The 66,288-nt window shown below is 63.5% G+C and overlaps 5 protein-coding genes across 12 annotated transcripts; 3 read left to right on the top strand and 2 right to left on the bottom strand.

The window, feature by feature from the left end:
* Positions 1–9,534: 9,534 nt before the first annotated feature.
* Positions 9,535–12,380, bottom strand: B3GALT6 (beta-1,3-galactosyltransferase 6). The gene has a single exon (XM_032637587.1). The coding sequence runs from the start codon at positions 12,336–12,338 to the stop codon at positions 11,364–11,366; it is 975 nt and encodes a 324-aa protein (XP_032493478.1). The 5' UTR covers positions 12,339–12,380; the 3' UTR covers positions 9,535–11,363.
* Positions 12,381–12,482: 102 nt separating this feature from the next.
* Positions 12,483–25,081, top strand: SDF4 (stromal cell derived factor 4). 7 transcript variants are annotated; one of them, XM_032637523.1, is made up of 8 exons: positions 12,483–12,598; positions 15,613–15,965; positions 17,819–17,896; positions 18,738–18,874; positions 19,354–19,467; positions 23,579–23,737; positions 23,941–24,116; positions 24,558–25,081. In XM_032637523.1, exons 2-8 carry the CDS (start codon positions 15,661–15,663, stop codon positions 24,732–24,734), a joined length of 1,146 nt encoding a protein of 381 aa, XP_032493414.1. In that variant the 5' UTR covers positions 12,483–12,598; positions 15,613–15,660; the 3' UTR covers positions 24,735–25,081. The 7 variants fall into 7 exon arrangements, with proteins under 7 accessions (XP_032493414.1, XP_032493423.1, XP_032493465.1 ...); XM_032637556.1 differs by lacking the exon at positions 17,819–17,896 and adding an exon at positions 13,413–13,694 and having other exon boundaries at positions 12,508–12,598; XM_032637546.1 differs by lacking the exon at positions 17,819–17,896 and adding an exon at positions 12,922–13,694 and having other exon boundaries at positions 12,570–12,598.
* Positions 25,082–27,750: 2,669 nt separating this feature from the next.
* On the top strand, positions 27,751–31,031 carry TNFRSF4 (TNF receptor superfamily member 4). 2 transcript variants are annotated; one of them, XM_032645478.1, is made up of 7 exons: positions 27,751–28,295; positions 28,545–28,667; positions 29,111–29,218; positions 29,475–29,541; positions 30,188–30,384; positions 30,547–30,675; positions 30,775–31,031. In XM_032645478.1, exons 1-7 carry the CDS (start codon positions 28,154–28,156, stop codon positions 30,843–30,845), a joined length of 837 nt encoding a protein of 278 aa, XP_032501369.1. In that variant the 5' UTR covers positions 27,751–28,153; the 3' UTR covers positions 30,846–31,031. The 2 variants fall into 2 exon arrangements, with proteins under 2 accessions (XP_032501369.1, XP_032501360.1); XM_032645469.1 differs by having other exon boundaries at positions 30,547–30,688; positions 30,785–31,031.
* Positions 31,032–35,330: 4,299 nt separating this feature from the next.
* Positions 35,331–38,259, top strand: TNFRSF18 (TNF receptor superfamily member 18). The gene is made up of 5 exons (XM_032650235.1): positions 35,331–35,508; positions 36,347–36,469; positions 37,306–37,393; positions 37,576–37,775; positions 37,842–38,259. The coding sequence occupies exons 1-5, from the start codon at positions 35,334–35,336 to the stop codon at positions 37,967–37,969; spliced, it is 714 nt and encodes a 237-aa protein (XP_032506126.1). The 5' UTR covers positions 35,331–35,333; the 3' UTR covers positions 37,970–38,259.
* Positions 38,260–41,790: 3,531 nt separating this feature from the next.
* TTLL10 (tubulin tyrosine ligase like 10) lies at positions 41,791–53,834 on the bottom strand. The gene is given in 12 exon segments (XM_032609599.1): positions 41,791–44,229; positions 44,522–44,615; positions 44,965–45,081; positions 49,468–49,608; positions 50,125–50,296; positions 51,240–51,411; positions 51,763–51,848; positions 52,346–52,417; positions 53,107–53,236; positions 53,318–53,436; positions 53,552–53,757; positions 53,760–53,834. Coding segments are annotated over 12 exon segments (1,791 nt in total). The 5' UTR covers positions 53,826–53,834; the 3' UTR covers positions 41,791–43,813.
* Positions 53,835–66,288: the final 12,454 nt, after the last annotated feature.

Below are 66,288 nucleotides of genomic sequence, written 5' to 3'. Positions count from 1 at the left end.
CTTACTTCTCACCACCTGCTCCTTGGCGGCTGACCCCGCCCCCGGCGACAGGGTCAGCGCGGCCTGGACAGGCGGCTGAGGCCCTGCCTGTGGGTCCTGTGGATTCGACCCCTGCCCGCACCACTCAAGCTCAGACGAAAGAATGTAAATTGGTTGTGGACGCCCGGGTCTCTGCAGAGCTGCCGAGACGCCATCGCTGGTTGGCACCTGGGCCCCGGGTGGGCGGCCGCACCTGGCCCCTCCGCCCGTGACTGGGGCTGGGGGTGGGGGATCAGCTCCGCCGCAGGGGGGCCCGGAGACCCGTCTCCAAGGCTGAGCAGGGAAGGGCAGGGGCTCGGGCGTCCGTCTGCCAGCTCGGGTTGGCGTGGGGAGTGGAGTCCGCCAGACCCTCCCTGCAGCCCGCTGGGTAATGAGGCAGGAAAGCTCTGGTGCCGGGAGGGCACCAGTGCGTGCAGCAGCGGGCGTGGCCACTGACCCGTCCCCACCTCTCTCCCCGCTCCCCCTGGGTGGCATCAGGGGCCCCGGGTCTGGGGGCGGTTCTCGGCTTCATGGCGCCGCCGGCCTGGTCTGAGAGGGATGTTCCCGCCGCCTGCAAGGGGGAGGCGTGAGTGGCGCACTGGGGTCTCTGTTGGGAGGTTGGGGGAGGCTGCGGGCCGCCCCCCATACCCCTGGCACCGAGGAGCCCAGGCCTCCTGACGCTGCTGTATGGAGCCCAGCTTGGCCGCAGGCACCAGTCTGTGTTCCCGCCCATGTACAGGGCTCACTGAGGCGGTGACTGGTGGGACCAGACCACCCCCCCCCGCGCCCCCGGGGCTCTCCTGACTGTCCTTCAACACCGGCCAGTCCCCCAACCCCGCCCGGCCCGGGAGGGGGCAGGTCTCACCTCACCCAGACCTGCCAGGGGCTGTGATGACAGAGGTCGGGGCCAGGCCCTGCTGGGGCGACAGACGGGAGACAGGAGATGAGGAGAAGAGAGATGGAGAGGACGGACAAGCCGGCCGCCCAGGGCTTCTGCAGGCAGGTGGCCAGGGCCGGAGGGCCCGCGCCCGGCGCCCGACTCCACGCTTCCCGTCTGTCTCTTCTTCCTCCCGGTTTCTGCCCCTAATGGGAGGTCATTAAGCACTTAGCTCTAATTCCCTTGGAATGTGCCGTGTCCAGCTGGGCCCTGGCGCTGGGAGAGCCAGAGCAAAGACATGGGGGGCTGGGGTGGGCGGCAGTGGCTGCTATAGGCGGGTCCAGGGGCACGAGCTGGGGTGACCCTCAAAGAAGCAGGCTGTGCTCCCAGTGCGGACAAGCGGCCAGTGCAGGGTGAGGCCCCCAAAGGCCCCGCCCTGGACCCAGCAGCATCATTTTCTCTCAGCCCTGTCATCTCCTGAAGCTGGACCCAAACTGGGGTGTTTGCTAAGCTCCCTGGGCCCTGGGCCCTTACAGTCACACCCAGTCTGAGCAGGGGCTCCTGGGGTGGGTTGTAGCAGCTCTTGCCCCTCGGGCTCACCGGGGGTTCCGGGTTGGGGGCCTGGGGACGGGGCTCTTTTCCCTGTCCTGGACTCTGGGTTTGGCGCTGGGCGGCCTCAGCTTGAGCCCTGACTCCGAGCCCTGCTCTGAAGCAGCGGCAGGTGCTAGGCTGACCCCGTTGGCCCTTCTAGGCTCAGTTCCCAGAACCTCTGGCTGACCCTTCTGCCTGCAGCCGGGCCTGGGGACTTGCTGTGCTGGGGGCTCCCACGAGGGAGGACGCTTCCTCCTGGGAGCACTCCAGCCCTGGCTTCCCAAGCCCTGGTCCCCGGCCGCAGCCGGGCTGCTGCTGACTGCGCCTCCCGGCCCCGAGGCTGAGGCAGCCCTGGGGTGCTGCGGGCAGGTGTGTCCAAGTTGGGACAGAGCCAGGTCAGCACCCTCGGCCTGCTGTCCAGTTTCAGTGCAGACAAGAATGTGGGTCTCTGGCTCAGGGCAGTTCGAAGTTCTCTCAGGTCCGGGCGCAGCTGTCAGCCCCCCTCCCTTCCCCCCACTCTGCCCTGCAGGAGCTGGCAGGGGCAGGGGTGGCCCCTGGTCCCCTCTGTGGGCTGCGGATGGGACAGGGTAGGGCTGAGGCCAGCAGGACGGGCTGCCCACCTGGCCTGGGCTGGGGCTCCGGGGAGGGGGAGGCCCTCAGGGTGTGGCCAGGACACGCCGGCCCCCTGCAGCCCTTTGCGGCCGCCTGTGGCCGGTGCCCAGCTCGGTGTGACTTCGTCCCCTCAGGCTAGGCCTGGGCTGGGCGCAGGGATCTGCTCCAAGGGCCCCTTGGGCTGCCTCTCCCCACCGGGGCCCCTGTCCTTAGCCAGCCCAGACCCTCTGACTCCTGTGACCTGGGCCAAGGACCCAAAACGGCCAGAGGGTGTGTGGGTGTGGGGAGTGCAGGGGGCCCGTTGGGACCTGGGTGGACGTGTCCTCTGTGCGGCTGTGCACCTCTCCCTGGGTCTGCACATACCTGGGCCCGCCGTGCTGACCCCGCGTGTCCCAGTGGTGGCTGCGGTGGTGACTCTGGGAGCTCCGCCCTGACCTGTGGTCCAAGTGGAGCCTCCCATGGTCCCTGGTGTCTGGATGACGCGTGTGGGGGTCTCTGAGTGTCCTCTCTCTCCGCCCTGCGGCCTGCCTGGGCTTTCTCGGCAGAGCTGAATCACCAGGACCCTCGGGAGTGAATACAGAGCAGGTGTCCAGGCCTCGGTGGCTGGAGACCCTGGCTGGCCAGTCCCTGAGCTCAGGAACTGCCACGGTCAGGGTCCTTGGCACTGGGGAGACCCGCTGGCATTGGTCCAGCTGGGGAGGCTTTCGTGCTGGACAGTCGGGCTGGTGGCCGCACAGCCATGGATGCCGGGTGGGGAAGGGCCACTGCCCAGGGCCTGGAGCTGGACTCACCGGGACGGCCGGGGACTCTGGGTGATGGGGGAGGGGAGAGGGGCTCCCGGCCCCTGTCCTGGCGCAGAAGCTCCTTGCGGGCAGCAGGGAGCCTTATCTCATCCGAGGCCTCCAGCCTGCACTCAGCGCTCTGACCTGGGACCTGGCTGCACCCGGGGGGGCCCTCGCTCGCTCACTGGGCTCAGCCAGCGTGCCCTCTGGGCTCCGTGTTCAGGCCACTCCAAGCCCTGCATGACCTCGGGGCCCTGACCCAGGTCATCGAGGTGCTGGGTCTCCGGCCCGGGGTGCCTGAGCTCACCCAGGAGCTGACGCCTCCAGCAGCCTGGGGCCTCCCCCGGCCCGGCTGGGGAGCCCGCCTGGGTATTGGCAACTCCCACACCTGTGCCTGGGTGTGCCGCCATCAGCGCGCCTGCCCCTCGGTGCGTCTGCTGGAGTGTCTTGTGGTGCACGCGGGCAGACCTGGCGGGGGCCGGGGCCGTGGGGACCAAGGGCCTTTGTTCGGGAGGATTTGGGTGCAGCCCTGCTGTGGGGCAGTGACTCACGGGCTCCTCTGGTGCGATGACATTGGTGTTGCAACAGCTGGCGTCACACGCACACCTGGGGCAGCGGGGCAGTGGCCAGGCCAGGAGAGATGGCCACCTGTGCCCGCAGCCCCTCCGGGCGGCTGGTGGGACCCGGGCGTGTGAGAACGGGACTGAGCAGGAAGGGGCATCACGGGCAGAGCTCCGCCTCTGAAGCGAAGTGTCTCCAGAAGCAACCCCTGCTGCTGCCCCGCCGCCCTGCCGCCCGCACCAGGCCCCACAGCGGGATCGGCCTGGCCTTCACTGTGGAGGCTGCCCGCTTTCGCCTCTGGGGCCGGAGGCGCAGGCTGGGGTCCGTCTGGGAACACAGTCAGAGGGCTGGACACGGTGACCCAGCACTGCTGGCCAGGCTCGAGCCTGGCTCTGGCCATCCGCCTGGCACTCTGCGCGGGACGGGGTGGGCGTCTGTAGCCGGGGGGTGCCGGGCCCCCTCGGGGGCTGGGCCGCTGAGACCCTCAGATGCCAAAGGAGGGAGGGGCCGGGGCTGGGGTTTTTCCTTCTCGGGTCACTGGGCCGGGTCAGGCCCTGGGTTAGTGGGAAGTGGGAGCTGGACGAGGGCCCTCCCTGGGCGCCTGTCCCGCCGGCAGGGGCGTGGAGGTTCGGTGTTTAGAGGACAGAGTCAACCTCTGTCCGGTCCCCATGGCCACTCTGGCTCCTGGCTCCTCCCCAGCCCTGGGCGTCACCCAGCACCGTGGCCAGCTGAGCCCTGCCCGGTGGACCCTGCTGGCCGGCCAGCAGGCATGACCCGGGGCCAGCGGCAATGGGGTACCAGCTCTGAGCCCAGGGCATCGTATGGTGGGAGGGTCCTTGATGTCCTGCCAAGTGGCCAGGTCAGAGACGGCCCCCTGCTAACACCCTTGTCCCCACTGCCCAGGCCTCCTAAGGTCCAAGGTCCAGCTGCCCACCTGGCCACCAGAGCCCTCTTCCCAGGGCGGGGGGTGTGCTCTCGGGTAGCTGCCATCTCTAGGCTCCAGTGGAAACCCCTCTGTAGAGACCCGTGACCCTACCACTTCCTAGGTTCCCCCCAGGCCCCCACTTCCATCTCCTGGGCAGACCTCATCAGTCGGGTGGCATTGTCTGGACCCGGGGTGCCTGCTGGTGCTTGGGCCGGGGGCCGTACCTCTGCCCGGTCTTCTGACCTGGCCGACTGAGGCTGACATCCAGAGTGGGGTCAGGCCCTGCCCCAGCGTCACAGGAACTGCTCACCTTTCCTGATGTCACTCATTCCTCGCGTCCTGTTCTGGGGCTCCAGGAGCCGGGAGGGGTATCAGTGGAGACTGGGCCGTTGGCCACTGGCCTCCCCTGTGACTCCCACCAGACCCGGGCCCTGGGTGCTGTGGGCCCGTGGTGCTGCAGCCACGGTCTGCGGGATGTCCACAAGGTCACACTGAGGGTCTTGCTGGTCACTGTGGCCCGAGCAGAGGACTGAGGCTGGCCGTCTTCCACTCCCCTCCTGCTCTCCTCTCATCACCCATCCAGGGCCCCACGGCAAGGGAAGCTCAGGGTCCTTGGGGAGGAAGGGTGGGTTGGGTTCCTGGGACCCCCAGCCGAGGAGGGACCCTGGGGACGCGTGGGGCGGCCGGTTGCTGTTTGCTCTGGGGGATCCCTGAAGTGGTCAGCGCCGTCGGAGGGGTCGCCTGGCCGCAGTGTGGCCGTGGTGGGCAGTGCTGCCTCTGTGTGAGGCCATGAGGTCTGAAGAGGGGGCGTGCTGGGGAGGGGTGGGGAGCCAGTAGCACCATCCACAGATGGGGTGGGGTTGGAGGGGGAGGGAACCGAGGGGTGGGGCCTGGGGGGCGCCCGCAGAGGCCAGGTGACGGGTGAGAGGTCTTCTTCCAGCTCCCAAGGCTGTGGGGACGGTGACCGCAGGGGAGACCCAGGCCTGGGGGCCTGGACAGGTGGGCGGGGCGGCCTTTCACCGCCTCCCTGGACTCATGGTGGGAGAGAGATGTTGGCTCAGCCCAGAGCGTGTTTATAAGAAGGAAGAAGAGCCCGCGCCCTTCGTCAGGCCCTGGAACCAGAGCGCAAGCACCAAGGAACGACTGGATGTGACCTTGACCTTGGGGTTCTCAAGTTGCTCTGGAGGGGGGCCCCGCTGGGGGCTGGGCAGCTGGCCTGCGTTAGGCCTGTCTGCGGCAGCTGCTGTGGGCTCCATGGGGCCCTGGATGGCAAGGGTCAGTGGTCTCACAATGTGGAGAGGGTGCCTGGGGCAGGGGGCCCGAGAAGAGGGCTGGCCGTCCCCGTGAGACCCTGCGGATACGGGGCTGAGACCCAGTCCACAGGGGCGCGGGGGGCTCGATGGATGGAGGGAACGTGGGGCCAGGCAGGTGAAGCACAGGCTGCGGGGATCCTGGCACGGCCACTGCAGGCCTGCCCCCAGGTGGCAGGGTCTGTGCTGAGCCCTGGGACGTGGCGGAGGCTGGGCTCAGCCAGTGGCTGAGGGCTCTGGAATGCCCCGGCAGGCGCCCGCCCAGCGCCCAGAGTTGGGAGGACCGGGCAGGTGGCATCGGAGCTGTGCTTGTCCACAGGGAAACGGGGTCTCCCACAGTCTGGGGCCTGCGGCTGAAATCCAGGGTTCAGCAGACTCTGCGACTCTGGGTGGAACCCCTGCCGGTCTCTGGGCCTCGGGCCGGCCACCGGGGCACTTCTGGCCTGGCAGCTGCATCGCTCTGGACTCTGCCCGTCGGCACAGGGCCTCCTCCTTCCTGGGTCTCTGCTTCCTCTTCCTACGACAACACAGTCATACTCTACAGTAGGGCTGCACCTGCTGTGCTCACCTTAGTTACACCTGCAAAGACCCTACTTCCCAATCAGGGCACACTTGCAGGTCCTGGGGGCTGGGACCTGACACGCCTTCTGGGGGACACAGCACAGCCCGTAGCCGGCCCCTGAGAACCTTGACCACAGCTAAATATGGGCCCCACCCAGGCAGGTGGGGGGACAGAGAAGGTCCGAGGGGATGGGGCCACGTCCTAGGAGGACCCACACGCAGCGGCACTTCGTATCCTGAGGCAGCCGCCCAGGCCCATCCAGAGGACGTGGGGCTGGCTGAGCCTGAGCCATGGCTTCCGGGCACCCAGCAGCGCCAGCTCTGCCTCCCGGGAGGCGTCTTTCGAGCAGTTGGGCCCAGCAGGCGGCAGGCAAGGGGCTCCTGTTTCTCGGGTCGGTCTCACTCCTGGGGCAGCACAGACCCCGGGACAGCCAGGTACACAGGTGAAGGCCGGGGGAAGCGCGAGGCCAGGGGGAGCTGTCGGTGGGTGATCTGGACGGGCCTCCCCGAGGACAAGGAAGGGATGTTGCCGTGAGCAAGGGCTGGTGGAGGCTCAGGGAAGGAGTGAGCCTGGCGTGGAGGGCAGAGGACACTGCAGCCAGGGGCCCCGGAGAGCAGCCTGAGTGAGGGGAGGTGACGGGGGCAGCGGCTGCAGGGCCACGCACAGCCCACGACGCGACGCTCTGGCTGCGGGGCAGCGGCTGCAGGTCCCCCGGTGCCCTGCTGGCTCCTCTCTCTCTCTCTCTCTCATCTATTTAGTTTACTTTTTGGCTGTGCCGCACGTTTTGTGGGGTCTTACTTCCCTGACCGGGGGTGGAACCCGTGCCCCTGCAGTGGCAGCACGGAGTCCTAAACGCTGGGCTGCCCGGGAAGCCCCGTTGCTGGCTCCTCCTGCCCCAACTGCCAGGCTGGGCGTCTCTGGGGTTCCCTGCGGGCCCCCAGCAGCCCCACTGCTCAGTGGCTGGTTTGGAGGTGGTGAAGTGGGGCCAGCATCTTGGGGGCTCCTGCATTGCCCCCTCCCCATGTCTCCCTCCCAGACCCAGCAAGGGGCTTTCGGCATAGACCCCCCCGGGGTTACGGCACTTCAAACACCAGGGGTCTTTGAATCTGAATGTTTCTATTTTTTTTTTTTTGGTACGCGGGCCATGTGGGATCCTCCTGGACCGGGGCACGAACCCGCGTCCCCTGCATCGGCAGGCGGACCCTCAACCACTGCGCCACCAGGGAAGCCCTGAATGTTTCTATTTTTATCATGTGCACATGAGGCTGGGGGACATTCCCAAGGCCAGAACTTACTGGCTAAACCTGGTATATACAGCAACACTGCGGGGTGGGCAGGGAAGGGAGGACGCCACCCGCCCCGGGATGAGTCAGGGGCTGGCTGAGCACGTAGGGACAAGGGGACAGCTGGGCCACTATCTCTTCCCAGCTCCAACTTGCACACCAGCCTGCACTGTAGGGTCCGGAGGCTGGGAAGCCCCAGCACCAAGGGCAGGTGCACCTCTGGGCTCACTTGAGGGGAGCCTCAGCCCCTTTCTGTCCTAGGGTCTCTTCTGGCAGCCATGTGTCCTGGGTGAACCCCTGGCCTCCACTGCGTCACTGGTCCTGCTAACTCAGCCCCACCAGGTGGACCCAGGATTTGGAGGTCTGGAGAGGGCCCACCTGTGGCCGTGTGGCGACCCCGGCAGTGCGGTGCCACAGACCACCCCCCATGCCTGGGCCTTCCTGGCAGGCACCGTGTCCTCTAGGTTCTTGGGCCCCCCGTTTCTCTATTTTATTAATTAGTGATATCGTATCGTATTTTTAAATTAAACTTTGAGTTTTGGGTCCCCATGGGCTGTTCACCACTTGAGGTGTCCTGTACCCTAAATTCCCCCAGAAAAGCCAGTTTGGTGGTCCGACTTCCCATCTCCTAAGGACCTGTTGCCTCCTGAACCCGGGACAGCCTGGGCTCGGCCCCTGGTCCACAGGGCACCCATGCCCAGATGGCGTGGACTTCATGGCAAGTGCCTCGGCAGGTGGGAGGTGCAGACCAGGAGGGCTGCCTGGGAGGGGGTGCCGTGGCCGGTCCACATGCAGGGGATGGTGCCAGCAGGCAGGGAGGGTGAAGGCTTGGCCCCCGCCGGGCCAGGAGAACCTGCCGAAGCGGACAGGGCAGGAGCAGAGAGGCAGAGGCTGGAGGAGGGCAGACTCCTCCAGGCCGGTGGCAGGCTGGGCTCCGTGACGCCCACGTGTGGCCCGTGCACGGGCTCCAGGACCACAGATGGGGTGGCTGTGGGTCCCTCTAGGAAGGGATCCTGGCCTTCAGCTCCAACATGCTGTCTGACATCTCCTCAACCACAGTGTGGACAGGCACCGTCAGCCCAGGGTATGTGTGATGTTTTGAAATTTAATGTTTTAGGTTGAACAGCATGAAATTTCCACTTTTGTGGGTCAAAACTAGTTGCATATTGGCACTTTCACATGGTTCAACTAAACGCTAAAGCTCACAAGTGCCCCACCCCCAAGACAGGTGCCTGGAATTTTAAGATTTTTTACCAGGGGGTCTTGGACGTCGGTGCCCGGGAGGGATCTGAGGGTCCAGCGGCTCTGCCCTGGCCATGTGAGCCTCCACAGGTCTTCCCATCACTCTAGGCACCTTATCCTGTTCTGAGAAATGGGCATGTGTGCCCACCAATTCCTCCGATAATCCCGGGGTTCAGACGAGACATCCCAGGACCATCATCCCAGACAGTCAGCAGGAACTGGGTCCTGCCGTGGTCAGCATCCCTCAGCACTCACCCAGCGGAGGGCAGGGCCCCATCCAGCTCACCCTGGTGTCCCCAAACCTTCAGCCACGCAGTCAGTCCTGGCGCAAGGCTCACCACACCTCATAATCAGAGCCAGGTCAGAGGTTGGGGCCTCTGCTGTCCAGCCTCTGCCTTCTCAAGGCAGGAGAACTGTGGTCAGGTCACCAACCATAAGACTGCCCCCTTCTTTCTGGACTGAGACCCAGACTTTTTATTTATTTATTTATGGCCGCCTTGGGTCTCCGTTGCTGCACGCGGGCTTTCTCTAGTTGCGGCGGGCGGGGGCTCCTCTTCCTTGTGGTGCGCGGGCTTCTCACTGCGGTGGCTTCTCTTGCTGCACAGCACGGGCTCTAGGTACGCGGGCTTCAGTAGCTGTGGCACGCCGTCTCAGTAGCTGTGGCTCGCAGGCCCTAGAGCGCAGGCTCAGTAGTTGTGGCGCACGGGCTGAGCTGCTCCGCGGCATGTGAGATCTTCCCGGACCAGGGCTCGAACCCATGTCCTCTGCATTGGCAGACGGATTCTAAACCACTGCGCCACCAGGGAAATCCCTGAGAGTTCTTGATATTCTGCCTTTAGACAAAAATAACCAAACCTGTCACTATGGACTGACTATGCCCCCCAAATCAGACGGAGGCCCCAATGCCCTGGTGCAGTGGCGTCTGGATCAGGGTCAGGGGGCCCATGAGGGGATTAATGCCCTGCTAAGAAGGGACAGCAGAGAGCTCGCCCTGGCTCCCCCACCACAGCACGGCAGGAAGGTGGCCCTCTGCACACCAGAACGAGGGCCTTGACAGAACCCGACCACGCCGGCACCCCGATCACAGGCCCCCAGCCTCCAGAAGCCACAAGAGAGAGCCGTCTGATGTGTAAGCCACCTGGGCCAAGATACCGCTCCTAAAATGCACAGCCCGAGAGGGCTCGGGAATGGCAGTAAACAGGTGAGTCAGAGACTTGTGCCCTCCTGTTCCTAGTGCCCCAGAGCCTGGGCTGCAGGCAGGTGGCAGCACAGCCCGGACCCAGACAGAAAATGCGAGTTCTCACACCCCCAGCCTGAGAAGGGCTCCCCGTTTCCCGGGAGCCACTTTATTTGACTTCTGCAATGACCACAGTGCTCACTTTTCACATTTAACGGGGAAAAGAGGAAGCCCCAACCTTCTGGGGACGTGCAAGGGTGCCACGAACTCCTGCTGTCCCCAAGGGGACATGCCACAGCAAGGCTGTCTCAAGACAGATTTTGGGAAACCTCGTCAATGCTTCCAGAAACACTTGCCCTGGGCGGCCGAGAGGAAGCCTTAGAGAAAATTGTTTTTAGAGAGAGACAGTGGGGTCGCCTTCCGTGTAAACAGAAGAGAGGCGGATGAGTTCTTCCATGTCTCAACTTTTAAGCAGCAATGCGTCTACAACTCAAGTTGGAAAAACTGATTAACCCACGAATTCCAAGTTCTCGCAGAAAAATCCTCTCTTAAATACCAAAATATATGAGACCCCCCCCAACTCTCAACTCAAACGCTTATCTTCGCAAATTCACAAAATTTATAAATAAATAGCAGGCAAGCTCTGAATTACACGTACCACGAATTCACTCCAGACAAACACACAGACCAAAATACCACAAAAGCTGACTCACATAAAACGAAGTTAAACTCTAGACGTACATGTGACAAGGGTTACCAGCAGGAGACGCAAGAGGTGACCTAACGGCATAGAGCAACAGTAACTTCTATAAAAGCTGTTGGGTTGCATCACATGGCGAGTCTCCAAGTGCCAGGGCCCAGTTAACAGCGGTCACAGCCCTCAGCAGGTGCAGATGGATGGTCAGTACAGTGGAGGCAGGACACGACATTGTCCCCAGCCCTGAGGGGCGGGGAATTTTTCTTTGGGGTCATGTCCTGCAAGGCCTGTCAGCTCCATCCTCTGGCTCCTTGGTGCCGGCCTGGGAGAGGACAGTGTGTGCTCAGGCCCCGCGGGGCTGCCTGCGGACTCGCCCACGTCCAGGCAAAACGCTGAAATCCAGGGACAAGCCATTTCTGTCTGACAGGATGCTGGCCGCAGACGCAGAACAAGATGATGCCCTCGGGTAGGCTGTATGGGCGCTTAGCGGAGCCGGGGCTTAGGAGGTGTCCACTGCTGCCTGGCATCTGGCCCATGGTCACCAGGTAAACTGGGTCCTCTCGAGGGCCGGCCTCATGCTAACGACCAGCCAGAAGCTGTCAGCTTCACCAGTGGAAAGCCGGCGGGCGGCCCCCAGTGACTCGGTCCAACCTCCACACACCACCACGAGCGGCAGAATGGCTGCGCAGGGTCGGGAGCCGGGCGTCCCAGCCCTGCACGGGGCGGTCAGGGGATGCCCTCCTTCCGCTGGCAGCACTGCGAGGGTGGCGCCGACCAGTCGTAGACGTAAGACAGGCGCAGCTGCACCTCCCGCTTGCACAGGCGGCCCTCGCGTGCCAGCGTCCGGTGCTTCTCTAGCATGTCCTCCAGGCTCTGCTTGTGCGTCACCAGGTACTGGTTATTGCAGCCGCGGGACTTGTACTCGGTGTCGAAGCGCGGGTCGTGCTCGCGCTGCACGTCCACCGGCGCCAGCCAAGCGCCCAACGACACGTCCTCGCTGTGCCACGCGCGCAGGTACTCGCGGCTGAGGCGCAGGTAGCGCACGAGGTCGGCCGAGAGCACGTACCCGCCGCCCAGGGCGTAGGGCAGGTAGTAGTCGCAGAGCTGCCAGGCGGCCTCGCGCCAGCGGCCCCCGGGCCGGACGCGGCCGCGGCCCGAGAAGAAGCCCCAGTAGAGGCGGCGGCGGCGCGCGGGGTCGCGGGCGCGCAGCTCGGCCAGCAGCGCGTCCAGACGCGCGAACGAGTCGTCGTCTGCCTTGAGCACGAACTCGAAGGCCACGTGCTCGTCCAGCCAGGCCAGCATGGCCAACACCTTGGCCGTGAGGTTCTCGTACGCGTCACGCAGCGCGGGCAGCAGCAGCAGGTCTCCGTGCCGTGCCTGTTCGCGTTCCAAGGCGCGCCGCTCGTCGGCGCCCAACCCGCCGGTGCCCACGGCGAAGCGCGCCCACACGTCCCCGGGGCCGCCGCGCCGCGCCGCCAGCCATGTGCTGCGGACCATGCTGCGCCGCTCGGCCGCCCGCGGCGCGCTAGCCACCAGTACGGCCAGAAAAGCGGCGGCGCGCGCGGGGCCGAAGGGCGCGGGCGCGGCGGGGTCGACGGGCGCCCTGCAGCGCGCCAGGTAGAGCAGCGCAGCGCCGCCCAGCGCCAGGGCGCTCAGGCCCAGCGCCGTTCGGTGCCGCCACGCGCGCCGCAGCAGCTTCATGGCGCGGGAAGCGCCGCGGACCGCGCCGTCGGGCTACGTGGACCCGCGTACGCTCCTCATTGGCCGCCCGGGAGGGCGGAGAGGCCGCTTCCGCCCGGGGGAAAGATGGCGGCGCCGGCATCGGCGCGGGGAGGTCGCACCGCCCTGCGACCCGCCTCTTCCCGGAAGAGTGATGGCCGGGGCCTAAGAGGTGGCCCGTTGGAGGCGTCGCAGGCGCTCGGGTCGCGCTCGGTGGATCGTGGGTGCGGCGAGGGAGGCCGGTGAGTGAGGGTCCCAGGACGTGACAGCCCCTTCCCGGCCCCGGGGCGGCGGGAAGGCGGCGCGCTGCAGGCCGACGGGGCCTCGGGCGGCCGGCATCTGCTGCCGACCGGGCCCCTCGGATACCGGAGTCGGGGGTCGGTGGAGCCGGGTCGGCGGCCGCGGCCCCGCCGTTCGGGGGTGGGGAGGGTCCGAAGTCCGGGTGAGGCCCGGGACGCCCGGCTCGGCCCGGGGCAGTCGCTGCCAACGCCGTGTGCGACTCCTGAAGCCGAGGACGGAGCGTTTAGAAAAAGTGTTTGCGTTTTAACGACAGTGTTCTTACTAGTTTCATCAGAGCGGGCACCAGGGCTGTCCAGGAGTCCGGGATGGGTCCCCCAGTCAGCGGGGCAGACCCTGCTCTGAAATCTCTTCCCCTGGGGCGGGAAGTGAGCGGCTGACTCCTGTGCTCACCACGGTACAGAAACGTTGCGAATGGAGGGGAGGAAGTGCCCGACCTTCTGATGCCTACACGGTTATTTTGGGGTTACTCTTTGTGCAAAATATCATGTAAATAACATTCCCTGTACTGTCTATCAAGATAAGCAGAATGTGGGATTGACTGTTCTTCCCAGAAAAGTCCAGTCCGTTCGGTGTTTATGGCCACCAGTCAGCAGAGTGGCGTGAAGGCCAGGAGGAAGTTGTCTTGGTTTGCTCGTGGGCTTGGGGAATATACGCATCGTGGCAGAGCAGAAAGGCCTGCTGTGTGGACAGTGTGATGGGTGCTGGGGCGGTGCCCTCAGAGAGGGACAAGTGGAAGTTCCAGTAAATGTGGTTCAGGGGACGGTGACCACGCAGAGAGCACAGCTGGTGGGTTCTCGTGGGTGTGGGGAGGGTGCAGGCCCTCACAGACACGGAAAGAGGGATGTAAGGCGGCCCTTCCGTGAGTTGCTCCTCCAAGGAATGAGCCAGCTGAGCTGGGAGAGCAGGATCTCGTCCAGGGGTCCAGATAGCACCTGGGCCCAGAAGACCTGAAACCGACGGAACGCGTCTCGGGTGATAGTAGAGCGAAGGGTCTTCTGTCTCGGCGCAGAAAAAATTCACTGAGCAGCAGAGTGACAGGTAAGGAAAGAGTTTATTGCTGTAGGACGCCTGTGAGAGATACAAGCGGGCAGGCGGGGAGCTCTGCCCTGAGAACTAAGCTACACTTTTATAGCGGAAGGAAAGTGGGCAGGGGAGAAGACCACCTTCTTCCTCATTCTTGAGTAGACGTCACCCTTCCATCACCAGTTCCTCCTCCTTGTCGGGCTGGGGAGTTTTCTTGTCCCTACACGGTCAGACTGGGACTGTCATGGCGCAGTGGAAATGAGCAGAAAGGCGGTAACACATACTAAAATCTGGGAGATCATCTCAGGCTTCAGTATAGCGCCACCTTGTCCTTATATTTTTGTTTTGAGCTTGCGCAGAGGGGCGTGTCTTAGGAACCATTAACTTACTGACCTTACTGGGCAGGGTGTGGGTCTCATTCCCCCATTTTATCGTCTGGGGCATGTCTTGTGCTTACGTTGCATGGTTTGTTGCTCAGCAAGCCTGCTTTCTAGAGCGATCATTGACTTACAGGGTCTCCCATACGTTCTCCTTCATGGCTGATCCCTTAGTGGGATTAACTGTTTAGGCACCGGCTTTGTCCCTTTACCCCGTCCTTGTCAGACCGACTGAGGTGTCCCCGTGCCAGGGGAGGCGTTGGTCAGGAGCGCGCAGGGTAGAGAAGAGGCATCAGAGGAGCAAGTGGTGACGTCTGCCAGCCGGGGAGGGCCTGTGGCCCTGGCCTTGGGCTGCGCTGCCAGCCAGCACGGGTGCCTGCTTGGCCTGACGGAGGGCACCGTGGTTCGAACCCCTGTGCCTCACCTTGGACACCACCCTGGCCTGGGGGGCTTCCCTCTGCTGCTCCCTGTCAGGCCTGCTGGAGGGGGGCCTCCGCGGCACCTGGGAGGGCCCGCAGGCGTTTGCTGGGTGGACAGGCTCCAAGAGGAACACGTTAAGGGCAAGAAGGTCCTGAGGAGCGCAGTGGGGAAGTGGGGGGGGGGGCTGGAGGAGGAGCCGTGGGGGCGGGAAGGCAGGCGGCCCCGGGTGGGCAGCAGATGTGGGAGAGGCCGGGTGGCCGAGTGCTGGGTGTGAGCGCCTGTGGCCCTGGGGTCCCTGACGTGGACAGAGGGTGGCCTCGTTCCTTCACCGCCAAGCCCGGGCACGCCCAGGGTCACAGACTTCCTGGGCACTCTGGCCTTCTCGGTGTTCGTGTGTGAACGTGAGCAAGGATGCCTGTGTGTGTGTGTGAGCACACGTGGGCGTACGTGTGGATGTGTGTGTACGTGTGGGTGCGTGCCCGTGGATGTGTGCACTTGTGGATGTGTGCCTGCGTGTACACGCTGTGTTTACGTGTGTACATGTGTGTGCACAAGGGTCGTGGAGGTGGGGAGGGGGAGGGGTGGTGCCTTGCCCAGTGGGTTTGGGCTTCGCTGGCACCAGGCCCTCACAAAGCCTTGGGGTGAGGAGGCCGAAGCTGAGGCGGGCAGGTGCCTTCGTCAAGGTCCCGGAGCTCGCGAGTGCTGGGCTGGCATCTGGAGAGTGAGTTACGGTGACTCTGGGGCCAGCCTCCAAGGACAGCCGTGCTGGGGGCAGCTGCGGTGGGCCTGGAGAAGGGGCAGGGTTAGCGGTGCGGGGCGTACCTTGAGGCAGGGCCACCTCATCGTGGTTGGAGGAGGGAGTGGAAGAAGGAGAAAACAGGATGCCCAGCGTAGGTCCTGGAAACCAAGGACTTCTATTTCGTGTTGCAAAATAAACGTCTCTTTAGAGGAGTGTTTGCTGGGGCTCCACCATCTCGTGGCTCTGCGCCCTCTTCGTGGGCCGTTAGGTGCTGGCTGGGACCGGGCAGCCTCAGGCTGGCCGCAGGCAGTGTGCCGGCTGTGGGGCCTCCCGCGTTGCCCTGGGTGGTAGGCAGGCTGTGATCACCACCTCCTCACCTGCCACCCCCCTTCCCCAGCTCCCGGCCACACTCGCAGGCCATCCTGCAGCGCAGACCCCGGCAGCCATGACCTCCAGGCAGGCTCCCCTCTGTGGCCTGGCCCCTCGCTGCCTCTGGCTCCTGGGGGCTGTCCTTCTGATGGACGCGTCCGCCCGGCCCGCCAACCACTCGTCCGCTCGGGAGAGAGTGGGTAGCAGGGAGGAAAACGAGATCCTGCCTCCGGACCACCTGAACGGGGTGAAGCTAGAGATGGATGGGCACCTCAACAGGGATTTCCACCAGGAGGTCTTCCTGGGCAAGGACACGGACGGCTTTGAACAGGACGCGGAGCCCCGGAGGAGCCGGAGGAAGCTGATGGCCATCTTCTCCAAGTAGGTGCTGCTGGGGCCTGCGGGGGGGTGTGGGGGGCTGGCCTCGGCCTCCTTGTTGGTCCATTCCTGGCTCTGCGTGGCGCCGAGGTGACGAGGCCCCCCTCGGTGACGTGCTGTGGAGGTGGTGCCGTGACACGTACTCCTGGGAAGTTGGCAGCGTGGGAACCGCGAGGCGGCAGCCCTGAGCTGCGCCCTGTGTCCGGCGGGGGCTCAGAGGGCGTGGGGAGGGCTGCGTGGGGCAGAGGTGCCAGCACCTTGCTGCCCGTGGGACTGGTCGCAGTGCCAGTTAGAGGCAGGGCCCGTGGGCGCGGAGCTGCTGCTGGGCATGGTCGGCCGTCGGCTCCGTGCCGCCATCAGCGCTCCAGTGAGCGTGTGCGGACGGGGCTGTACTGTTCTGCTGGCCTGGAGCCACGACAGGTTGAGGTGATGGGCGGACAGGGCCCATGGGGCAGGTGGTGGGGAGGGTGAGGGGTTTGGCCCGGGGACACCAGGCGGGCCCGATGGGTCTGCTCTCTGCACGCGTTATGGGTTAGGCGCCCGCAGGCCGTGGGCTGGTCCGGGGCTCTGCCTCAGCGCCGGCCTGGCAGGTCCCAGGCTCGGTACTGGCGATACGGTGGCCGCCAGGGTCATGTGCCAGGATGCACGATGGGTGGCTCTTGGTTCTAGAAAGGAGACTGACTCTCTCGTGGGGGGCTGTGCGTGCACACAGGGGTCACGCGGCCGGGGGACCAGCTCTGGCAGCGTCCCCGTCGGTGAAGTGGGGGACCACGGGCGGGGCGGCGGCCCCCCGAGGCGCCTAGCCGGCCGCCTGGCCCCCTGGATGCGCCCTCTTCAGTTTGAGGAACTGATCGTTGTCAGCGGCTGAAGTGACCGAAACCTCGTCCGGCGCCCAGACCTCACTGTCCCGTGAAGCCGGGAAGGAAGCTGTGAGCGGGGCCACAGGGCACGTGGCTTCTTCCAGGGATCAGCAGGGCAGCCGCGTGCACCAGGCCGAGGGGACCCCCGGAGTGGGGAGGAGTGGCGACAGAGCCTCCCTCACAGCTGCTCTGGGAGTGGGAGTGGGGTTCAGGTGTGGAGAGCAGATCACCGGGAAACGCAGAAAACCGGGCCCTGAGGGGCAGGGCGTCCCGGGCCGTTGCAGCTGCGCTCGGCTGCATCCGCCCATGTCACGTGTCTTCCTTATACGTCCCGTGTCTAGCAGGTTTGTCATCGGGGAGCCTCTAGCCCGTGTTCACCTTCTCAGTCAGACCCCCCCAGAGCCGTCCCACTTGGAGGTGCCACCGTGGCCCCTGTGGGGCCCCCTGCCAGCTGCTGTTGCCTCCCCTGCACCCCGCCCGGGGCAGATCAAACACGTGCCTCAAGACCTAGTTCTGAACAGATAGAAGTAATGTTGCACAGCACCTCTCGAGTGAGCTTTTTATTCTGGAGTGGTTTTAGGTTAACAGAAAGATGCAGACCGAGGCACACTGTGGAAACTGAGACGCGACGGTGCTCGGTTACTGTTCCCCGCGCCCCAGGCTGCAGGTCACGCGCTGCCGCAGGGTCCTCTTTCTGCCCGGGGTCCCATCTGGGAGCCTACTTTTTCGTGACCTTGACGGTTTGGGGGAGGACCACTCAGGTGTTCTGTAGCGTGTCCCTGATTTGGGCTTTGTCTGCTGTGTTTTCTCCTGGTTAGACAGGGGTTGTGGTTTATGGAAAGAAGACCCCAGAGGTGAGGTGGCGCTCTCGTCACATCACATCAGGGCACCTGACGTCCGCACGACATCACGGGGGCTGTCGGCCTGGTCACCTGGCTCAGGGGGGATCTGCCAAGGAGTGTCACTCCTTGTCCTGTCCTCCCGTCTCTCTGGCAGCCACTCAGAGGGGCAGCCCACCCTCCCGGGGGTGGGAGCGAAGCTCCGGGGAAGACCCGCCGTGTGGTCTGGACTCCCGTAAGGAGGATGGACGCGTGGGTGTCGTCTGCGCTTTGGTGGGGACGTAGCTCCGCGCTGTCGGTTTGGCTGCCCACCTCGTTCCAGCCTTGGCCGCCAGGACCTTGTCGTTGCCCACCCCTCCCACCCCCCACCCCTTGTGAGCGCTTCCTTCCTTTCTTGCACTGCCAGCCACGCCAGCTTCCCTTCATCTTGTTGTGTTCCCGCCTCAGCCCTAGAATCACCCAGTTCTCCGGGGAGCGCTGGTTCGTTTCATGGGAGAGTGCGATTTAGAAACCAGGACCCAGCAGCGGGTGTGGGCGTTGCTGCTGGGGTGTCCTCTGCTATGTGTGTGTGTGCCAGCCGTGCATAAACGTGTGTTCTGACCCGTGTCCACTGGTGTGCACGAGCCGTGCACACACCCACATATGCACGTGCGTGCAGAGTGTACAGCTGCCGGCACACCTGCACCTACAGCTGTTCCTTTGTCTCGCTGGCTGTGTTTGTGCGAGTAGACAGGACTGTGCTCCAGTGTCTGAGCTCCAGTCCTGTTACCAGGGACTCCTCTTGGGTCCCAGGTGTGTGGGTCTGTGGACCCCGTCCTGCGGCAGGGGGGAGATTTGTTCCCCTCGCAGTGGTCCCGAGACGGATGGGGTAGTGACACTGCCCAGTGTCCTCCCTGATTCCCCCACTGTGCCCCCCACATCCCCCCGACGTCTCCTGTGTCACCGTTGGGTGGGATGTGTTGCCGTTCGTGGTGGTTTTGTGGCTGCCTGCAGAACCCCTGTGGCCATCCTTCTGTCCGTACACCCATCTGTTGGGGTGCTGGAGGCCTCGCCTGACACGTCTCGTGGGCCTGCAGGGTGGATTTGAACACCGACAGAAGGATCAGTGCCAAGGAGATGCAGCGCTGGATCATGGAGAAGACGGCCGAGCACTTCCAGGAGGCCATCGCGGAGAGCAAGGCGCACTTCCGAGCCGTGGACCCCGATGGTGACGGTATGGCCAACCTCGCCCTGACCCTGGTGGCCTGAGGCTGCTGGCGGAGGGCGGTGCCTGGAGGTGTGTGCGGGGGCGGGGCTCCAGGCCGAGGGCCCAGGAACGAGGAGGTGAGAGGCAGGAGGGGCCTGCAGGTGCTGCCAGGGAGACAGACGCCAGCTTGCCGTGCAGGTGGGGACCACGGGGCTAGGCTCTGTCGTGAAGCTTGGAGCCGTGTTTTGCTGCCCCTGCCTCTACAGATGCCCTTAGCACCAGGATTTTGGATTGATGGCTTAAAGTAACTAGATACGTCTTTTTAAAAACGTTCAATGTTGGGACTCCCCTGGCGGTCCAGTGGTTAAGACTCCTCACTTCCAACGCAAGGGGCTCGAGTTTGATCCCTGATCGGGGAACTAAGATCCCACGTGCCCCACGGTGCGGGCAAAAAAAAAAAAAGCGTTCGTTGTTAAACCTCCTAAGAAGCTGTCTTGCTCTTTCAGGCCATGTGTCATGGGATGAGTACAAGGTGAAGTTTTTGGCGAGCAAAGGCCATGATGAGAGAGAAGTTGCTGATAAGATACAGAATAAGTGGGACCTGAACGTCGACGAAGAGAGTAAGGGCTCGGCCTCCCGTGGCCAGCGTGGCGCGCGTGACAGCACAGATGCCGGGAGGGAAGGGGGCGAGGCGGGTGTGGCCACAGCCGGGTGCTCCCGCGGGGCCGCTAGGCAGAGCCCCCAGGACCCTCCAGGTGCTGTGGGTGGTTAGGTGCAGCCGGCGGCCTCAGGTGGGCTTGAGCTCCGGGGAGGAGGTGGCGGAAGCACCGGAAGCAGGTCTCGGCTGGGACAGGTCCTCAGTGCCAGATGAGGTCCGACCCCGGGAGTCGGCAAGGCCGGTGGGGGCTCCTGCCTGCGGTGCCTGGAGGCCGCAGTCCCAGCCGGCTCTCCCCTTAGCTTTTCAGAGACGTTCCTTTAAAAACCCATCTCCGTGGTACAAAATTTGACACCTTTTAGCTGAGTTCTGAAGCACCACTGAAGAGTTCTCGTGACCTTCACTGGTTACTGTCTCCAGCTCTGTGCCATCCCGTCCCTCCCGGGGGTTCGTTCGCAGCCGGGTGTCGAGTTCAGCTCGTTGGGGGCTTTGTCAGAGCGCCGTGTGCTTCCTGTGTTCTCCTGTTCGGTCTCTACTGGGTGGGTCGTCCCTGCCATTGTCATCCAGTGTGTCGTTTTCTCTTGATGGACACGTGAGTGCCGAATTTTTACTGGGACGTCTCTGTACCTGCGATGCTACCCTGTTTGTCTCACGTGCACCTGGCCGTCAGGGTTGCGTCATGGCCTCCTGCTGGTGTCTGTGGCCCTTCCCGCCTCTGCTTTGTGACGGCTGCCGCTGTGTTCTTTTGGTCCAGGGATGTTCGTTACTGTTATGTCTGTAGATGTGCTGTGGGCGCCACGGTTCTCTGTCAGGGTTGGTGTTTTTAGCACTGGACTCTCTCGTCTGCCATCAAGGTTGCAATCTGCGCCTTCTTTCTCTGTGCACTTGCTCTTTAGTTTTTAATTCCGAATTTCGCTTGTTCCCTGCTGTGGTGCAGGGAAGCCATTGGCTTCTGTATGGCAGCCTTCCGTCCTGTAGCCTTGCTGTGCTTGCTGAGTGGCTCCAGGAGTTTCTTGTCGATTCTTTTGGGTTTTCTACGTAGGCGATCGTGACATCGTTGAACAAAAACGGTTTATTTCCTCCTTCCCAATCAGTGTCTCTTTTATTCCTTTTCTTGTCTTAGTGCATCAGCTAGGACTTCCCAGTGAGATGTTGAAGAGCAGTGGTGAGAAGGGCCATCCTTGCTTTAAATCTGAGTTTAGTGGAAAAGCTTTGGCTTTCTCGCCATTATGATCTTAGCTGTGGGTTTTTAGTGGATATTCTATATCAAGGTGACGAGTCCCCTCTGTTCCTAGCGTGCTGAGAGTTTTCGTCATGAATGGGTGTTAGATTTTGTCAGATGCTTTTTTGCATCTATTGATACGACCACGTGATTTCTTTTCATTAGCCTGTTGATGTGAATATCAGTTGAATTTCAGAGGTTGAACCAACCTTGCCTACGTGGGATAAATCCCACTTGGTTGTAACATGTAATTGTTTTTGTATGTCGTTGAATTTGATCTGCTAATATATATATATATAGTGTGTGTGTGTGTGTGTGTGTGTGTGTGTGTGTGTGTGGTACACGGGCCTCTCACTGCTGTGGCCTCTCCCGTTGTGGAGCACAGGCTCCAGACGCGCAGGCTCAGCGGCCAGGGCATGAACCCGTGTCCCCGGCATCGGCAGGCGGACTCTCAACCACTGCGCCGCCAGGGAAGCCCCTGCTAATATTTTGTTGAATGTTTTTGTGTCTATAATCATGCGAGATATCCGTCTGTAGTTTTCTTGTGTCCTTCCTGCTTTTAGCGTTAGGACCTCAGAGGATGAGTTAGGAAGTGTTCACTGTTTCTCTCCTCTGGAAGAGATTGTGGAGATTGGTATGGCCTCCTTCCCACATGTTTGGCAGAATTCACCTGTGAACCGCCCTTGAGACTTGGTTTTTCCAAAGCATTTTGGTTTTTTATGGACTACGTAGAGGTTAGCTTTATATTGTGAGCCAGTCTGAATTTCTTGGTAATAGATGAGTTAAGCTCATTTCTGTTTCTATTGATATTTCTTTTTTTTCCTTTCATCTTTCTCTCTGCTAGCGTGGGATTTAGAGACCCCACTTTCCTTTTCTCAGCAGTCACATGACCCTATCTGGTGGCCTGACAGGTGTGAATGGGGCACCCAGCTTTCCAGGTGTGCCCATGGGGGCTGCCCATTGTGGGCAGGGGTTTTGTATCTTACAGCTTTACTTTTTTCTTCTCAGTCTATCGTTGACCGTCTAAGTCAAGACCATTTTACTCTGTTCTGGGCAGTATAGAGGCCTCCTTCCTAGTTTGTGTGGTGTCACCCAGGATTTTGATTCTGCTGGTTTTTATTTATTTATTTAATTTATTATTTTTGGCCGCGTTGGGTCTTCATTGCTGCGCACGGGCTTTCTCTGGTTGCCGCGAGCGGGGGCTGCTCTTCGTTGCGGTGCGCGGGCTTCTCATTGCGGTGGCTTCTCTTGTTGCGGAGCGCGGGCTCTAGGCACGCAGGCTTCAGTAGTTGTGGCGCACGGGCTTAGCTGCTCCGCGACACTTGGGATCTCCCCGGACCTGGGCTCGAACCCGTGTCCTCTGCATTGGCAGGCGGATTCTTAACCACTGTGCCACCAGGGAAGCCCCTCTGCTGTTTTTCAAAGCCTGTAAATAAGATGTTATTTTCTTCCTGAAATGGTTGTTGGCCATTTTTATGTTTGTCTCCATTTTGTGTTTCCACTGTTTGTCCTGGGTGCAGACTGTCCCCTGAACGTGTCCTTTAGAGGTGTCTGGTGGGGGCCCCTGTCCTCCTCCTGCCAGCACTGGAGATTTAGCACTGGCTCCTGGGGTAGCTGCCGGCCGTCTGTGCCTGCTTGTCTGTCCTCAGCGCCCTTTCCCTTGGGTGTGTGTGGGGTCAGGACGTGTTCTTCCTGGATCTAGAGCTCATGGTATCTCCATCCGCCCAGCCCTCACCTCACTCCCGTGTGTTCATGAGTCTGGGGCGGGGGAGGGGGGTGAGCAGCTCTGGGCGATCAGAAATGAAAAGCAGCTTGTCGAGGGTCCCAAAGGAGGGAGAGTGTGGGGGAGGGCTGAGCTCATGTGGCCCCCCCGGGGCCGCCGTCCCCTGTGCCGCAGGCGGGGTCCCTCCAGGCCGCCTCCAGCTTCTGGTGCTGCCAGCGTCCCTGCTTGTGGCCACTGCTCTCCAATCTCATCTCCTCTTACACAAGGACACCGGGGCTTAGGACCCACCTGAATCCCAGGTGGTCTCGTCTCAAGATCCTTTACTAATTTCACCTGCCAAGACCTTTTTTCCAGATCAGGTCGCATTCGCAGGCTCTGGGTAGACACGGCAAGGCAAGCCTATGCCCGTCTCACCACTCCTGTCCCTGTGGCCGGGCAGGTAGGCAGTGGGCGATCCTGTAGTTGCCACGGCTCTTCTGTCCTTCTGTCAGAAGGCACGAGGTGTGAGGCCACAGGCATTGTGTGGGGCTCTCCCTGTCGCGACCGGGCCGGGCCCGGCGTCCCTGTTCCCAGCGGGAAGCTGGAGTCGGGCCCCGGGTGAGGGTGCGGATGCTGCGCCGGCTTCTCCCCGCTCCCTGGCTGGACACCCAGCTCGTCAGCGACCACCGGCCCCAGGGGCCCCACGCCGGGCCTTCCCACAGTGGCAGGGGTGGCGGGGATCTCACAGGGGACGCGTGAGTCATATCTGGAAACTGAGTTTTCCCTCAGAGCCCTGCCCGGGACAGTGCACGGGCGGAGACGGAAGGGAAGCAAGTCGTGCCTTTGTTCCCACAGAGCCGGCGGCCCGCTTCCCGGGAACGAGCGGGGGCGGGGCTGTGTCTAAGGGGGTCTGTGTCCGGGGTGGGGGGGGGTCTGTTTCGGTTGAGGGTCTGCACCTGCATCTTGGGGCGCCTGTGTATCTGCGCCCCAGGGGGCTGAGGACCCCTCCGAGGGCCAGGCCCTTGGCCCCGCGCGCCACCACATCCTGAGCTGGCCCCCCCTGCACTCGGGCTGCGTGTCTCGGAACTTTCTGGATGCATGCAGGGGTCCCGTGTGCGTGGGTCCTCACGGATGCGCGTCTCTCTCTCTCAGCACAGGAAGTCCTGGAGAACCTCAAAGACCGCTGGTATCAGGCGGACAACCCGCCCCCGGACCTGCTGCTGACGGAGAGCGAGTTCCTGTCGTTCCTGCACCCCGAGCACAGCCGCGGCATGCTGCAGTTCATGGTCAAGGAGATCATCCGGGACCTGGGTGAGGCCCAGCCGCGGAGGTCAGCACGGGCCGGTCCTGGGCTGGGTGGCCCGCGGGGGCTGTACGGCCGCTGTTTGGGGTCAGGCCGAAACCGCGCAAACTGAAAACCTGGCAGCAAAGCCCCGTCAGTTGAGTTTTCTCCGGAGTGGCCTCAGTGGTCCCGCGCCCGCTGGAGTCTTGACGTCTGCCCCCGTGTCCCGCAGACCAGGATGGTGACAAGAAGCTCTCGCTGTCCGAGTTCATCTCTCTGCCCGTGGGCACCGTGGAGAACCAGCAGGGCCAGGACGTGGACGACGGCTGGGTGCGAGACAGGAAGAGAGAGTTCGAGGAGCTGATCGATGCCAACCGCGACGGAATCGTGACCGCGGCGGAGCTGGAGGTGGGTGTGGGGCCCGCTGCTCCGGGAAGCGGGGTCGGCCTGGCCGGACGCTGGGGCGGGAAGGCTGCGCGCCGCTGGACCCGCCTCCTGCCTCGGGAGTGTCTTCACTGGTGTCGCGTGTAGGTGCTGCATGGGGCTTGTTTTTCCCCATTGCTGCATGAGTCATTTCATTTTAGCCGGAGCTCTCTGATCCCTGCTGATAGCGGCGGGACCCCCGGTTCGGGAGCTCCTTCCCCTCAGCACTGCCACCCCGGTGGCCGAGCCGGTCCGTGTGCGTGTGCCCTGCTCCAGGGCCAGCCTTCTCCCTGTCCTGCCCTTCCGTGGGCGCGGTGCTACCCATGCCGGTGAAGGCTGCGTGGCCGGATGCGGGCTGAACGTGAGGAGATGCCTCCGGCCCGGGGCGGCATGGGCTGTGGCGGGGCTGAGCCGGGGTCCTTGCAGGACTACATGGACCCCATGAACGAGTTCAGCGCCCTCAACGAGGCCAAGCAGATGATCGCCGTTGCCGACGAGAACCAGAACCACTGCCTGGAGCCCGAGGAGGTGCTCAAGTACAGCGAGTTCTTCACGGGCAGCAAGCTGGTGGACTACGCCCGCAGCGTGCACGAGGAGTTCTGAGCCGCGCCCGCCCCTCCCCCACCCCGCCCCTCCCGCGGCGCCTCAATTCCCGCGATTCCCGCGTACCCACTGCTTCTCGCTTCCGAGAACTGGAGCCCTTCTGCCAGAGGCACCGGCCGCATCAAGGCCTGCGGGCTGGCCACACCGTGGGAAATACGCGGTTCCCGCCGTTTCCTTGAACACTGAAAGATGAAGGCTTTGCTGGAAACCAGCAGCCGGCGGCTGGGGGGTCGGCAAGGGGCCGTGAGAGCCGCCGGCACTGTGGCGTTCAGTCTCTGAGGAAACGCTAATACTGGTGACAGGAATCACATTAATTTACTTTGAAATATAGTTTCCTTTTTCTCCCAGCTTCATTTTTTTGGTGGGAAAAAAAACACGTAGACGATACTTCGGATGTCTGTGGCCAGGCGGCTTCCACTTGAAGCTTTGCGGTGGGCGGTTTGGTTAGAGCAGGGGCTTGCTAGCGCCGGTGGTCACCTGCGACACGGGGGAGGATGACACGGGGCCGCCAGGCGGGACGGTGTCCTGGTGGGGGACAGGGAGGGGCCGTCTGCAGGGCGGGAGTTGGGGATCTGGGCTGCAGATTTAAAGTCAGGAGCTGGAGTCCAGGCCTGGGTGAGGCCACCTGGGAGGGGCTGGGAGGAAATGGGAGTTTGGGGTGGAGGGGGCTCTGAGGACGAGCCCTGGGCCCCCAGGGCGTGGGGCTGGGAGCGGAGAACTCGGGGAGTCCCCAAGAGCCACCCAGAGTCCTGGCCTGGGGCGTGGTGGGGGGGGCGGGGAGGAGCGGCCTGGGGGGTCAGGAGCCGCTGGCGGGAGGGGTGAGACCTGGTCCCCCCGGCCGCGGTCCCACCACCACACCGGGCCCTTCCCCCGGGGTTGGCATGCCCGCTGGCTTGGCTGGGGTGCGGGCTGGGGGGGTGTGGGCAGTGAGAGTTAAGTGACAAGGGAGGGTTTCCACTCTACGTACCCATGAACCTGGCCCCCCGCCGGGCCCCCCTCAGAGCCCTGAGCCGTGGCCCATGGTGCCTCGGTGGACGGCTCACCCGGCCAGGGGGTCCGCACGGGCCTTTGAAGGCCCTGCTGGGGTTGGAGGCTCGGGCGGGTGGGCAGAGAGGCTGCCCGGAGCTGCCCACGTGACCTGCTTCCGAGCAGCTTCGGGAGGGGCCGTCGCAGAATCTGGGCTGGTTTCCAGACAAACAAGAGGAAAGACTTTTCAGAACTGCGACCAGAAGGCGGGGTGGGAGGGCGGGGCCCGTGGCTCTGGCCGTATGGGTGGGTGGCCACCAGCAGGTGGGACGCTGGGACAGAGGTGCGGGCCGGCCCCCGTGCGCTGCCCGGAGTCCGGGCCTTGGGCAGGGGCGGGCGGCCTCCCCTGCCATGGCCCCCGTAAGTCGTGGGGTGCTGCCCGCCAGACCCCGAGTTACCTCCACCTCAGCAGCTATGGTTTGTCTTAAAATAGTTTTTCTCACCGTCAGTGGGAGCCGGGGCACAACACGTGCAGGCACAAGTGTGCACAGCAGGCTGCCTGGAGCCCTGCCCCTCCCCCATGGACCCTCCCTCTCTTTGGAGGCTGAGGGCTACGACCCTGCGGTGGCCCCTGCCCGCAGGCGGAGCTGGCTGGCGGAATTTCCCGCAGGTGGGCAGGGAGCCCCACATCCTACCTGTGCCCCCAGGAGGTGGGGGGTTTCCAGCCACTGCGGGAGGCCTGCACCCCCCACCCCCCCACCCCGCCGCCAAAGCTTCAGGTTAACCATTAAGCAGATAATCCTATCTCGTGGTTCAGATTTAAAAGCACCAAAGACTTGCGGCCTCCCTGCCTCGGGCCGCCAGGATCAGAGCTTTGCATGAGAGGGAGCATGTACACACGTGTGTGCACGGGCACCTGTGCTCCTCCCTCGTGCCCCACGGAGGGCCGGCACAAAGGCCCTCCCCACCTGTCCTGAGGACACGGGAGCTCTCTTTCCTGTCCCAGTGGTGCTGCAGGAACACCCTAAACCTGGGGTGGGTGTGGCGCAGGGAGAGCCTGGCATGGCCTCCAGAGTTTTTAGGGAGACAGCCCCTGCCCGGCCAGGGGGCAGAGCGGAGAGTCTGTCTTCACGGGATACCCCGCCCCAGGCACATGCCCAGGTGCTCATGGGAGCAGCACACACACATCCCGGCATGTGGAGCCAGCGCCACACACGTGTGCTGCACACACGGCTGGCGCACGCTCCCAGGCACACGCCACCCCCAGGGCACCGGGCAGGGCTCGCCCAGCAGCACGTGTTCGGTCTGCTCGGGTGGCTTGCAGCACAGACGTTTACCCTCTGCTAGTCCTGGAGGCTGGACGTCCAGAGACCGAGGAGTGGGCAGGGTTGGTGTTTCCTGAGGCCTTTCTCCTCCCTGTGTCCTCACATGGTCTGCCCTGTTCGTGTCTGTGCCCTGCCCTCTTCCTCTTGTAGGGACACCAGTCACACTGGATCAGGCCCACCCTGTGACCCCACCCAGGCTTTATGGCCTCCTGAGAGGCCCCGGTCTCCCAGTACAGCTGCACGGGGATCAAGCTTCCACATGTGGGTTTAGGGCACTAACGTGGATTCAGTCCCAGATGCCTGCTGTGTTCAAGGATGCTCAGCTGCTCTCTCCCTCTCGCACCAGCACACACCCTCACGTGCTTGCGCACTCACTGTGGGCACTGGTCATGAGGCATCTGACCCACCAGGGCTGCTGGCATTGGTCCGAGCTAGTTTTGGACACTTGGACCAGTGACCATGCTCTGGAGCCCTGGACACCACCAGCCCTCCCCCTGCACCTGATGCCTGACCCAGTGTGCTGCCCTGGCTCACCCATGTGCTCTGGGCACCCTTTTGTGGGGCAGGGGTGAGGACTGGCCTCAGGGTGAGCCCCCCGCTCCTCTTTAGGGCTCTGCCCTGCAGAGAGGGAGGCGCCCAGGAGGAGTGAGCCAGGTGGAGGGATCCCAAGACCACCCCGGTCCGGGCAGCTTGGCCAGGCTGGGCAGGGCAGGGGGACAGCCAGGATGCCTGGCCGAAGGGGCTCCAGTTTCCTGTGAGACAGGAGTGGGAGGGGTCCAGGGGGAGGGGTCGGTGCAGACCGGCTGGGCTGGAGGACCTGGGCTGGTGGCCCTGGCAGGGGTCAGGGGGCTGCGGGTCCTCACTCAGGCCCTGGATCTGCACACTGCAGCTGCTGGCTGGGCCAAGCCTGAGGCCTACGGCCGTTATCGCAGGGTTGGGGGCCTTGGCGCCCAGGGCAGAAGAGAAGCCCAGGGCCGGGACACAGGCTGCCTTCCAGTGCTTCCTGGGGCCTCCTTCCTCCTGGTCCCCTCCTCCTGCCCTCCCCACCCCTCCCCCGCAGCCCTTATAGCCACATCCTGCAAGGAAAAACCCCAGACTCCCGAGCTGTGGGGCTGAGAGCAGCCGAGAATGCGCGTGGGAGCCCAGCCACCCAGGGCGCCGGGCTCGGCCTTCCTGCTCCTGGGGCTCGCGCTGGGCGCTGCGGCCCGGCTCAGATGTGTTGGGGACACCTACCCCAGTGGCAGCAGGTGCTGTAAGGAGTGCCAGCCAGGTGAGTGGCCTGGACGTGGAGTGGGGGAGGGGTGCCTACAGGGACCCAGGATGAGGAGACGGGGTCAGGGGACACAGGGACCCACAGATGGGGTCACGTGGTGAGGCACCGTGGGGCGAGCGGACTTAGGGCAAGTGGGTGACCTGGAGCCACGCCTGGGATGGGATGGTGGGCCAGCCAGAGGCGGTCGGGGGCTGCTGTGGGGAAGGCCAGGCTGTGGGGAGCTCTGAGCCCGGCCTCCCGTGGCAGGTTATGGGATGGAGAGCCGCTGCACCCGCGCCCGGGACACGGTGTGCCGTCCGTGTGAGCCCGGCTTCTACAACGAGGCGGTCAACTACGAGGCCTGCAAGCCCTGCACACAGTGCAACCAGAGTGAGCACCGCCAGGCGCCCCGGCCCCGCTGGTACCTACTTCACACGGGGCCTCGGAGCAAACTCCAGACCACGCCGGGGCCTGCCCTCCCCTGCCCCAGAGTACCACAGTCAGCTGAGGCCACCCATGGGGCTCCTCCCCCTCCCAGAGGGCCAGGGCCATGTGGCTGAGTGGGTGAGACCCAGAGTCAAGGACCACAGAGGGTCCTGAGCAGGCTGGAGGAGGGGTGGGAAGAGCGGACAGAGCTGCCACGGGGTGACCCCTGGGGCTGTGTGGCCAAGAGGGACGTGGCATCCGGGGATGGGAGAGGACCAGAGGCCACCCGGCTGCGAGGGGGCAGCTGGCCCCGGGGGAGATAGCTGCAGACCCTCAGCCTCGGTCCTCCAGCCTGCTCTGTGTCTCTGGCCTCCCCACTGACTGCGCCCACCCTACCCGACCCCCAGGAAGTGGGAGCGAGCCCAAGCAGAGATGCACACCCACGAGAGACACGGTCTGCGGCTGCAGGCCGGGCACCCAGCCCCAGGACGGCTATGGCTACAAGCGTGGAGTTGGTGAGGGGTGCCTCTGGAACCATGTGGAAGGAGCATGTCCCTCACACGCTGTCACCTCCCCTCAGCACCCCGACCCCAGGCTTGGCCGAGTGCCCTCTCCCCCCGGCAGGTCAGGCCAAGACAGGGGCTGGGGGGCTCCCAGGTCGTGGCCAGTGCATGGCATGTAGGCAGAGAGGGACTGCTGGAGGCCCTGGGGGCTGAGCGTCTGGGCCCCCCAGGGGTGGCAGATGGGCAGAGCCTGCTGACTCTGTTGCAGACTGTGCCCCGTGCCCACCAGGACACTTCTCCCCGGGCAACGACCAGGCCTGCCAGCCCTGGACCAAGTGAGTGTCCCCGGGGCTGGAGGGTTTGGGTGGCCTGGGGTCTGGGAGCCAGGGGTCAGGTCTGGGAGTAGGAAGCTGCTGGCTGGGAGCTCCGGGGCCTGGCACCCCGTGGCCCCTTCCCCCCCTTGTTAGCACCCCCGCCCCCCCCCACGTTAGTCCCTGCCCCGCCCCCACGACCCCTGCTCGGCCCTGACCCAGCCTCCTCCCACTGGCCTTCCTGCTGGGCTGGAGTGGGGAGGCCGTGAGACCCCAGCCCAGGCCCGGGAGGGTGTGAGACCCTCACTCATTCACAGCTGAGAGGCCCCCGTCCTTGTTGAGCTGACCTGGTGGGGGCAGGAAAAGAGCAGGCAGGGGTTTGGGAGAGAGGGGTGCAGGCGGGAACAGGTCAGGGGAGCGGGTGTGGGAAGCAGGCTGCGAAGGCGGGGGAGGCCGGGGGAGGCCCAGGCTCCTGGGGGCTGGCAGGGACCTTGGTCTCTCTCCTCGCCACCTTTGGGCTGGACTCTGATGCTGCCTGAGTGACCCGCTGTGGACCCCTGTCGCCCCTCACATCTCCCTGGTCCTGCCCCAGTTCTCGGCCCGTCCCACTGGTGGGGGACGAGTGGGGTGGGGGACATTCTGGCCTGATCAACACCCTTGCCCCGCTCAGCTGCACCTCATTAGGAAAGCGAACACTGCAGGCGGCCAGCAACAGCTCGGACGCTGTCTGTGAGGACAGGAGCCCCCGACTCACACCAGCCTGGGAGACCCAGGGCCCCGCAGCCCGGTCCACCCCCGCTCAGCCCACCACCACCTGGCCGAGGGCCTCACAGGGGCCCTCCACGCCCCACGCAGAGCCCCCCAAGGGTAAGGGGGCCTGGCCTCGCCCCAGCAGGGCCCTCCCCCAACCCAAGGGGGGTGGGGTGGCGGGGAGGGTGGGTGGAGCTGCCCGCTGGCCTGGGTGCGGCCCTCCTGCGGTGGACTCCTTCCCTGGTGGACCCCATCCCAGCGGGCCCTGCCTCCCCGCAGGCCCCGAGCTGGCCGCTGTCCTGGGCCTGGGCCTGGGCCTGGGCCTGCTCGGCCCCGTGGCTGCCGCGCTGGCCTTGCTCCTGCACCACAGGGCCTGGAGGCCGACGCCCAACGCCCCCAAGCCCCCCGGTGAGTGCTCTCGGTGGGCCCCAGAGCGCGCTGCCTGCGGGAGGCTGGGACCCCCGCCCACCTCCCGCCCCCCACCCCTCACCCCTTCCTCCTCCGCAGGGGCAAACAGCTTCCGGACCCCCATCCAAGAGGAGCATGCCGACGCCAACTCCAGCCTGGCCAAGATCTGAGCAATGTCCGCTGGCATAGGAGCCGGTGCCCCTCCCCAGGCGGGGGCCCCCCGACGCAGGCCGTCCCACCCCGTCACCCCCGGACCTTGGCGCCCTGTCCCCCCGCCCTGTGCCGTTTTAGGCGCTCCTGGGCTGGCATCCTGGGCCCTGCTATGTATGCTGTGCGTACTCCCCACCCAGGGTGGCCCCAATAAACGACGTTGGCAAATGTGGGCCTCTGACTGGGCACCAGTGGTCTGAGGGCTGCACACACGGGGGCTGGCTGTGGGGTAGGGGCTCCTCTGGCTCCCTCAGAGACCTGGGGCAGCTGTCCTGCTCGCTGGGCACCTCCCAGCGCCTCTGGGGAGCGTGGCAGCCAAAATAAGTGCATGGGGAGCTGCGAGCCCTGCCTGGCAAGCGCGATGCTAGCCCGGCCCGACGGACCCCACGCACCCACTCTGGGGCTACTTGGGAGGGCCCGGCAGGGGTTGCTGGGTGGGAGGGAGCCCTGAGGAGGCACTGGTCCCAAAGGGGGTTTTAGGACAACCCCTCAGGGTCTCTGGGGCCCCTCCCAGGAGAGGGCACGAGCGTCTGTTTCTTCTCAAGCCCCACGCCCTGTTAGACCTGAGTGTGTGGTGACCCTGGGACCCCCACTGATGCCTGCAGGGCCCCCGAGTCCCTCAGGGAAACTGGAGGCTTCTGACTGGGCTGACCCTTCGTCCACCCTGGGCGCGAACAAAATGTGCAGCTTTATGTGAAAATGTTCCCAGGTGGGAAACCCAAGCGTCCGTGGGCACCAGAGTGGGCTGTACGAGGCCGAGTGGTCGGACAGGCCCGCTGACTGGCACTGGGGGCAGCGCCTGCTCTGGCAGCTGCGCAGACTTGGGGCCGAGCCCGCCCTGGGGACACAGGACTGAGCCGTGGGCTGTGGCCGCCACCCCTCCCCCCCCACAGCGCCCCTCCCTGCAGGCGAGGTGGGCGGGTTAAACGGCTCATCGGAAACGCTCCACAGCCCATAGGCCGCCCACAGTTTGCGCCCTCGGGGTTTGTGATAGATTTAAGAGCTACTACTAACCAAAATAAAAGACCACCGAGGTGCTGGGCGGGGGCTCAGGCGTGGGGTGGGGGTGGGAGGTGGGAGCAGAGAAATGCGACAGCCCGAGGCCCCCCACCGGTGGACCTGGCAAAGATGCACACCTCTGAGCTCCCAGCCTGCTACCTCCCTTCACCCACCTGTGGGCCAGGACTGGGCATCATCCCACAGGCCAGCGCCCTCACAGCGGCCAAAGGTCCGCCCCTGACACGTGTGCTGCGCCCCCCCCCCGCCCCCCAGTTTCTCAGGCTGGCTTTCTCCGCACAGCTGCCCTGGAGGCCCTCCCACCTCTCCTCAAACCTCTGAACCCTGGCTGGTCCCTCGGACCTCCCGGGGGCAAAGGGGAGACCGAACCATCCACGTGTTCTTGGAAAGATCTCGGGTTGCAGCAGTGAACACAATACGTCCTCTCTGCCCTGGAAACGGGCAGCAAACAGGCACCACTGGCCTGGGGCCTGTGGCCCCTGGGCAGTGTGCAGGCTGTGCAGAGAAGCTAACTGACTTGATGAAGGGGCCCGGGGGAGGGGCCCAGATCCTTGGGGAATGGAAGGTCGAAGGTCGTGGGCTTCCTCCCCAAACTTCCCAGCTGTGAGCCCCCCACCTTGCCCCCAGCCTGGTGGCTCCACCTCTGAACAGCTGACGGGTGGGTGGAAGGAGGCTGGCCACCTTCACTTTCCTCGGCTGCTGCCGCTAACTAAGCACGCTCTCCACTCCCTGTCTCTGCTGACAACCGCCCCTCCCGTGTGGAACCCCGCCAGAGCTCCCCCCACCCCCCGGGGGGCCCACAGGCACCCACCCTGGCTCCTCCCTGCTCCAGGGCCCCACCTGGCTCCCCATCCTGCCCCCACAGCCCTCCAGGTTAACCCCTGGACTCTGCTTGGGACTCTCTGCCCCGTGAACGCGCGTCACTTGTGAGCTGAGACAAATGATGAAAAATGTGACGAGCTGCTCAAAGAGTCTAGGAAAATACCGTGAGCAGATAGAAATCTGCTCCCCCGCAGTGCCCGGTTACAGAAGCTCTGCGGTAACCCTGTGTCTGTGTGGGAGGGGCCTTCCAGAGCCTCAGGGACAGGAGAGCAGACGCAGGCCCCCAACCCTGACGCGCTTTTGCCTCTTGTTACACACAACCCTGCCTCTGGTTTCCTGCTGCTGCGGGTGGCAGCCCCCTCGGGCAGACAGCTGCCCCCTGGTGCCTGATGGGCTGGCCCAGCTTCCAGAAGGGCCAACAGATATGATCTTGTCAGACAAATGTCATTTGTAGGGGATTTATCATATTTTCTCACTCAGGCGCTAACCAGAATTGGGGTGATGCCATCCTGGTACAGACCGGACTGCTCAGGCCTTGAACACGGGCAGAAGGGCCAGGACTGCTGAGTTCTCCACTCCTGACCTTTCCCTGGGGTCCCGGGATGGCTCAGACCCTCCTCCCCATCTAGGAGCTGAGCCGAGGTCTGGGGGGGTCCTCAGACAGGGTGGCCTCACCTTACCCCCTAGCAGCCAGAGCTGTCCTGGAGACCCCTCCCTCTCCTGTAGGGCCCAGCTGCTTCTCTGAGGAGGGCCCTGTGCATCCTGGCACTTGAAAACAATAGTTGAGTCACAAAACTGCTAATCCCTGTCATTTCCCTCTGAAAAGGACAGATGCCCCATCAGACGAGGCGGCAGCTGCAGGTCTCAAAGGGTCTCAAACCAAGTCTTCTGGGTCTGCCCAGGTCACCAGGTCACAGCCGGCAACACACCTCCAGCCGGTGGCGCCACCAGAATCACATTCCTGGCACCCCACTGCCCACCCCTGCAGCGTTCCCAGAAGTCTCCACCCGCTGTCCCTGTACCAAGCCTCAACTGGAGGGCCGAGAAATCTGGGGAGGCTTCCTGGGGGAGGCCGGGGCCCCCAAGCCCTTTGGTGCCAGGTGGGGAAACTGAGGCTCAGACAGACAAGAGACAGTCTCACGGTGAGTTGGAGGCTGAGTTCTCTGTGGCTCAAGAGCTCCGTCGGGGCCGGCCTTCCACATCCTCCAGGATGACTGGATTTGTGTGGGGAGATCTGGGTTGACATCTGCCCAGCAGAGTTGCAGCCTGGGCAGCCCCCTCTTCCCCCAGCGGCAAGGTTCAATCAATGCCCTGGTCTCTCCTAGCCAGCTCTTCCCAGCAGGCATCAGCGAGGCTGCAGCCCACAAGTGTGTGTGTGGCTATGGGGGGGCTTGCATGTCAAGAGCCCAGCCAGGCCCCGTTGGCCAATTTGGGGTGGGGTGGGGGGGAGCTTGTTCTAATCTCCAGAAAGGCGGGGTGCAGGGGGCTTGTCCTGACCCCTGGATGGGTTCTGAGGCTGCTCAGTGCTGGGATTCGAGGACTTCTGGTAGGAGTGGGGTCTGGGGTCTGGAGGCGTCACAGAGGACGAAGTGCCTCATCCCACCTGCTCTGGGCATCAGAGAAGATCTTTAAAAGCCCGTGGGGTCCCCCTGCAGAAGCTGGAGGTGGGGAGGGGGCTCAGCCAGGAATGGTCCCTGCTGAGTCCACCCTTGTTGGGGGTGCACCCCACCCCCAATGACTCAGGGCACTGTCTGCCACCCCGCATCCGGTGCCCACGCACACTCCAGTTCCTTCAGGCCCGGAGGCCACAAGTTTTACATAGAAAACATTTCTGACCCCCTCCCCCCCGCCCCCCCTCCCCAAGGATGTGGCTGGGTATACGCGCGGTGTTTCCCCTGACAAGGCACACACATTTGGGTCATATTTAGTTTCCGGATAAGAATGCCTGGGCCAAAGGGCATGATCACTTAGGAATCCCCCAAGGTCACCCCCCCCATGTGGGTCTCCCGCATGCCCCCTTGTCCGTTGTCAGGTGCTCTGCAGCCTGTGATGGGACCTTCTCTTCTCCCTTGGGGTCCCTCTGGGCATGCCAGATCTCAGTTCCCCGACCAGGGATCGAACCTGGGCCTCTGACAGTGAAAGCGCAGAGTCCCAACCACTGGACCACCAGGGAAGTCCCATCCCTTGAAGTTTTTAAAAAAAGAATTTATCTTTTATAGCAGTTTTAGGTTCACGGCAACAGCGAGGGGAAGCCTACCCCCCATAAATATCCCCGAAGAGTGTGCATTTGTTACACACGACGAACCTGCACTGACAGGTCATGTCACCCAGAGTCCCTAGTTGACACCAGGGTCCCTCCGTGCGGTGCGTCCTGTGCTTTGGACAGACGTGACGACACGTGCCCACTGCTGAAATCTCCAGAGCAGTCTCACTGCCCCAAACCTCTGCCCATGCCCTGGATTCCGAGTCGCAGGGTCTTGGGGGGTCCCCCATGGGAACAATTCCTCGGGATCCCTTGGGGAGTGGCAGAGGCGGGGCGGCCTGCGGGGCGGGGTCTGGGCGTGTTCGGAAGGGGCCAGCCTCCTAAAACCGCGGAGCCGCGCGCGGCCATGGGTGCCGCGGGTGCCATGGGGGTGAGGGTCGCGCGCGTGGCCCTGTGCGGCGTCGCGCTGCTCTGCGCGCTGGGCCTGGCCCAGCACCCCCCCGGGGGTCTGAGCTGCGGCCCCGGCCGCCATCTGCATGGGACGGGGACCAGCGCGCGCTGCTGCCGCTCGTGCATCCCAGGTAAGGCGGGCCGGGAGCCCCTGCGCGGAGGGCAGAGCGCTGCGCCCCGTCCCCCCGTAGTTTTCCGAGTCCAGAGCCCTGATCCCAGCGCAATCCGGGGAGGCGGAAGCGGCCCAGACCGGGCCAGTGGCCTGGGGGTTGGGGGGTGGGCGGGGGCAAGGAGTGTAGGAGCCTTCCCCAAGGCAGGTCTGACGTCCCAAGGTGGAGGAGGGCTGTCCCCGTTCCTTCCGAGTGGGGAGTGAGCCCTTGGCTATCACTCAGGCCACTTCTTGCCCAGTTTGGGGTTGCACCCCTCTTTCTCCCAGCTCCCTGCCTCAGACCTGCATCTGTGGGTGAGGGGCAGGTGAAATGGGTCAGTTTGGGGACAGATATTGCAGGGAAAACACCCAGAGTGTCCCCCTGCCAGGACCTGGGGAGTGGGAAGGGGGCTCTGAGAGTCCAGGTCTCAGTGCGGCGGAGCCATGGACGGCGGTCAGGGAGGGACGGGCAGGCTGCCTCAAGGGTCCTGGCAGCTGAGGGCAGTGCAGGACCCGGACAGGGGAGGCGGAGTAGGTCTCCCAGGAAGGAACGGCTCAGGGTCACATGCCAAGTCATGGCCACCCTGGGTGGGAGCAGCTTGGGACGGTTGGGGGATGCAGCCAGGCCTGGTGAGTGGAGGAGCTGGGCGCCCAGGAGGGAGGGACACAGCTGGGCCGAGCCAGGGTCCTGGCTTCCAGACAGGTGTGCTGCCCGCTGGGGCTGCCCTGCCACCCCCATTTCCCTGGAGGGCCAGGAGGGGGGCGTCCAGGGGAGGGCGGCTCGGCCCAGCTGCTGAGAGGGCTGCTTGTCCCCTGCCCAGCTGAGGGGGTCTGTCCTGAGCTGGACTGCCAGTGTATCCAGCCTGAGTTCCACTGTGGAGACCCCCAGTGTAAGAGCTGCAAGTACTACTCCTGTCCGCCTGGCCAGGGGGCGTGGCCTGTAGGTAAGTGGCAGATGGGGGTGGCCCTGGCAGGCCAGGTGTGCAAGGAAGCTCGCAAGTGGTGGGTACGGACACGTCCTCCGGGCAGGTGGGCGCCAGCACTGGGGGTCTTGCAGTACCCTGGCGGGGTAGGGGGCGCTCTCTGGCTTTAGCATCCCAGCCCACACTGGGGTCACAGTGCCTCCTGTTAGTGTGGCTCTGGGAGCCTTGCCTTCTCTCTTGGCCTGAGCTTCTCCAGCCGGAGACCATGGCCCTAAGCGCTGGTTGTGAGGAACAGTGAGGGTATCCAGAGGCTGTCTGGCCCTTAGGCCCTGGCTCTGACTATGCCCAGGCCCTGCACTCACCCTGACCCGATGCGGGGGCGCCTGGCTGAGCACATGTGGGCCGGGAGAGTGAGGGCGGAGGGGGGGCTGTGTGAGGTTGGATGGCGCCGGGCCTAGAGGCAGCTGGGGCAGAGCCTCACCCCTCTCTCCGGGACCCTCCCCGGTCTCCCGCCTTCCGGCCTCCGGACCGAGCGAAGGCCCAGCCTAGCTCTTGCCTGGCCTCGGCTTCCACCCCTTCCTTCCGCCACATACCCTCCAGCCTCTGCAGGCAGGTCCCTCCCCTCCCCCATATCCCCATCAGGGACCCTCCACTGAGCCCAGAGTCATGGCCTGCCCTGGAAAGGGGCACATGGGGGACCTGATTTATCCCAGGTCCTTGTCCTGTGGCCACCTGGGGCCCCTGTCAAACAGATGAGGTGGGGGTCCCTGTGCTGTGGACCTGGACACCAGGTGGGTCTCACCTCGGCCACACCAGCTGCCCTCGCAGCCTGTGTCTGTCTGTCCGTCTGTCTCCAGGGAAGTTCAACTTCGGCTTCGAGTGCTTTGACTGTGCCGCGGGGACCTTCTCTGGGGGCCGTGAGGGCCGCTGCAAACCTTGGGCAGAGTGAGTCCTGGTGGGGACTTCCGGTGGCCGGGTGGTCCAGGTGGGCTCGAGGGTGGGGCTTCTGCTGTCCCTTCTGGTGCAGTGACCGCCCCCCCCCCAACGGTTCGGAGGGCAGCAGCCTTGCTGAGGGGCTGCTCGCGTGGCCAAGGGCTGACCGAGGGCTCTGTGTCCGTGCGTCCCAGCTGCTCCAAGCTTGGGTTTCCCACTGTGTTCCCCGGGAACAAGACGCATGATGCCGTGTGCAGCCCAGGGCCGCTGCCCACGGAGCCGCGTGGCCTGCTGACCGCCGTCCTCGGCCTGGCCGCCTGCATCCTGGCCCTGACCGTGGCCCAGCTCAGCCTGCACGTCTGGCAGCTGAGGAGGCAGAGAGCGCGACCCCCAGGTCAGTTGTGCCCTGGGGACGGGGAGGAGGGCGCCTGCCTGCCTGCTAACCGCAGCCCCTCTGCAGAGACGCAGCTGCTCCTAGAGGCCCCGCCCCCCCCGCCCGAGGACGCCCGCAGCTGCCAGCTCCCCGAGGAGGAGTGGGGCGCGCCGCTGTCGGAGAGCAAGGGCCGCCTGGAGCACCTGTGTGTTTGAGGCCCCCCCCCCCCGGAGCTGGCGCAGGCTGGCCCTGGGCCCGGCCCTGCTCCCCTCAATGGCGGAAACAGGTGGGGGATGGTGACAGTGACCAGTGCCCCGGATCACGCAGGACAGGAGGCAGCTGTGGCTGAACCCCAGGGGGACAGAGGAGCACCGTGCCTGCCTGCCTCTCTTGCTGGCCCCGCTGGGGTGGGGCCCGTGGCTCCTTGGTTCCCAGGACAGGAGGCCGTGGGAACACAGGACCTGGCTGCAGGTGGCACTCAATAAACGCTTGTCCGGTGGCCTGAGTGGCCGTGTGCTGGGAGTGGGGAGGGGACAGGCTCCGGGGTCTCCCCCGCCAGTTCTCACAGCCCCCTCCCAGCCTAGGTGGGGGGAGGGGGTAGAAGCTAGGGCCATTCCAGTCCTAGACACAAGCCCTCAGCCGAGACCACGGGGCGGCCTGCTGTGCCGCACACCTGCCCTCTGTGCCTGCCTGGCACTTGTTGGGACACTGGGGTCCTTGGTGTGTGTCTGGTCTCTGGGCCACCGCTGCTCCGGCTTCTGGTTCCGGGCTGGCCGCACATCCTGCTGGCCCCTGTGGGGCGCCGGCCCTTGCGTCACTGGGGTCCCCAATCCGGGGCAAGGTCAGTTTCTATACCCAACACTTCCTGGAGGATGTGGACAGCCTCAGAATGGCCTGGTTCGTTTGGCAGGGCTCCCGCCCTCTCTCCAAGCCCTCCTACTGGCTGGCCTCCGTCACCTCACGGGACTCTCTCCCTCGGGGCACGGTCCTGGGGTCCTGCCCAGCAGAGGCGAGCAGTAGTTTTTCAGCCTCCTGACAGGGCTGACAATGCCTGGGGAGTCTGATAAGGACTCTGTGGCATCCAGGGCGTGGCAGGCAGTCTCAGCAGCTGCACTCTCCAGGTGCCAGCACACCTGGCCACCTGTCTGTCTGTGGCTCAGTGCTCTAGCACAGCACCTCCCCCACCTACCATGCCCTCCCCTCCCACCTGCACGCTGCCCAGGAGAGCCCCTTGACCCCGATCCAGTCCCAGTGGGCAGGTGGGCCCAGCTCACAGAAGGCAGGTGGAGGAGAGAGGGTTCTGCGTCGCCCTCCACCCCCCACTCCTGGAAGGAGGCGGGGGTGGGGGGGGCTCTGGGACCACCCACAGGGGAAGGACCCCTCCCTCAGCCCCTTCTCCCAGCCCCTCGGCTCCTGGTTCCGGGCAGCCCCTGGGGCCAAGTGAGCGACCTCAGGGGAGACAGCCAGGTGTTCCGGGACCTGCCTGCCACACCCCTTGGCCCCTCTGTCCTCGGGCCAGATCTCCTGTCCTGCCAACCCCTCCCCCACCCACCTCTGGGTCCCTTGACTGCCCCACTCCCACGTATGGGAAAGGGGTCCCCAGCCCTGGCCCAGCCCCCTGCTGAGGCTGTGAGTCAGGTGTCGAGTGCGTTCTGCTGACGCAGCGCGGAAAGTCCGCGGGCGGCCTGCGTGGGACAAGCTCCCTGAACGTCAGTGCGGGGCAAGTGGGGTGAGGCGAGCGGGCGGGGGATTCCTGCCCCGCGGAGGGGCGGGGACGCTGGGACTCGCCCAGCCCAGTGGAGGGATTGGGAGAGAGGCCAGGCTCATGGGGGGCCGGGAGGGGGTTCTGCCCAGGGAGCTCAGTGCTTCGGAAGGGCTCCGCGGAGCCACTGCCACCGGAGCCGCCACCTCCCTCCACGCTGGCCTGCTGTCAGCAGAGAGGCCTCTGCCCCACCAGGCCTGCCCGGACCCTGGTCACCGCCGCTGCATCTGCTCCCTCCCCTCTCCCTCCCTGCTGGACTCACCTCCCTCCCCAGCTGGGGTCCCACAGAGCAGGGAGGGGCTGGCTTCAGGGCCAAGGCTGGAGGCTCCGCTGGGGTACCCAGGCCCAGCGCGCACAGGCTGCCACCAGGCACTTTGGTCGGGTGGCCTGAGCAAGTCCAGGCTGGGAGGAGGGAGACCCCCCCAGGGCGGCAGGAGGCGCAGGGGACTCAAGGGTGCCGGCGCGTGGGGGACGGAGGGTGCTGGTGCTGAGGGGCTCCCCACCCCCACTCAGGCCAGCTTCCTGGAATGGGGGCAGATATGTGCCCACCTGGGTCACCAAGCCCAAGAGGGACCCCCAAGATGAGACTCTGCCCACGCCAGCTCCACACCCCTCGCTGTTTCCCCCGGGAACCCCCCCGCCCCCACCAGCTGTAAGGTCGGATCTTAACAAACGGCACCGCGAAACAGAGGAAAGCTTCAAGTGAGCTTTATTAGGGAGCGCTCCCGGGCGAGGTTCACTGGTCCGAGAGAAAGGGGCCAGAGAAGTCGCGCCCGGGCGAGGGTCAGGCAAGATTTTATAGGGGAAGAAGGGAAAGGGGTGTGGTGAATCCGGGAGGGCGCAGGGTATTCCTTATTTGGTGGTCTTTTCAGGTATCCTGGGGGACCGTTAGTCCCGCCCCTCGAAAGGCGGGAAGGCTGGGCTGGGTTCAAAGTCCCCAGGTCAGTTCCTGGAACTGGGTGGTCCAGAGAATTTCGGTCTGATACAACCTGGGAATCTGATTGCGTTCCCCTGCCTCGGGCCAGTTGGCCCAGAGGGGCCCTCCAGCTGCTCCGGAAAACCACAACTCCTCCCCCTGGGGTCGGAATCCAGTGTCTGTTCAGCCTCAGATAAGGGCCTAGAGGCCATCCTCTGTTCCCAGAAGTGCTTCCGCCGCAGCCACACCGCCTCACCTGGCTGGAAAAGGCCCCTGACCCTCCCTCTACTGAGACCTGGACTCAGCCATTGTGAGACACGGCCCCTCCGCAAGCGGACCGAAAGACCCCTGAGGGGCATAGGGAGGGAACCCACCCTAGCAGAACTGGTTGCCGGCCTCTCCCAGCCCCAGTCCTAGGGCAGCTTCAGGGGGCCTTCCAAGGGCAGGTGGTCCTTGGCTGCCCCCTGGTGCTGGGATGCGAACCCATCGATCAGATAGGTCCATGGTGCTAAGTCTGGCCATTCAAGGGCCCTGACCAGGACCTGGGCCATCACTCCTCCCCTGCTCCCCTGCCACGGTTTCAGCAGCAGGGCCACTTCTCCAGCAGCTGGGCTGAGCTCCCACCCCGCCGTGGTTTGCAGGGCCTTGGACGCCCCCTTCCCACCAAGAAGTGGCCACACCTAGGTGGAGAGGCAGACATCTTCGCAGGACGCTTTGGGGCTGAGGTGCTTTCCAGAGACAGTGATTCGGGCCATGGCTGTTCCAGACCCCTCTTTTTGGAGACGTGTTCCAGGGAAGAGGGGTTTGAGGGGGGTCCTCTGAGTCCTCAGGGCTCCGTGGGCTCTTTGGCCAGGGCAGAACCCTGACTGCCAGGCGCTGAGGGAGGCCCCAGTGGCTGCCAGGGTGAGGGCCTCCAGTGGGGGCTGCAGGGATGGTGGGGGTCCCTGGGTGGTGCTGGGTCCAAGCAGGCAGACAAGGGGGAGGGGAGGCAGAGGCCCTCAGCTTTCGCCTTGGATTACAAGCTCCAGCTGCAGTGCTGGGCAGGCCCGTCCTAGGCACTAGGAGTGCCCCCCTCCCACCCCCGCTTCCCCCCCCCCCCCCCCGCTGAGGCTGCTCCTCAAGCTGCTGCAGGGGGCCCAGCACATCATTTGAATATTGGGGCACCTTCTACCTCCAGATGCCCAGGTGCCCCATAGCCAACAGCACTCCAGACTCAGTTCCCTGCCCGCCTCTCCCTGGCAGCCCACACAGTTCTGGCAAGGACACTTTGGAGCCCGATGGGGGGGCCGGGTGGGGCTAGGAGAGGATCCAGATGGGGGTGTGAGGGTGTGGCCATCGCCCCTGGAGATGAATGAGTAGCAAGGAAACCTCATTTATTGAACTCCAGGCTCTTGGGGTAACCAGGTGCCCAAGAGCAGCAGACAGTCCAGGGCTTTGGGGGACCCCGGGGACGGAGGTCCAGTCAGGACATGCACTTCTTAGCCCACCACAGTCCCTGTGGGCCATTGCACGCACTCAGGGCCCAGGGATGATGGAGGCGGCAGGGACAGCTGCTCCCTGAGGATCGGGTCGCCTCCGTAGACACCACCTTGACCAGCAGGGGAACAGTCCCGCAGAGGCTGGAGGAGAGCTGGAAGGTCCTGGAGCAGCACTGCTGCCACCACGGGCCACATCGTGAGCCACAGGACAGCGTGGGCAGAGGCCCCGTGGGCAGGATGTGAGGAGGGGGTGGGAGAGGCCTCAGAGATGAGACATGGAGTCTAGAGGCCCCTCGGGCGAGTTAAGGGGGTGACACCGAGGTGACATGGCTGTGTAGTGTCCTGGATGTCAGCAAGGAAAGTGGTCCTGACCCCAAAGACACAGGCGTGGGTTTTACAAAGACCTGGGTGTGCCCTGCCCACCAGGAGGCCACCTCTCCCTGATGGAGATGGGTCTTCGGGCACAGAGCTGGCCAGCAGGCTGCAGAGGACGCAGTGCTGGGCTTGACCCCTCATGGAGAGACCACCAGACGCACTGGGAGGGGACTCAGTGTTCCCAGACCCCAGTCACCCAGTGACAAGTGTGCGCCTGGCCTGGGGACCCCACACTCTGGGCCACAGCAGCAGGACGACGAGGGGGTGCAGTGGTGGTGGGAGGGTGGGTGGGCTGTGAGTGACAAGGCAGGTGAGCCCTGGCCTGGGCCCCTCACCGGCTCTGTGACCTGGGAGGACTGACTCTACCTCTCTGAGCCCCGCTTTCCATCTGGCTCTTCTCTCCCTGGCTCCCTGGCTCCCTGGCTCCCTGGCTGCATACTTCCAGTGGACTGGCCGGAGGCTCGGCGGTCAGTGCCCGCCGCCCTCTAGCGGTGCTGTGGCTGTTGCATCCCTGGGAAAGGAGTGGGGGGGCAGCGGGGGAGGACAGGTCGTTGCCCCTCGGGTCCCACCAGCATGCCAATGCAGGGCACAGCAGCGGTCCCGGCGGCCCCTCCCCCCTTGGTGGAGCCCGCTGAAGTACTGAGCGAGGGTGTGCAGGGCAGGAGGAGGGCATGTGGCTTGGCGGTGACCGTTTGGAGAGGTGAGGGCAGGGGGACGGTGTGACAGCTAGGGTGGGCCTAGGGATGGGGCTGCCCAGACCCTGGGGTCTGGACTGGGGGAGGGGGTGGGGAAGGCCAGGGTGGAGAGGGGATTATGGCTGCCCCAGGATGCTTGGTGGCGGGGGTGTGGACACATGAGAGGCCCTGAATCTCCTAGTAGCCTCGAGGCTGGGCACACAGGGCACACAGGGACCTGCTGGCTCAGCACTTCCCTCAGGGCGCTGTCCTGCCAAGACCATATGCCGGTCACCCACAGCCTGGGTCCTCCCGGCCTCTGCAGGGCTCTGCCTGCTGTAGAGTCCGGGCGCCGCCGGTGGAGGAGAGCTCAGGGCACTGGTGCTCCGAAGGCCCAGAAAGGAGCTGAGCCTGGGCAGGGCGGGGACCGCAGCTCGGAGGAACATGTTGGGTGTGAGGAAGCCTTCCTATGGGAATCGAGAGGGGTCCGTGAGGCTCTAGACCCTTGACTGGGGGACACTGGGCGCCTTTCCTGGGGACCACCGACCCAGGCAGTAGAGGTCAGGTGGGTTGTGAGATTGCAGGGCGGGTGGACGAGGGCCGTAGGTGAGGGGGCCCAGGAACTGGAAGCAGCCCACGGTGGGCAGAGTCAGGGGCGCGGGGGGCCTCATCTCCCTTTCCTGCCGGGCAGACACCCCCATCCCTCGACCCTCGTGTCCCCCCAGGGACGGGCCCCAGCAGTGGAGTAGCGGCTCACGGGGCGCAGGGAGGCTGCCGGAGGGGGTCTCGGGGCCCGGTGTGCGGGGAACCCGCGGACCAGCTGCAGAGGACGCGTTTGTAACAAAAAACAGCTTTTATAGGCCCCCGCGAGGGCGCCGGTGGCCCGCGTTCTTGCGCTCCTCCTCCGACGACCCCGGGGAAGGCTCCCGCGCCGGCTCCCCGCCGCCCGGGGTCTCGGGGTCCCCGCCCTGGGCGCCGTCGGGGCTGGGGGTCGGAGGCCGGGGGCGCCGCTGTGCGGAGGAGGGCCGCCCGGGCGCGCCGCTGGGGCCCCGGCGTGGTGCGGGCCTGCGCGCGCCCGGCCTGCCGGCGGCGCGGAGAGCGAAGGACGCGGCGGGCGGCGGCGACGGCGGGCGGGGGACGCTGCGGGAGCCCCCGGGGCGCGGCCACAGGTCTGCCTCGCCGTTGTGCAGGAGCACGAAGCGGCGCTGGGACAGCAGCGGCAGCATCTTCTGGCCGCGCAGCCTCTTCTGGAAGGTCTCGAGTGCCAGGTCTGGGGAGGAGTTGGGGGTGAGCGCCGCTGGGGCGGGGGAGGCGCGGGGGGAAGGGAGGGGCGGGCACCCAGCCTCCCCGGCATGGCGTTCCTGGGGCTGAGGGATGGGCCAGGGGTTGGGGTGAGGCGTGGGCGGGCATCACCTTGGCTGGGAGGCCTGAGCAGAGGGTGGGGTTGCCATGCAGCCTTTCGGGGGCTGGAGAGCTAGGTTTGTGGATGTCTGAACTTGGGGAGAGGGTGGGCAGGCAGAGGGGTCGGTTTGAGGGTCCTGGGGGCTGGGTAGGGGCCTCACCCAGGGTCTCCGTGACCACGCCTGGAATCACCTCTTTCAGGACTTCACAGTTGGTGTGCAGGGCGGGGTTGGAGTTCATCTCCAGCAGCCACACCTGGGCCCAACACTGCTCAGCATACCTCCCTCCCTACCACTTGGCCAGCAGGAGGCTGAGGCCCTGGTCCCCATTAAGCCAGGTGACCAGGCAGGTCACTTCTTTCCCATGGCCTCACTCCCCCATTTGCCCAAGGGGCTAAGACTCTGAGGGTCTGAGAGTCTGGCCTTGGGGGCTGCCCCAGCTGCAGGAAGAGTGAAGCCTTGTGGACACACCACCCCCAGGGCTAGGGAGGGTGCATAACTGCCTGCTCCAGGGGCCCGCCTGAGTGGTCAGGGTGTGCACACAGGGCCCCTGCCTCCTGCACCTGCATGCTGGGCCCCGCCCACCCCGGGATGCTCAGCAGCACCTTGAAGTTTTCATCAATCAAGAAGTCACAACCCATGAGGTCAAAGTAGCCCAGCTTGCACTTGAGCTTGGATTTGACAGACAGGAAGCAGTGGGCCATGATCTGCTGCATCCGCTTCTGTGGGTAGGGTCGGGGGGCGTGGAGACAGGATGTCACCTGTGGGCCCTGATTACACCCTCCAGGCCTGAAGAGCCACATCCCCACCCCTCACCTGCGCTCCCACCAGTGCCCGCACTTTCACGTTCTCAGGGTCACAGGCTCACAGCCAGAAACTCCTTCACTCTCATTCTACTCATTTCACAAACGTGTGGACCTCCTATTGCGTGGCAGGTACCGGGGTCGAGAGTAGAGAGAGCTTACGAGGAGTCTCCGCCCTTGAGCAGCTCACTCGTAGGAGAGAGAGACAACAGTTGTGATGTGTAAATCGTTATGCGCTCTGCACAGCACGTGAAGCCATACGTGCTGATGGAGAAGATGAAGCAGGGTGAGAGGTGGGGCGTTCTGGGTGGTGTGGAAAGGCGTCTGATCTGGGTGGGCCAGAGAGTGAGCCATGGGTGAAGACTGAAAGGAGAGCTGTGGGGTGGGGATGGGACACCTGGGTAGAGCAACGGCTGTAAGTAGGAGCCACGCCCAAGGTGTTGGAGGAACAGAGTGAGGCTGCTGTGGCTCGAGTGAGCTAGGAGGGCAGTGGGAGATGAGGCCAGAGTGGCACCAGTCACATCTCGGGGACACGGGAAGACCTTGCCTTTCACCCCGAGGTCAGAGCTGTTGGAGGGTGGAGCGTAGGAGGGCATATCTGACCCACGCTCTAATAGGGTCCTCTGGCTGCTATGCTGAGAGAGACTGAAGGGCCCTGTTGCAAAGATCCAGGTGAGAAATGTGGGTGGCTTGTGTAAGCCGAGGTGGTGGAATGGATGCTGGGTCTGTGTTGGGGTAGAGCCAAGCTGGTTGATTGATGAAAGGATGATGAGCTGTGAAAAGAGGAATGAAAGGTTATCCCTAGGTGTTTGGTCTGAGACTCTGGAAGGATGGAGCCCCCATCAACGGAGAAGGAGAGGAGGCCCATGGAGTCTGAGACATCTGTGAGCCTACAGATGCGGTGCTGATAGGCCACGGTTCAAGTTCAGGGGAGAGGTCAGGGCCGGATGTTTCAATGTGGAGCCTTGAGCACATGGATGGAATTTAAACTCAGGCAATGTCTGATAAAGACAAAGAGTAGATAACAGTGGGTACAGCGGATAAAGAGTAGAGCCAGGCTGAGCCCTGGGCCTCCTGAGCAGCAGTGTGGAGCCAAGGGGCCAGCACAGGGGGCGGAGGGGGCGTGGACGAGGTCCTGGAAGCCATGGGGAGTGAGGAGCTGTGTCCAAAGTTGGCTGACAGGTCAGGGAGAAGAGCGCTGGACTGACCCCTGGGTTTGACAGCATAGAGGTCACTCCAGTGAGCATTTCAGCGAAACAACAGGGAGAAGCTTTGCTGAGCAGGTTCAAGAGAGACGACATAAAAACAGCCCAAACTGGCCAAATCTGTCAGAATTAACCTTCTCAAAATGCTGGAAATTAACCAAAGGCGTCCAGCAACATGAAGAGTGTTTACTCAAGTAAAATCTTGAATCTTGCTAAGAACAGCAAGCTTTGTAGCATTTTAACTTGCCCTGATTTTATCCCTGGCATCCCAGCTCAGTGCCTTGAAAAAAGCCTGTGTTCTTGGTACTGGAGATAGCAGAATAGACCTGTCTGGCAAAGAATTGGAGTCATTTGTTGTGATGTGTCTGATGGTTCCATGGCGGACCTCACTTGAACTAAAGGAAAATACAAGAACAATGTCTTACCAAATAGAGAATGCCAGTGAAGAGATAGAAATTATAAAAGGGAGCTGACTAGAAATTCTGGAGTTGAAAATTATAGGAACTGAAATAAAAAATCACTACAGGGGTTCAACAGTCCATTGGAGTTGTTCAAAGATAGATCAATTGATACTATCTAGTCTAAGGAACAGAAAGTCAAAGGAATGAAGAAAAATAAAGCCACAGAGACCCGTGGGACACCGTCAAGCAGACCAAAATGCATAAGAAGATCCAGAAAGAGGGCAGAGGAAGAGTCAGGAAGAATATCTAAAGAAATAACGGCAGTGGGACTTCTCAAATTTGATGAAAAGTAATCTACACATTCAGGAAGGCCAGTGAGCTGCAAGTGGGATAAACTCAAAAAGATCCACCACATCGTAAGCAAACTTCCAAAAGACAGACGATGTTGAAATCAGCAAAGAGAAGCGACTCATCATAAAGGCTCCTCCATAAGACCAACAACCAGTCTCTCATTAGAAACCATGGAAATGTCCATCAACAGAGGAATGGATAAAGAAGATGTGGCACATATATACAACGGAATATTACTCAGCCGTAAAAAGACATGAAATTGAGTTATTTGTAGTGAGGTGGATGGACCTACAGTGTGTCATACAGAGTGAAGTAAGTCAGAAAGAGAAAAAGAAATATTGTATATTAACGCATATATGTGGCACCTAGAAAAATGGTACAGATGAACCGGTTTGCAGGGCAGAAATAAAGACACAGATGTAGAGAACAAACGTATGGACACGAAGGGGAGAAGGTGGCAGGGGTGGTGGTGGTGTGATGAATTGGGAGATTGGGATTGACATGTATACACTAATATGTATAAAATGGATGACTAATAAGAACCTGCTGTATAAAAAAATACATAAAATTCAAAAATTCAAAAAAAAAGAAATAGCAAAATAGCAGATGTAAATCCTAACTTATCAGTAATTATATTAAATATAAATGGAGTCAGCTTTCCAATTAAAAGACAGAGATTGTCAGGATGCATTCCCCTCCCCCCCATACACTATCTATGAGACTCACTTGAGATTCAAAGACACAGATAGGTTGAAAGTAAAAGGATAAAAAAATATATATCAGGGCTTCCCTGGTGGCGCAGTGGTTAAGAATCCGCCTGCTAATGCAGGGGACACAGGCTCAAGCCCTTCCGGGAAGATCCCACAAGCCGCGGAGCAACTAAACTTATGCACCACAACTACTGAGCCTGAGCTCTAGAGCCCCTGAGCCACAACTACTGAGCCTGCATGCCATGACTACCGAAGCCCACGTGCCTAGAGCCCATGCTCTGCAACAAGAGAAGCCACTGCAATGAGAAGCCTGTGCACGGCAACGAAGAGTAGCCCCCGCTTGCTGCAACTAGAGAAAGCCCATGCATAGCAACCAAGACCAAACACAGCCAAAAATAAATAAATAAATAAAATTAAAAAATATATATAGATATCAGGCAAACAGTAACCAAAAGAGAGCTAGAATATCTATACTGATAGTAGATAAAATAGAGTTTAAGACAAAAATTGAGGACATTAAGAAAAAAAGAGGACATTTTCTAATAAGTCAAGAATATGTAATAATCATAAACATACATATACTTAACAACAGAGCCTAAAAATGCATGAAGCAAAAACTGACAGAATTGAAAGGAGAAATAGACAATTCAGTAATAATAGTTGGAGACTTCAGTATCCCATTTTCAATGATAGAACAACTAGACAGAAGATCAACAAATAAATAGAAGACTTGAACAACACTATAAACCAACTAGACCTAAAAGACATCTATAGAACACTCCACCCAACAGTAGAATACACATTCTTTTCAAGTGTGTGTGGAACATTTTTCAGGATAGACAATGTGTTAGAACATAAAACAAGTTTCAATACATTTTTTTTTTTTTGCGGTACGTGGTCCTCTCACTGTTGTGGCCTCTCCCATTGTGGACCACAGGCTCCAGACGCTCAGGCTCAGCAGCCATGGCTCACGGGCCCAGCCGCTCCACGGCATGTGGGATCTTCCCGGACCGGGGCACGAACCTGTGTCCCCTGCATTGGCAGGCGGACTCTCAACCACTGCGCCATCAGGGAAGCCCCCAATACTTTTTAAAGGGTTGAAATCATACAAAGTATGTTTTCTGACCACAATGGAATGAAATTAGAAATCAATAAGAGAAAGAAAATTAGAACATTCACAAATATGTGGAAATTAACACACAAGCAACAAATGAAAACGGAACACACAAAATCTTATGGGATGCAGTGAAAGCAGTGCTCACAGGGAAATTTATGGCTGTAAACACCTACATTAAACAGGAAGAAAGATCTCAAATCAAATCAATAACCCAAACTTCAACCTTAAGAAACTAGAAGAAAAACAAACAAACAAACAAAAAACAAAAAACAAAAAACCCAAACCACACCAAAACAAAACTAAACCCAAAGCAGGAAGGAGGGAAATAATAAAGATCAGAGTGGATATTAATGGAATAGAGAATAGAAAGCAACAGAGAAAATCAATGGAACCAAAAGCTGGCTCTTTGAAAAGATCAACAACCCACCGCTGCGCGCACGCCCAACAGCAGCCCCACCCAGGGACGGACGGTCCCGACCCCCGGCCCCTCCCAACGCCGTGTGGGCGGGGCGCGCACGCACCGTGAAGGTGGTGAAGACCCAGTCCCGGGGGAGGCGCTTGGCCTTGCGGAACTTGTCGTTGATGTAGCGGTTCAGGTGCTCCATGCTCCACACCGTGTCATCCTTGAGCAGCAGGTACAGGGGGCTCTTCTTCTGCATGAACTGGGAGGCAGGGCAGCGCCTGGAGGCCCGGCCCCCACGGGGGGCCCCGACAAGAGCCTCACCCCGACGCGGCCACCAGAGACCCCACAGGGGTCCCGCTCCTTCGGGACACCGAGCCCCTCCCCCAGCACCTCCTGCCCCTGAGAAGTATCCCCAGATCCTCCCGGAGGGCCACTGCCCAGACACCTCCCTTTGAGACCCTTCCACAGAGACCTCTGCCCACAGCATCCCTGAACTGAGGTCCTCACGGAGGCCCTTGCCCTTGGCTCCCACCCCTGCTGGGCCTGATCCACACCCAGAGGGAGCTGAGCTGGGGGTCGGGGCCACGGCTCTCAGTCTGTTCACCAGGATGCCCAGCTGAGGCTGAAGGTGAGAGGCAGTGCTGGCTGCAGGCAGGGGCAGCCCAGGCCACCTCGGGGTTTGGGCCATGTCTACAGTTGGATTCTTTTCCCATTCTTGAGCAGTGATTTTTGTCCAAGGCTGCAGGGAGGGTCCTCACCTGTGTGGGGCATTTACCTGGTTGGTTAAATGGCCACCGAGGTCGCTGGAATGGGGATCATAAAGGCCGAGGGTGAGGCGAGCATAGCCGTGGCCGAAGAAGACCATATAGGGCATGGTGCAGGCGATGAGCAGGTAGGAGCGCACGTCGAACTTCTTCCCATCCAGCAGCAGCGGGTTCTGGATGTACCTGGGGAGGCGTGGTTAGCCTGGCCCGTGCCCCCACCTGGGCCTGCCAGTTCCTCAGCACCCCTGCTACCTGTCTCAGGTGTGAGCTGTGGGTCCCCTACCCTGGCTGGGCGCAGTGTCCACTGGTCAGGGGACATTTCCGAGCCTGAACACATCAGGGAATTGGGAAGGAGGGCCTGGCCCCTAGAGCTCAGCCCACTGGTGTGTGTCTGGGGCACCCCAGGGCGCAGCCCTCGCTAGAAGCCTGGGAGGCAGAAGCAGACTGGGCCCTATGGGCTGGGAAGACTGCCTGGAGAAGGAGGGAGGGGTGACCTTGGGCCTTGAAGGGCAGGTGGCTTTGGAGAGGCAGGGAGGGGACATCGCAGTGGAGAGAGCTGTAGGTCTAGAGACCCAGCAGCTGGGAGCAGCTGCTTGGGGTGGCAGACAGCAGTTGCGGCAGGAGTGAGGTCCACACTGGCAGATAGGGAAGTCCGAAGGGACCTTTCTCAGGCTCGACTGTGCCCCCTGGTGTGAGGCTGAGGGTCTGGACCCCTCCCAGAGGCAGAGGGAGCAAGGCGGGGTGGTTGGCTCTGCCTGTGGGCCTGAAGGCTGCAGCTGGATGCGTGGGGGATGGGGGAGAAGCCGGGCTCCCTGCAGGTCAGAGGGTGCAGGACCCAGGCTGGGGCACAAGCTGACCAAGCCTTCCCTGCCCCACACCATCCAGGAGCCTCCTGTGTTTGGCGGGGGGGGGTGGGGGTGGTGGTAGGGTATATCCTCTGAGATCCTGACTGGATGTGAAAACCCCACCTCTTCTGGCTACACAGGGGCCCAGCTGGGGGCACCGCAGCCTTCCACCGCCAAGGACTCCTCTGTGGGCCCCGCCACGCCCACGAGCCTCACAGGCACCAGCGGGCCTGGGTCAGCCCCACCTGGCCGACGCCCCTCGGGGTGCCCACGCGCAAAACCTCTGCACGATCCGCGCCTGAGGCGCCCGGAAGGGCATCTTGCGGTAGATGGGATCGTCCTCGATGCTCTGGGTCTCGGCTTGGAGGGCGGCGACTTCCTCCTGGTTCCGGATTAGAAAGATGCCTTTGCCCTGGTTGGAGGCGGTGGGCTTGCAGATCCACATCCGGGTTTCTGCGGAGAGAGCTACCCGAGCCAGGGAGCCTGCCTCGCCCCGCCCATCCCTGCCTCGCCCCGCCTTGGCCCCAGCCCCGCCCCGCCCCGCCCCGCCCTGACCGCTCCCAGCCACGGCCCCGCCCCTGCAGGCTTTGGCCTCCACTAAGGTCCGGCCATGACCCCCACCCCACCCAGCATCTACTCAGCACCAGCCCTGACCTCACCCCCCGTGGCTCCACCCTTCCACTCCCTGACCACGCCCCACCTCGGCCTCGCCAGGGCCTTGGCCCCGCCCTAATCTCGCTCCCACCTTGGTCCAGCCCTGCACCGGTCTCCCCAGAGCGGGCCTGGCGTCCAGGGGCCTCTCACCATCAAAGAGGGTGAAGAAAGCCTCTCTCTCGTCCCTGATGTCCAGACGGTAGGTCTCTGGGAAAAAATCTTCCATTTTCAGGGCGCTGGGGAAGCAGGGAGGTGGGGAAGACACTGGGAGGGTTGTCCCCCTCCCCCAGCTTGGCCAGCCATTCTGGGGGTCTGACCTGGGGTAGGCTGGAGGGAGAGTGTCTGCTAGGAAGCTGCGCTGGGCTGCAGGCACTCCTGCCCTCTTTGGTTTCCTCTGAAACACACCCCCACCCCCGGCCCCCAGCTCTTTCCTCTGCAGAACCTTTGCACCTTCTGTTCCCTGGCCAGGAGCACGCTTTTCCGGCTCTGCACACCTGGCTTCTCTGCAGGCTGCCTCACCCACCTCCCAACCCCTCCCACCTCCCTGCTCTTCCCCCTGCTGCTCTCGGGCCTTCGGGAGTGGTCAGTTCAGAGCTGGGTCTCCAGGCCAGGACAGTGCCCAGCATGCAATGAGCGGTCGGCATGGATCCCCTGTCCTGGGATGCCCTGTAACCCCTTTCACCGAGCACCAGGCCATCCTTCAGTTGAGGGCAGAATGGCTGGGGGAATCTACCTCTGTGGCCCAAGGTGTCCTGAGCTGCTCCACATGAGCTCATCTGGGGCGGGTGTCGTGTCCTTTCCAGATCTGTACCCCAGGAGGACACAGGACCTGGCCTGAGTGGCTGCTCAGTGTGGAGAATGGATGGGGGCGTCGAGAGGTGGGGAGTGGGTGGGGGCTTGGCGGTAGACTGGTGATGTGTGGATAAGTGGATTTTGGATGGAAGTAGGTGGATGGGCAAGTGGTCTGGTGGGTAGACGTATGCCTGGAGGGGGTTGGACCAGAACTGCTGACAGAATTGGGTGGTGTCGTGGATGACCAGGTAGTGGGTGGCTGCCTGCCTGGTGGGGGGTGGACGAGGGAGGCAGATGGTAGGTGGTTGTTTGGATGGGCGGGCAGATGTGTGAATGGCCGGGCAAGTGAGTGGAAGAGGAGTGGGCACATCGAGTGGGTCGGGCACGGCTCCGGGGGGAGGGGCGGGCCAAGGGGCAGGAATGGGTGCGCAGTGGACGGCAGTGGGTGTGGTAGGCAGTGGTGACTGAATGCAGGACACCAGTGGGCGGCTCTGTGGTGAGCGTGTGAGGACCGCTGGGGGGCCGTGGGCTGGGTGGCTGGAATGGTGGCCGTTATTGGGGGTGGAGACAGATGGGTGGTACGCGGCTGGGTCAGTGGGAAGGCGGGTAGGCGGACCGACTTGGTGGAGGGCGGTCAGGAGCAGCGATTGACGCGTCGGGTGCGGGGTGCGCCGCCGGGGTGGGGGGCCAGGGCATCCTCACTTGGCCTGTGCGCAGGGGGCCAGCTTGCTGGTCTTGCTGAGGACACGCGCGTGCTCCCTCAGGGCGCTGAGAAGCCCGATCTTGGTGGTGAGGAGCTGGCTGTTGGGGAGCTGGTACAGCAGCTGCTCACCTGGCGCGACAGAGCCCGGGCAGCGTGCGACCGCGCATGCGCGCGTGGAGGGCCAACCGCTGAGCCCGGCCCCGCCCCTACCTTCCCGGAAGCTGCAGTAGGTGTCCCTGCACTTGACCTCGCACCACTTGAGCTTGTAGTCTTCCCGCCGGCTGTCCTGGATGCGCTGCCAGCCCTTGCTTTTGCAATAGGAGCTGATTCTGCAGGGGCGAGGGGCGGCGGTGATCTGGGGGCCGCGGGGCTGTGGGCCGCGGAGCGAGGCTGGGCCGGGGCCTGCAGGCGGTGGGGCTGGACCCAGCCTGAGGCCCCACTCACATTGCGGCCCCGTTGGTGCCTCCGATGTAGAAGAAGGGGCCCTGCCCGGTGCCGGGCCGCTGCTTCTCCCCCTCCAGCGGGTGCTTCTCCAGGAGGGCGGCCCGGGGCCTGACAGTGTCAGCATCGTCCAGCTCTGCGGGCAGAGTGGGTGGTCAGAGGCTCTGGCCCAGCTGGTGGCTTTTCTGCCCCTCCCTGGGCCCTGCCCGAGCCCATCTGCGTCTTGGTCCAGCTGGCTTAGCTGACGTAGGAGCCCCTCCTCTCGGTGGCTCCCCATTGATCTCTCATGGGCCCAGCCTGTGAACAAGGTGGGGTCAGACAGGGGGCGTCCACTCAGAATCTGACTGGAACCCCTGTGCAGTCCCCCCAGCCATCTTGGCCCATCTCAGCCCAGCCTCAGGCCCAATCAGAGGGCCTCCTAGGAGAAAGGGGGCAGGGTCCCTCCTTACCAACGGCAGGGGCTTTATGTGGGGCAGAGGCTGAGGTGTGAGGCTGGAGCTGGGGGCAGATGTGACGCAGGGACGTGCCCAGAGGGCGGGGGTCACAATGTCCATCGTGACATCATGGGTGACCCACAGCAGTCAAGGGAGACCCCTCTCCGCCTGTTCAGACCCCGACTCTGCTGTCCTCTGCCCTACTCGGCTGGCCCAGATCCCACACCCGGCACGTGGCCTCCTGCTGGCCCCTCTCCCAGGGCATGGCTGTGTGGTCCCCCTGTGAGAAGGCCTTCCTGGGGATGGGGTGCCTGTCCCTGGGGAGGCCCTGGCTGCATACACCTGGTGCCCAGGGGCGGCTCCGCCGGACCCCTGCCATCCTTGACCGCTTGCCTCTCTTTGTGCCAACCTTGGTCCGAGGAGGTGGTCCCTGGCGGTGGAGGAAGTGGGTGCCGCTGCGGGCCACAGACGCTGGGGCACTGGGGTGGGGGCACCTCTGGGAAGACGTGGCCCCCACCCCTCTGCAGGCCCTTCGGGCGGCCCGTGGTCTTAGCCCTTGAACTGGGCACACAGTCAGGCCCGCCCTGCCCGGGGAGGGGTGCTGCCCAGCGTCCTGGATTTGGGCTTCCTCTCGTGGGTGGCTCCCGTCTCTGTGGTGACTGTGGGGCCTGCAGGGACTGTCCATCTGGTGTCGGCATCTCTGCGCTTGACCTCCCTGCCGGCTGTTAGGAGGGCTGCTGTCAGGCCTGCGGGGTTGGGGGGCGGCAGCCCTGAGCAGTCCCCTCCCAGAGTCAGGGCAGGGCCATGAGCATGATGCCTCCCTAGGGCTCCTTTCCTGTGTGGCTAACTCAGGGGGAACATTTTAGGGAATTTTAGCCATTCCTTGACAGGTCCTTCCCAGTTTGGGGGCTGCTTGGGAGGCTAGGATTTTCCGAAAGATTGAAGAAACACAAGCAGTGGAAAGGCCAGTACCCTGGGAGCTGGCAGGCAGAGAGGGGCTCCTGCATCTGCATACCAGGGGCTGGCAGGTTGCCCTCCAAAGAGGACAGTCGCTTTGCAAACACACCAGCTGGTCACCCAAGAGATGCTAGCCAAGACCTTTGTCCCCACTTAGGACAGAAGAGGGTAAACTGGGAACAGCTGTCAACACGGTTACAGGGCCTGGGTGCGGGGCGGGGCGCGGGGAGGCTCTCACCCCCCTGCCAAGCGTCTCCTCCCCAGCCCTGCCCCACCCAGAACGGGAGGGCTCCTCTGTGGCGGCTGGACCCTGCCCAGCATGACTGCGGGGTGGGGGTGGGGGGATAGGAGCCTGCCGAGCACGGGGAGGGTGCGCACGTGCGTATGTGCGTGGGTCTCCGCGTTGCCTGGGAGACCCGCACCTTGCTGGGAATGGGGGCCCCCAAGGAGGATGACGGTCAGTACTCTCCCCCAGCACTCCCACGTGAGCGGCCACTGAGTCAACAGACATCTGATGGAGGCCCCCAGGTGTGAGCGACAGGTTGACGCCCAGAGACAGAAAAACAGGGCCCTGCGAGGAGGGGCCGGGGGCGGGGGGGTGGTGGTGGTGGTGGCGGAGCCCGAGGCAGGGGACACAGCCCTGGGAATACGCTGGGGCAGGACTGGACGGTTAGAACAAAGGGACAGACAAGGTGGACGAGCTCATGGAAACACGCAGCACAGCCTCGTGAGAAGCTCAAGGCGAGGAAGTGTGCTGGAAAGGAGAATGTAAAGAAGGAAAGGCACCCAGCGGAGCCGGAGACATCTCAGAGCCGTAGGCAAGGCTCCTGTGACCCACCCAGCGTGGTGGGAGGTCTCCAGACCCCCCTCAGGGAATTCCCCAGTTGAGCCGGACCTGGGAAAGGAAGCTGGGGCTGTGGTGTGGATCAGCTCTGTGCCTCGGTTTCCCCACCTGCAGAGTGGGCTGGGAGTACCAGTGCACACAGCTGCCTGGTCACCCATGTTGGAGGAGGGCCTGTGTGACGATGGTGAGGCCGGAGAGGGCCAGGCCGGTGCCGAGCAGGGCAGTGACCCGCCTGCAAGGAGCGTTACTGGGGGTTACAGCGTGAATGTGGGGGGTGGGAGGGAGCCCCTGGCCCCCACAGCCCAGCAAAGGGTAACTTCTGCGGGGTAACCCGGACCCAGCAGCGAGCGCTCCCGGAAACGGGAGCCGGGAGGTGGGCGCGGAGTTGCCGGATTTCAGAACAAGCTTTGTAAGCCTGTGCCTCTGTTTGCCTGTCTTAACTCTGTATATCTTATTTCTTCCACGAAGAATTAAACAGGCCATGAATGACTATTTCTTGTCATTCAAGTTAACAAAAATTAAGAAAAAGAATCCTTACTCTGGGCGTGCACGCGTGTGGTGAACGCGGTGCGGGTGCCCCGGGCTGCAGGACGTGGTGGCCTGCGGGGCTGCGGGCGGGGTCAGGGGTCAGAGCCTTTGCCGAGCAATTGCCTTTCTCAGAGTCTCTGACGGACTCATTCTAAATAGCAAGCTTTGTGCTGAAAGGTGTTCCCGAACCGTTATCAATGGTGGTGAAGCTCGGGTTGCTGTGGCCCTGCCTGGGGGTGGGGGGGGGGTGATGGCACCAGGCCCTCCGCGAGGACTGCAGGGAGGGGTTGGTGGAAACAACTTTATAATGAATTTTTAAATAAACTTTTTACCTGGTCAGGTAAAAAGACTGGCGGGAAATGGCGCTCCGGTGTGATGAATGGAAGACCCTCGTGAACCTGAAGGAAACATCCAGGAAAACGAGGTGACACCCGTGTCCTGCCAGGTCCGTCCTCCAAATACACGTCTGGGGACACGGGGCTCAGGAGGTGCTCACGTTGCTCGTCAGGCTGGTGTCTTCTGGCCAGGGCTGAGCTGCCTGGGGGGACGTGGGTCCCCGCAGACTTTAGGAGCCCGTCCCTTCCGGGGGTCGGTCCTGGGAGACAGACCTGGTCCTGAGCAAAGGAGCTGGTCCTGAGGGGCCGCCACTCCTGGAGGCCTGCCCTGCTCAGCCTGGCCTGGGGGTCTCTGCCCAGCCGGGCACCCGTCCGCTCCCCTCGCTCGCCTCCCTCACGCTCCTGGGCAGAGTCCCGAGAGGACCCACAGGGCTCCTGGGGCCAGGGGGCTGGGCGGGGCAAGGGACGGTAGGCCCCGGCTCTCAGGGCCAGCCAGGACCCCTGCTGGTGACCCACCTGCCCCTCTTGCCTGCCCGACAAGGTGGTGTGAGCCCTGTGCCAGGGAAACAGCAGTGGTGACCAGGCAACTGTCTCCTAGCAACCATGACCCAGTGGCCCAGAGGGGAGCAGGTGGATGGGGAAGGGCAGGAGGCCGGGCACCAGGGGCAGCGGCCAAGGCTGGAGGAAGGGTGGCATGGGCACAGCCCCCACCTGGGTCCTCCGTCCTCCCGGGACATTCCTGAGCCTTCTCAGGATCCCCAGATCTGTGCCAGGCCCCCAGACCTGACCCATTATGTTTTTGTGCTCCGTGTGCTTTACCTGTGTCATTTCATCTCCCCTTACCACGGCCTCTTTACAGAACAGAGAGTGGGCGCTCAGCAAACCCATGCCTCCCCAAGGGGTTGAGACCCAGGTCTGGGAGGCCAGGGCGTGTGGGAGGGCCGCTGGCTGCCCTGCGTGGCCCCCTGCCTCTGTCCTCCAGAGTCTTGCATGGGTCACCAGGTGTCTCTCCTTAGGGAGCCTTCACTTGCTTCTTGTAGGGTGGATGGTGGTCCCCGTGCCATGTGTGTCCACGTCCTAAGGCCCAGAAAGTGCGGTGTGACCTTACTTGGAAAAATCGTCTTTGCAGATGTGGTTATCTGATGGGCCCTAAATCCAGCGACCAGTGGCCTCGGGAGAGGGAGGGAGAGCGGAGGAAACTCAGAGGGGAGAAGCCAACTGAAGATGCGGCAGTGGCCGGAGGGATGCGGCACAAGCTCCCCGACGCCTGGAGCCCCAGAGGCTGGGAGGGGCGGGAAGGACCCGCCCCAGAGCCTCCGGAGGGAGTAGGTGGCCTCCAGAACCGTGAGAGAAGACACTTCCGTTCTCCCGAGCCCCCGGGCTGCATACTTTGTTACGGCCGCCCCAGAAAATTAATGCACCCCTTAAGCGCCCCCTCACTTTAAGGGTCCCGGGTGGCATTCCCCACTGTGGGGAGGCCTCCCTGACCCCGCTCAGAGGCTGACGCACTCCCACCTGTGTGCCTGCCTGCACCAGGTGTTGGGGGCCTGCAGGGCTCCGTTCTGCTGGACTGTGGTCTGACACCCCTTTGCCCGAGGGTAGCTGTCGGTTAGTCTGGAGGGGCGGAGAGCTCCTCCAGCCAAGTCCTGGACTGAGGGGCAGGCAGCCTGACCTCAGGAGCTGGTGGCCCCCTGCCTGGGCCTGCTGGGTGCAGCACCCAGGGGGGGGCAGTGGATCCCCTGGTCACGTGCAGGCCACTTGTCTTCCCCTTGGCCTGAGCACAGAGTTTCAGAACCCCCAGGTCGTCCTCCCCCGGAGCCCATGCCCCACTCCCCATCCCTTCTAGAGGCCTAGACCCCTAGGAGCTGGGCCAGCCCACCACCCTGCTGCCCTATGACTCCCCATGGGTTCTGGGGAGGCGGCCCCCTGCCCACGTGGTGACAGCGAGAGCTCAAACTCAAAATCTGCCGTATAACCCGAAACACTGGTGTGGGTGCCAGCCCAGGGGCAGCCTTTCCCGCGATGGCCTGGGACTGGGCCATCGGTGGCATCTACAACCCCGAACAAGGCAGCCAATCATTAACCGGCCGCCCCGCAGGGCGGATGCCTCTCCCCGGGTGCCACAGGGCTTGGCTGGGCTTGGCCCCAGTGCCTGGAGGCAGAAGAGGAGGTCCAGCCCCGCTGGGTAAAGGCCCAGCACCCCTCCTGCAGCTGTGGTGCGGGTCTCCCAGGCAGCTCAGGCCCTGGCTCCCCACGGGGAGTTGGTGCCTTTGCCAGGGCTGGAACAGGAAGCTCTCCTCACCGGCCCCTGTGCGGTCTCTGGGCCCCTCTGCTGGGCTCCTGCATGGTTCCCGCTTGGCCACCTGCTCAGAGAGACCTTTCTGGGCCGCCCTTACCCCACCCCCACCCCGCTGCCACCTCTACTGCCCTGGCTTCTACAGCACCAGCAGCCCCTGCAGCTGACTCGTCCTGCGTGGAGCCTCCTTGCTGCCTGTGGCCCCTCCTCAGGGACATCCCCCCCCAGCCCCCAGTGTCTGGAACTGCACCGGCTCCCAGAGGGCGCTCAGGAAAGAGTGGGTGCTGAGGACGGAGGGACAGTCCCCTCCGCCCTGGCTGTGGCTGCAGAGCCCTGGGTCGGAGGCATCAGACAGTCCTTTGCGAAGCCGTGGGTTGGGACCCTAGGACCTCCTTGGAATTCTCAGGGGAAGAAGGGGCTGGTCCCACGAGGCCAGGGGTGGGACCGGCATCCGGAAGTTTGGTTTGGGAGGCAGCTGTAGACAGAGGACATCTGCTGAGCCTCTGTGGGTAGAAGGGAGCGGGCAGGGGCTGCCAGGCCTTCTGCCCAGCGTGCATGGGTGACAGCCTGGCCCGGCACCTGGAGAGTCCCCCGACTGCCCAGGTCCCGAGTCGGGCCTGTGGGGACACAGGGGAAGGAAGAAGAGGGGTCTCACCTGTGGGGTCTCCACACCTAGCACCCTGCAGGGTTCTGGTGCCACCTGGGGTTGGGGAGAGGGCATCCTGGGGCGTCTCTTGGGGCACTGCCAGCCACGGGCACCCTTCCACGGCCTGGGCTGGGGGTTTAGGGGGCCGGGGCTGCTTCTGTCCTGTCCTCCTTACCCACCCCCCCTGCCTGGTATGGGTGTGGGGTGGCAAGGGATGAGGGCACCTTCCTGGAGAGGCTCCTGGGGGGCTCCAGGGATGCGGCTGCCTGCGGCCCAGTGGCAATGCCAGCAGCATGGGGGCTGCACCAACTGCTCGCCAGCCTTCAGCGTGGGGCCCACCACCCGTGGAGCCCCCCCACTATAACACCAGCAGTCTGTTGTGTCTGCGACAGAAATCCCCTGTGGGGCGTCACAGGCTCCCCCAGTCAGGGACACAGGGCCTGTGGGTGGTCAGGCATGGCCTGTGCCCTGGGGGCACACGAGGGCTTGAGACTGGGCAGGAGTGTACAGCCGGCTCAGGCCCACTGCTGGGACCCACGGACCCCGGCCTCCTCTCCACCAGGCATCCGGTGAGCAGCCCCTCCTCCGGTGGCGATCAGGCCATGGATGGACGGCATTACCAGACAGTATTAGACAGAAGGATCAGATCTAACCGTGTCTGGTAAGACACCCATCGGCAGGCTTTGGTGCAGGCAGGCTCAGCGGTGGCCCTTCTGGGAGGGCCTGGGGCTTCCCCTACCACCTGTCCCGCCGCACCGTGAGGAAGTGGGAGGGCAGCGGCAGGACCCCCAGAGCCGCCTGGGGCTTCCCTTACCACCTGTCCCGCCGCACCGTGAGGAAGTGGGAGGGCTCAGCGGCAGGACCCCCAGAGCCGCCTGGGGCTTCCCCTACCACCTGTCCTGCCGCACCGTGAGGAAGTGGGAGGGCAGCGGCAGGACCCCCAGAGCTTCCTAGTCCGTGGAGCGGCCCCAGAGCCCTGGTGGCCTGGCCCAGGGCTGCTCCAAGGAGGGCTTTCCTGCAGACCCCGTCTGGGCAGCAGCCCAAACACGTGTTTGTGGGCACAGCTGGGGAGCAGCCTGGCGTCCCTGCTCTCGGTCCCGGGTCAAGGTGGCTGCGGCGCCCTCGCAGCTTTCGGAACGGCCCTCGGCCGGTTAATGAGTAACAGCCGGGCCAGGGGCAGAGCCTCCTCCTGTGGGAGAGCCACTGGGGCCCAGGGCAGAAGGGTCACCCCTGTGCCTACGCCGGCAGGTCTGGGGGCTGGTGTCCTGGCTTCAGATCCAAAAGATAAAACAAAAGACCATCCTGGCCTTGATGGTTTGGGACAATGTTCCCAGTCTCGCCTACGACACTGCAGGGGCTGGGGGCCGGGAGAGCAGCACAGAACGTCCACTGCTCCAGGCACCTGGACACACCCTTGTCCCCCCCACGTTCCCAGTGGACCGAGGGAGTAAGAGGGGTGACCGCCCACGGCCCCAGCTGACTGGGACCTCTAAGGGCAGGCCGCCTCCCAGCGGTGAGCTGGGGTGCCCTGGACAGCCGTAGTGGACATCTGACCCTGTGTGGTGGACGGGAGGGCCCGGGAAGGGAAGGTGGGGGCTGCCTGCTGCCAGTCCTGTTCCAGCCAGAAGGCGCGTTTCTCTGTGTGGCTGCTGACAGGCTGCCGGCCACTCCGTGGGGAGAAGCCAGGCCCAGCCACAGCGGATACACAGGAGCCTGCCGAGGGCCCCGATGTGGCAGAACCGGCCCCGCAGCGGTCGGCAGAGGCCTCCCTGGTTGGGCCGGGCTGCAGAGCTGAGACAGGCCGTCTGCCCGTCCCCCAGCTGGCCCGGGGCTCGGCCCAGCTCTGGAGTCCAGGAGCTCAGGACCGCGTGTCCTCGGGCCACTTCCCGGCAGGTGGTGGGTCACCTTTGAACATCGTTACCAGACAGTGTTAGAGTCGAGCCGAGAAATCCAGCACTGTCCGGTAAGATGCCCACAGAGGCCCAGGTGTGCCTCGGCCCGAGGACGCGGGACGGACGTGGGCGCCCCGCAGCCCGCAGGCAGGGCTCAGGTGCAGGCAGGGAGGCCTGTGTGCTGCTCCCTGTTTTCCCAGAGCCAAGGGCACCTGGGGCCGTGGACCCAGGACCAAGGCCGGAGGTGTTGCTGGCCTGTGAAGTGGCCCACCCACCCGGGCCCAGGCCTTTGTTGCCGCTCCGCTTGGCCCACACCTGCCAGGTGTGGTGGCAGCACCTGCTTGGGCGCCATGGGCAGGGCCCGGAACCCTAGCATCCTAATCCCGGATCACTGGGGGCGGGGCACTCGGTGCAGCTGCAGGAAGTCTTTGATTCTGGAGGCTGAGAAGGGGCGCAGACACGTCCGGGCCTGGGTAAAGGGCCTGCCCGAAGTCAACTTTCTGCCTTAGAGCCCCACCCGGCAGCCACTGGGACAGGACAGGGTGGGTGAGCTGACTGTGGGTGTCAGGGGCTGTGGCTGGCGTGGGGCCTGCGTGGGGAGAGGTCGGGGCCCGGGGCCAGGCTGGGGGAGGGCGGCCCCGTCGCTGCGAGCAGGGCCCCACCGTCATCATTACCAGGCAGTATTAGAGACCAGGCACCATCCAATGCTGCCCAGTAAGATGGCGATGGCCGTCCCGAATTGGGTCTGGGGGCCGCCCGTCTGGGGTGAAGGGGGGACTTGATGGAGGGGCGCCCAGCAGCCTGAGGTGGAGCCATGGCGTCTTAGGGCACTGAGGTGGGGAGGGGCCTGGAACGGCCGGGGCTGGAGCAAGTGTGTGCCCTGAGGCCACAGTGCCAGGCAGGCGCCATGTGTGGGGGGTCAGCCCGGGGGGAGGCGGGGCTGCAGCACCTAGAAGCCTCCGGAGGCCAGGACCACAGGGTGACCCCCTGTCCAGCCAGCCCTGGCCGGCCCAGTGGGGCCACCAGCTCCGGGCGTGGGGTGGGTGCCTGTGGGGGGCAGGGTGTCCTGCCCACAGGAGGCTGGGGCCCAGGGGCTGGAGCAGAGCGGGACCCTCCCGCTGAGCCGACGCAGGGACAGGCCCGGCCCCGGGGTCCTGGGCGAGCACGAGTGTGTATGAGGCTCTGTCTCTCGGCGCAGCCCCAGCACGGTCTCCAGTGCCCACCCTCCCGCCCTTGGCAGGAGTGTGGACGAGCTTCGGGACCAGCCAGCAGGATGGTGTTCCCGGGGCCCAGGGCCCCCACCTCTCACCGAGCGGCCTGTCCCCAGCGCCCCACTGTTGCGTGGCCCTGGGGATCTGACTGCTGCTGGCTGTGAGGTCCAGGGGCGGGCGAGGAGGTGCTGGGCCTGCAGGAGGGGTGCAAGAGGGGTAGCCTGGGCCAGACTGCACCTGGCGGTCACTGTGGCTTGTGTGCCCACTGGTCTGGGGTCCGGCCCCGGAGCAGGTGGGACAGCAGCCCCCAAAGGCAGAATACAGGGCAACAACCCCCAGGTGCCTGCGGCGGCCAAGCCAATCTCGCAGGCACCCCCAGGACAGGTGGGGCCCTGCCCTTCTCAGGGTCCACACCTGGGGCCCCTGTGGGGAGCTGACAGACCCCCGACCCCCTGCCCTGGGGGACTGAGGTGTCCTGTCCTCTCTCCTGTCCCCGTGCAGGCGGCACGCAGGCCTGGAGAGCTGGCCAGAGCAGCTTCTCAAGCTTTCTGGCACCTTCCACCCGCAGAGGCTGCTGGGAGGGGGCCTGGGCCCTGTGCTGATCCCCCCGACCCGAGGCTGCCAGACTGACCACCACAAAGACCGCGTCCACCCAGCCCCGGACCTCAGCCAGGTCCACCCGGTCCTCTGGCTTCGTGCTCGGGAACAGGCGACATTTCTCACAGGGCCTGACCTGACTTAGGCCTGGCCTTGGGGGACACGCATGGGGAGTGGGCTTCATAGGTGCCCGGACCCTCCAGGTGACCACGTCCAGGCTCAGAGAGTGGTGCCCATGGCCAGGATCCAGGCCTTTGCCCCTCTGGCCCCTCCTGGCTCAACCTTGCCTTTCAGTGTCCATCCTTCAGACCCGTAAAGTCAATTCACTTTTTTCTGAGCTAAGTGAAACCATTTAGACTTCACTTTCAGAGCTGAGTTCAGTTTCAGCTCCACTCCTGGCTGCCAGGCTACAGGGTTGTGACAGGGGCCCAGCATCCCTCCTTGTAGCCAGCCCACCGTGCCAGCCCTACTTGGGGAGCCCCGAGGGCCCAGGAGACCCCACAGGCCCCGGCCAGCCCAGCTGCAAGCCAGGTGGACAGGCCAGTCCCGCTGTCCGCTGCCCACCAGCGTATGGGCTGTTACGTTCTCCCCTAGGAGGCAGAGGCCTGGGGCTGGGGGCAGTGGAGTGTTCCCTCTTAAGCCCCAGGACAGAATCCCACTCTCCTCATGAACCCAGAACCTGTACATACACAAGGAAAGACCAAGGCCCAGCCGGGCCCCAGCACAGCTCACATGTGGGTCAAGGGCCTGGGCGGCCGTGTGGCTTGGGGCAGGCAGGCGAGTCTCACTGGCTGAGATGAAAAGTGAAAATAAATGTAGCCTGTTTCTGAGTGCCCCCAACGGTGCTTTCTTAGCCAGTTGTTGGCAGGAGTGAGGCCAGTGTGTGGCCCCTGGGTGCGGGGTCTGGTTAACCATCACCATTCCCACCAGGCTCGGGTGGGGACATTGAGAAATCAGAGCATCTCCTGTCTGGAGAGCAAACAGCCCACCTGGAGGGTGCCCAGCCTGCCCGGCCCGGCAGGACCCACCTGCACAGGACAGGGTGGGGTAGGGAACACGATCCCAGCATGAAAAACCAACAGGCTGGTTAACCTGCCCGACGGGCCTTAATCAATGGTGAGGCCGCACAGAGAACAAAGCACAGAAACCCAACCCCTGTGCGCAGAGCGGGCGACGCTGGGGCGCATCTGAGGCCAGGCCGCCATTCCCCGCCTCGGCCCTTCGGGGCGCCCTCCCCACACCAGAGGCCAGAGCAGGCTCCTCAGGAGGCTGGCGGCTTCCACAGGCTGTTTTGCCGTCTCCTAGGTTCACCACACAGATTTTGCAAAGAAGGTATTTGCAGATGATCAACGTGTCTGAAAATGCACAGTGGACTGCGTCCATATTTTACGGTGCTTTGCATTTTCATAAATGCAAAACTTCTTTTGCCTAATTCAGCATGCTGCCAATGGCTCTAACTTTGAAGCATTTCATCTGAGTTACTAGACAAAAGTAAAAGAAAGCCAAACCGACCTATTTTTCTAGATGCTCAGCCTAAAAAGGCCTAAAATGCTCCCAGTGGATTAATTAAAACAGCCTATCCTTCTGCCCTAGAAGCTTCGTGCATCAGGAACAATGAACCCTATATTATGCCTCAGAGAGAGCTAGCCTTCTGTCACATCGCGGTTATCATCTCCTAAGCTTCAAAACTGCGGAAGAAAGCCAACGACGGCTGGGAGAGCAGCTCGCACGCCACCTCGCTCAGCGCTGGGTGTGCTCGGCCAGGGCAGCGCGGCCGCCCTTCTGGGACGGTGCTCGCGTGGCTGCTGCAGAGGCTGCTATTTCGAGCTTAGGTGGAGGATCTTTAGAACAGACTTTGGACCTGACCCCAGTCGCCGAGTCGTGGGCGGGGGCCAGCCTGCACCTCCTCAGACGGGGGCAGGTGAGGAAGAGCGCGAATCCGGGCCAGACCGGCTCCGGCCCGCACTCCGGCCGGCACCAGCGTGGCCACTGGCGAAACCGAGCCCTGCCCGGGAGCAGACGCACGGAGACCCACGGCCAGAGCTCCTGCGTCTCAGGCCTTCCCGGCAGCCGGCTCCGGGCGAAGAGACGCCTCAGCCCCGGCACTTTAGTGGCCGACCCGGGAAAGGGCTTTCCAGAACGTCCTGTGGCGGGCGGAAGGCGGGAACCTTCAGCTGGCAAGCCCAGGCTGCCCTCTGGCCGGGTGAGAAGACCCCCACCGGCCGGTGCTGGCCCTGCGGACGTGGCCTGTGCACCCTGACCGTCCTGGGCCGCGGGGCGGCTCCACGCCCTGCATCCCTGGCGCACCCGGCCCCGGGGCCCACGTTCGCGCAGAGGAAGGGCCCCCCTTTCCCGAGCCCTGGCCCCGTCGGACGCTGTGGCCCGATGGGCCACTGCCACCGTCGCTCTCCCTTGTCCTCCCTGGGTGGGCGGCGCAGGGGCCCGCGGTGATGGTGCCGGGGGAGGCCCTCGGCCCAGGGCGGCGCCCTCAGGCTCCCCCACCTCCACCTCCCGCACTGACCTGCCCCGACAGGATCTGGGCCTGCAGGACGAGGGTGGGAGGCCGCTCCCACCCCTGCCTTCGGCCCGAGCCCAGCCCCGTCCCTGCACCTGGGACCCACCGGGCCTCTGCGCGGACGCCAGGGAAGCCTTGGTGCTGGTCGCCCCGAGTACCTGTCAGCCCCTGGTCCGTGGCCTGGGCGCCCAGGTCTGGCTTCGGCCCGACCTGCCCACAACCAAGGTGGGACGCCTGCTGCCTGGGGAGACCCGCGGCCTGCCGCCCTCTTCGGAGGCTCCGCACAAAGGAACCCGAGGTCCACGCGTGTGCAGTGGACGGCTCGCCGGGCCTTTGGGGAAAGTTCTGAGAGCGACTGGGAACAATGGAGGTGGTGCGGGGCAGGGCAGGGAAGAGACAGTGAGGCCCCGGCTCGCCTTACATGTAGGGCCTCCCCCCTCCCCACGCAGGTGTCTGCTCTGGGCCCGACCAATCTCCACTCCTGG

The sequence above is a fragment of the Phocoena sinus genome, chromosome 1 (assembly GCF_008692025.1).
Source record: "Phocoena sinus isolate mPhoSin1 chromosome 1, mPhoSin1.pri, whole genome shotgun sequence".
Taxonomy (NCBI): Eukaryota; Metazoa; Chordata; class Mammalia; order Artiodactyla; family Phocoenidae; genus Phocoena; species Phocoena sinus.
Note: the sequence above shows the minus strand (reverse complement) of the source record. Positions and strands in the feature narration are given on the sequence as shown.

Coding starts and splice junctions, on each gene's coding strand:
- TNFRSF18 (XM_032650235.1), top strand. CDS start 35,334: ATGGGTGCCGCGGGTGCCATGGGGGTGAGGGTCGCGCGCGTGGCCCTG. Junction 35,509..36,346: donor CTGCCGCTCGTGCATCCCAG/GTAAGGCGGGCC, acceptor TCCCCTGCCCAG/CTGAGGGGGTCTGTCCTGAG. Junction 36,470..37,305: donor CCAGGGGGCGTGGCCTGTAG/GTAAGTGGCAGA, acceptor GTCTGTCTCCAG/GGAAGTTCAACTTCGGCTTC.
- SDF4 (XM_032637523.1), top strand. CDS start 15,661: ATGACCTCCAGGCAGGCTCCCCTCTGTGGCCTGGCCCCTCGCTGCCTC. Junction 15,966..17,818: donor CTGATGGCCATCTTCTCCAA/GTAGGTGCTGCT, acceptor TCTCTCTGGCAG/CCACTCAGAGGGGCAGCCCA. Junction 18,875..19,353: donor CGTGGACCCCGATGGTGACG/GTATGGCCAACC, acceptor TTGCTCTTTCAG/GCCATGTGTCATGGGATGAG.
- B3GALT6 (XM_032637587.1), bottom strand. CDS start 12,338: ATGAAGCTGCTGCGGCGCGCGTGGCGGCACCGAACGGCGCTGGGCCTG.
- TNFRSF4 (XM_032645469.1), top strand. CDS start 28,154: ATGCGCGTGGGAGCCCAGCCACCCAGGGCGCCGGGCTCGGCCTTCCTG. Junction 28,668..29,110: donor CTGCACACAGTGCAACCAGA/GTGAGCACCGCC, acceptor CCCGACCCCCAG/GAAGTGGGAGCGAGCCCAAG. Junction 30,385..30,546: donor CCACGCAGAGCCCCCCAAGG/GTAAGGGGGCCT, acceptor GCCTCCCCGCAG/GCCCCGAGCTGGCCGCTGTC.